Below are 72,089 nucleotides of genomic sequence, written 5' to 3'. Positions count from 1 at the left end.
TCACGGTGTCATTTGAGAGAGGTACTGCTTTCAGTTTATTAGCTGCTTCTGTCCAGAGGATAACATCAGAGATCTCAACCGCCGCAGATTAAGATAAACAGCAGATTATCCAAGAATTATAAGGTGGACTGCAATTGCAGCAGAATAGGCCCTATGTTCACAAAAGCTACAACTAAAACACTTCACATGTTTTTGCATCGTTACATCATAGTTACAACTGTCCCTTTGAGGGCAACCATAATGCTGATGTGTTTCTTGGTGAAAATGAGTTTGACACCCCTGCAGTAAATAATGTATTTAAACTAGGGCTGTCGAAGTTATCGTCAATGTAATCTCACAAAAAATAGTGCCATTAACGCAGGTTTCTTTTTGACTCTGGGAATCACATGACTTTGACTGCCGACGGTGGCTGAATGATGGAGAGAGGGCTTTTAGATGGGAAATTCCATTTCAAAAAGTTGCCAGACGGCTCGATTGACAAAACCAAGGCTGTGTGCACTGATTGTCAAGCTGAGTTTAGTTATCACTTGAGTACTTCCAGCCTAAAATATCAAATGCAAGCAGGGCTGGATGCAGCCTGCTTTGACTGGCGGGCAGTGAACATTTCTGGGGGGGGCATCATGATTACGGAAGGGGGTCGTATCATTTTTGATATAGCCTAACCATTATTTTATTATTTTTGAGTCTGCTTAACGATCCGAGTGTCAGACGTTATACACATTCGGGGCTTAACCCAAACCCATGACAAATCCTTGGTTTGATCTGATGCTGATGATACTTCACAGTGCGAGCGCGCGCAATTTTTGGGCATTCATTTGAGTGCAAAATGGTTTTTTGAGCTCTATGTAAAATAAACTGCCGCCGTTTTCCAATTGATAAAAACCTTGTCTATGAAGGTGATGTCTTTATCATTTTTGACTCCAAATTATCGACAGGGGAAGCAGAAACATGCATGTAGCTTGACTGAGTATTCTAACCAAGTTTGAGAGCGATGCCCTAGACCGAAAATGCGCATGGGGTACGTTTGCAGAACAGGCTGCATTGGATTCAAACCATGCTCGCTTTCAGCCACAGCAGCGGTAACGTTGGTACAGAGAGACAGGAATGTGATTCCACTAGGACCAGCAAACTCTGCCTGCTCTGGAGTATGAGTTTAATATCCCTTGTAGCAGGGGCAGTAGGAGATGGTTTGGGGATCAGAAATCGATGCATGATAAAAGGTTTTTCTTTGTAGGAACACGCACGCAAAGAACAATCGATGGCTAACGAAGCTAAAAGACCTGGAGCGGGTTGCACCGACAGGATTTAGGACCAGTCTTAAACTAAGACTGGCGTAACTCAACGTTCTATGTCTAAAATGATGTTGCACCACGCTGACTTAAGCTGCTTTTTCCCTAAGTCTAGTCCTAAATGTTACGCCCTGTGGAGAGGAGTCTTATGTTAAAACAGAACATTTTCTGTGTTGGTTTCTATAGTAGGCTAATTTTCACAAAACCGTTGAGTGCAGCTAAAACAACAAGTAGCCTATAACAATGGCGCGTCTAATTTATAGATTGTATAATGAACGCGTTTTAAGACGTGAGAGAGTAGTGATGTGTCGTTCGTGAACGATTCGTTCATTTTGAACGAATCCTTATAAGGACTCGGGAGTAACGAGACCTCTCAACGAGTGATTCGTTCATTTCCCGACTCGGTCTTTCTACGAGTCTTTGGATCATTTTTCACGTGACCTGCATAGGCTCTGTAGCTAGAGGAAACGAACGATTTGTTCCTTTCCCGACTCGGTCTTTCTACGAGTCTTTGAATCATTTTTCACGAGACCTGTATAGGCTGTAGCTAGAGGAAACGAATGATTAGTTCCTTCCCTGACTCGGTCTTTCTACGAGTCTTTGGATCCTTTTTTCACGTGACCCGCATTGTATTTTTTAGTAGAGGAAACAGTTTCCTTATTCCCTTTCGCGTGGCCGCTGTTTTAGTAAGACGTAAATGAATGATATTCGCTCAAGTCATCATACTGACTGGTTTTGTTATTTTCACTTTACATTTACACGTACAGTTTAGTGCAGTGTAATTGTTTGACGTGATAATTAAATGCTAGTGTGATAATGCATGACCAAATCATACAAACTCATGCTACATTATTTTAATGCAGGAATTTATTTTGAAATAGTATTTGCTGGTGCACATGTCATGCACTAACCTACAGTGGACGTATAGGGGCTATACGTCCTTTGCAGTGGACGTATAGCCCCCAACCCCCCCCCCCTCCCCCTGAAATGAACAAATGACTCGAAAAAAGATTCGTTCATTTTACTGAACGAGATTCAAAGAACCGAATCAGTAAAAAGAACCGAACTTCCCATCACTATGAGAGAGTAGTGCGAGACAGAACTAACCCGCTGGATATGTACAATGATGAGGAGTTATTTCAGAGGTTTCGTTTCAGTAGGGTTGAGATTTTTTCTCTAGTGGACGAACTGTCCGACGATTTGCGCTTTCAGGCAGACCGAAATGCTGCCCTGACGCCAACGTTACAGTTTTTAATTGCACTGAGGTTTTATGCAAACGGTGCATCTAAAAACACCGTGGGGGACATGATCGGCGTGCATAAATCTACAGCTCGTAGAGTTATTCGTAGGGTCTCGCTGGCACTGAGTCGCCGCCTACCGCATTATGTCAACTTGCCTAACGAGGCCGAGGCAATCGCTGTCAAGCAGCGTTTCCGCCAGGCGTCTGGCATCCCTGGTATCATCATGGTAAAAATGTATGGGTACCATGGCAACGCACGTTCCATTCTAGAATTCCACGGGCACTTTCATGAACGCGCATGTTACCACCAGTCTTAGTTAAGACTGGTCGTAAATTCAGTTGGTGCAACAGGCGTTAGATATGGGCCTAAGACCGTTCTTAACTAAGACTGACTTAGGACTTATGACAGTCTTAGCAAAGACTAGTTGGTGCAACCCACTCCTGGGTGATTTTAGGTAATGTGGGACACTTTTTGGTAGAGGCTCCAGTAGACTTACAAAATAACTGTTAACTCGCCGAAGTGGTGTTTCTGTAAATCGTTTTAGGGCTTAAAAACATTTTCATGTTGGAATGAAATGGGAATGCACAGTACTTTAGAAGCTACACACTTTCAAACATAACATCACCCCTTCTCTCACTCAGGCAGCAATTTCAAGTAAAGTGGGACATAGTGGCGGCTGGTATATTTATTTACAGGGTGGGCTATATTGTGCTGCGAGATCCTAGCCTAGCCTTGCTAGGGGGGTCCGGCGGCATGCCCCCCCGGGAAAAAAAATGCTATCTCAACACCAGAAAGCTGTATTTTGGTGCATTCCTAAATGTATTTACTAATTTGTAAATTGAAGTGTTGAAAACAACCTAGTGTATTCGCCATGAAAGTTTGCACAGACAAGGAATTCACTTCCTGCCAAAGTGAATTATTTGTCTGTGCAAACTTTCATGGCGAATAAATCACTTTCTGATTCTGATTCCTCTGTCATTCGACTGTTGCTGAATTAATAGCCCAATTTTTTGTTTGCGTGCGCATCCCGAATGTTTACAATGTGGCTGGAGAAAACTGGGAAAGGCTAGCATTTAAAACGGCAAAAGGACCACACGGATCATTCAAATAGTTAGATTTAAAAAGACCAGAAAAGTTGAGGAGGACAGCCTTTAAGAGAGAAAGCGATTCCCCATTGATCTGTCGCATCAATATTTTGATTTGGGTCACGAAAGTCTTGAAATTTGAGTGAGAATGTCGCCCGGTACCGCATAGTCGAGCGGCCGCCATGTCTTCACATCATGTCACAAAGTTCATAATTTTACAGTTTTACAGTCAATTCCACATTTAAAAAGTTGAGCAGGGCAGTTTTCAAGAGATATTGGAATTCTGTTTTTAGCCAGCAGTTCCGATTATTTTTGTGATTTGTTTAAACTGGCAATCTGAGTGAGACTATGTCCCCGTTACACCGTTTTCGACGTTAGCCTCGGTCAGACTAGTCGCTCACTGGCAGTGTACACAATGTTGTACTTCACTCCATTATACACCAGAAACGTCAAGGAGGACCGCCTATCGTAGATACAAGCCTGCTGAAGATTATCATTATTATTAGCCCGCATCTCGGATTTCTTTAACCAAGCCTGTTTCATTCATAATTTCCCTGGGAAGCGACCTCCGTTAGCCAGGCTAGTTTTACCCGATCACTTGGTCAGGCTATATAAAGGTATCGGGGTCAAGTGACTTTTGTGCATTGACAAGTGAAACGTAAATATTCTTGTCCAAATGACAAGTGCCTCAAAAAGTTAATGTCAAGCCCTGTAATCCAGTGAACAGAGATATATGATGACCTGATCGACACTACAAGTGTATTATACCCGGGAGAAGTTCGTCTTTTGCAACCGACATGCGAAGTTAAGCCAGCTTGACAGTCGTGTGACGTAAGGTGAAAATCTGTCAGGCCGATCAGGTCCAAGCTCCTTCACTTTGAGCTTTTCTTGAACATTTCTTTTTTCAAAGGGCGTATTTTTAAGCGACTTGACTGAATTGCAAGTTCCCATCATGACCTTAGCTAGCTAGGTAGCTAGCTTTATAACGTTAGAGCTATGGTAGCTACAAGTTCTGTTATGAGAGAACACCATGACAACGTAAATAAACAACTTCTTAAATGTGTTGAGTGATGTGATTGGATGTGACGGACAAAACGGGCCCTATCATCAGGGACGTGCACAGGAATTTTGAAGGGCAGTTGCTCTGGCCTGAAAAAAATTCACCCCCCCCCCCCCAAAAAAAAAAGAAAAAAATAGCCTGCCTACTAATGATAATAATTCATGTCATGCATTACTTCCATCATTTATTCTTCTTGTTAAAACAAAATGTTATGAACTAACCATCAGCAGACATGTAGTTTAGTTTTCCTACCAAAAAATAAGCATGTGATAACGGGCTGGTTGTCTGGTAGGCAAGCTAGCCATCTGATTATTTAGGACTAAACGTGGCTAACTGAGCCTGGATTTATGAAGATTTTAATTGATTTCATAAAACTTGATGATGATTGTTCGTTTGTTATACATTTCTACAACTTAAAACTCACCTTTTCTGACAACGTCAAAGCAGTTTTTTATCGACGCAGAATAAAACAACCGTGACCGTCTCTTAAGTGCAAGAAAATGCAGGCTCAGGTGGCGGTCGCGTGCAGTAGCTACCGCAGAGTAAACAGAGTAGGGGGCATACCCCCTCCCCCTTGTGACTTCCACTCTCGTTGCCCATAGGCTTATCGATTGGAAGTGAATAAGGCTACTTTATGAAATGATTCGGGTGGCGATTTTTAAAATCTAGGTCTACATAAAATTCTGCAGCTGTTTAAATTCACTATTATTTATTTATTTTCCTCGGAGGGGCACTTTGACTCGAGGAGGGCAAACGGGCAGTTGCCCAGGCAACTTTAGCTATAGCGTGTGCACGTCCCTGCCTATCATAATGTATTTGATAAACCCTGCATTGAGAGGAGCGAACTACGCATGTACAACTTATAACAACAGTCAATGGGGCTCCTTGGGCGCAAGTGCACCCAGCCGGAAATACGTAGCTTATCAGCTAACTTTAGACAAAGTGGATTTTTTTCTTCCAAATCTTTTTGCAGATTCAATATTCTATTAGCTATATAATATTGACTTTACTCATTAGACATGTTTTTCTTTTTTTTTAAGTGTTATTAAATTAAGTTTCAGGTCGGAATGTGATGCAGCAGTGGTGGGGCGGCGCCCATAGCGCCCTCTATGAGCTGGCCGCTGCTGGTGGGACAGCTTGGCTGTATAGACCAATTATCACCCTACGTCACACAACTGTCAAGCAGGCTCAACTGCGCATGTGGGTTGCAAAAGACGAACTTCTTCCCGTTCTATTACTCTTGGAGTGTCGTTCAGGTCATCATATATCTCTGGCCACTGGATTGCAGGGCTTGATATTAACTTTTTGAGGCTCTTGGCCTTTGGACAAATACATTTACGTTCACTTGTCTATGCACAAAAGTCACTTGACCCCGATACCCTTTAATAGCCTGTCCAAGTGATTGGGCAAAACTAGCCTGGCTAACGGAGGTCGCTTTCTCAGGCAAATGACGAATGAAACAGACAGGTTAAAGAAATTCGAGATTCTGGCTATCTTCACCAGACTCGTATCTACATTAGGCAGTCCTCCCTGACGTTTCTGGTGTAGAATGGAGTGAAATACAACATTGTGCACACTGCCAGTGAGCGAGTCTGACTGAGGCTAACGTCAAAACAGTGTAACTGGGATGTAGTCTCACTCAGATTGCCAGTTTAAACAAATCAGAAAAATAATCGGACCAGCTGACTATAAAAGCAGAATTCCCATATCTCTTGAAAGCTGCCCTGCTCGACTTTTAGATGTAGAATTGACTGTAAAAGTGTAAAATTATGAACTTTGTGACATGACGTGATGGTTGCCGCTCGACTATGCGGTCTATACCGGGCGACATTCTCATTCAAATTTCAAGACTTTCGTGACCCAAATCAAAATTCTGATGCGACAGATCATTGGGTAATCGCTTTCTCTCCTAAAGGCATGTCTTCCTCGACGCTTTTGGTCTTTTTAAATCTAACTATTTGTATTATCCGTGTGGTCCTTTTGCCATTTAAAATGCTATCCTTTCCCGGTTTTCTGCAGCCGCAGTGCGCGCGCATCCCGATTGTTTACAAACAAATAATTGATCTATATCAATCCGAAGAACGCTGAGAACGCAAGTACATTCTTTTGAAGAACGTTCTTGCAAGCGTCCTTGCGAGAATGGTCTTGCAAGGACGGAGAATGAATTAAGATGGTTAGGGTTTTCCTGGACTCGCAGCATTATGATAACCCTGACTAACTACAAAAACTAGATAACAAAGCTAAAAAATGGTCCGTCTATCTGTAATTTTACGTTTTCTGTAGCCCTTGCTAACTTACAGTACCTAATGTTAACTAGTGTATGCACTGCACTGAGATGCTAGCTAGGCTATCGAAAAGTCGGAGCAAATCTACAAATTAGCCGTTTCATCAATAAAATAAGAACATTTTCAGTGACTACACTGCCTATTTCTCTTCACATTTTAATTCAGATGCTGATTTACACGTACCGTTTAGCTGAAATATGAAAAGTAAAAACTTACAGTTGTGAGGTTTGTCCGCCTCGCTTGACATCTTGCAATGACTTCTGGGGAATCAGAAGCGTTCTCACTGGTCAAGTCAACCATCCGATGCATCCTCGATATAAGGGGCGGATCAAGAACATTTCCGGGTATTTTTGGCGTTCTTGGTGACATGTGTTCATTGGATTGGAACCGTACTTGGGCAATGAAAGATGACGTCAAACGAGTTCGCAAGAACACAAGAACGGAAAAAAACGTGGATTGACAAACAGCCCTTGTCTGGGAAAGTGGGACAGTCATCGTCTGTCAGCCTAGTCTGCTATTATAATAATAATTAGTTTATAAACAACAATGGTAGGTGCAAGGGTGTGGCAAGGTTCATTTTGTTGTGGGGTTTGACTTATACAATAGGCATAAAGTGTAACTGATGTAATTAAACCTTAGTGATCTGCAGTCTATGTGCTAGCTAGCTAGTCCCGTTGCATTAGCATTTCGTTGGACTTGCGTTAGCGGTCACGCTTACAAGTCTGAAAGTGCTGGTTCGATCACAGTGTAAGTTGTTATTTAGTTGGGAACTTAAGTGCAGTATGATGCATTGGTATTAAACATTTGAGAACTGTCGAATTAAATTACTTTTATAGCATAAACACAGCATTACCAGATGTCCCACTTTACCTGAAAAATGCTGTCCCACATTAACTGACATGATAAGGGAATGTGGGACATTCATTTAGCAGACGCTCTTATCCAGAGCGAGGGACAGTCACATCAAACGTCACATCAAACGTTTTTTTTCTAACAAAGTTAGATTAGACATTATTTTACAAATTTTTGTGTGTTTTAATCAGTGGTTAAACCCCTTCAATATACTGCAATTGTACTCATTGTAACTCAATTTAAATTCCTTTGCCAGCCTTATCATTGGGAAATATAATGTAATATCCCGCTGAACTTTCGATGCGTTTTTTCTGTATAGACCTCTTGTCAAGCTAGATCACGCCTACTCTGATGATGTCAGACAAATAAAAACCACTGCATAGTGGCTAGAAGTGTTGTTGCGAGTCAAGATCAGCTCTGGTGATTGGATGTCGGTTTCGCACATATTAAATCATCAAAATGCATAGCTGTCCCACTTTACCTGATGTCCCACATTATCTGAACTCACCCTACTCAGGGGCGGTTCTACACGGGGGCCGAAAGGGGCCAGTGCCCCTGTAAAAATGTCCCTGCCCCCCGTGGCCCCCCTGAGCTGGCTTTTTTTTTTTTTTTTACACGGTTTTTCGTCTTGTAGTTGTCATCATGAAACGAGGAAGGGAGATTGATGCAGTGAGAAAATGCAGGCTCAGGTGGCGGTCGCGTGCAGTAGCTACCGCAGAGTAAACAGAGTAGGGGGCATACCCCCTCCCCCTTGTGACTTCCACTCTCGTTGCCCATAGGCTTATCGATTGGAAGTGAATAAGGCTACTTTATGAAATGATTCGGGTGGCGATTTTTAAAATCTAGGTCTACATAAAATTCTGCAGCTGTTTAAATTCACTATTATTTATTTATTTTCCTCGGAGGGGCACTTTGACTCGAGGAGGGCAAACGGGCAGTTGCCCAGGCAACTTTAGCTATAGCGTGTGCACGTCCCTGCCTATCATAATGTATTTGATAAACCCTGCATTGAGAGGAGCGAACTACGCATGTACAACTTATAACGACAGTCAATGGGGCTCCTTGGGCGCAAGTGCACCCAGCCGGAAATACGTAGCTTATCAGCTAACTTTAGACAAAGTGGATTTTTTTCTTCCAAATCTTTTTGCAGATTCAATATTCTATTAGCTATATAATATTGACTTTACTCATTAGACATGTTTTTCTTTTTTTTTAAGTGTTATTAAATTAAGTTTCAGGTCGGAATGTGATGCAGCAGTGGTGGGGCGGCGCCCATAGCGCCCTCTATACGCTGGCCGCTGCTGGTGGGACAGCTTGGCTGTATAGACCAATTATCACCCTACGTCACACAACTGTCAAGCAGGCTCAACTGCGCATGTGGGTTGCAAAAGACGAACTTCTTCCCGTTCTATTACTCTTGGAGTGTCGTTCAGGTCATCATATATCTCTGGCCACTGGATTGCAGGGCTTGATATTAACTTTTTGAGGCTCTTGGCCTTTGGACAAATACATTTACGTTCACTTGTCTATGCACAAAAGTCACTTGACCCCGATACCCTTTAATAGCCTGTTCAAGTGATTGGGCAAAACTAGCCTGGCTAACGGAGGTCGCTTTCTCAGGCAAATGACGAATGAAACAGACAGGTTAAAGAAATTCGAGATTCTGGCTATCTTCACCAGACTCGTATCTACATTAGGCAGTCCTCCCTGACGTTTCTGGTGTAGAATGGAGTGAAATACAACATTGTGCACACTGCCAGTGAGCGAGTCTGACTGAGGCTAACGTCAAAACAGTGTAACTGGGATGTAGTCTCACTCAGATTGCCAGTTTAAACAAATCAGAAAAATAATCGGACCAGCTGACTATAAAAGCAGAATTCCCATATCTCTTGAAAGCTGCCCTGCTCGACTTTTAGATGTAGAATTGACTGTAAAAGTGTAAAATTATGAACTTTGTGACATGACGTGATGGTTGCCGCTCGACTATGCGGTCTATACCGGGCGACATTCTCATTCAAATTTCAAGACTTTCGTGACCCAAATCAAAATTCTGATGCGACAGATCATTGGGTAATCGCTTTCTCTCCTAAAGGCATGTCTTCCTCGACGCTTTTGGTCTTTTTAAATCTAACTATTTGTATTATCCGTGTGGTCCTTTTGCCATTTAAAATGCTATCCTTTCCCGGTTTTCTGCAGCCGCAGTGCGCGCGCATCCCGATTGTTTACAAACAAATAATTGATCTATATCAATCCGAAGAACGCTGAGAACGCAAGTACATTCTTTTGAAGAACGTTCTTGCAAGCGTCCTTGCGAGAATGGTCTTGCAAGGACGGAGAATGAATTAAGATGGTTAGGGTTTTCCTGGACTCGCAGCATTATGATAACCCTGACTAACTACAAAAACTAGATAACAAAGCTAAAAAATGGTCCGTCTATCTGTAATTTTACGTTTTCTGTAGCCCTTGCTAACTTACAGTACCTAATGTTAACTAGTGTATGCACTGCACTGAGATGCTAGCTAGGCTATCGAAAAGTCGGAGCAAATCTACAAATTAGCCGTTTCATCAATAAAATAAGAACATTTTCAGTGACTACACTGCCTATTTCTCTTCACATTTTAATTCAGATGCTGATTTACACGTACCGTTTAGCTGAAATATGAAAAGTAAAAACTTACAGTTGTGAGGTTTGTCCGCCTCGCTTGACATCTTGCAATGACTTCTGGGGAATCAGAAGCGTTCTCACTGGTCAAGTCAACCATCCGATGCATCCTCGATATAAGGGGCGGATCAAGAACATTTCCGGGTATTTTTGGCGTTCTTGGTGACATGTGTTCATTGGATTGGAACCGTACTTGGGCAATGAAAGATGACGTCAAACGAGTTCGCAAGAACACAAGAACGGAAAAAAACGTGGATTGACAAACAGCCCTTGTCTGGGAAAGTGGGACAGTCATCGTCTGTCAGCCTAGTCTGCTATTATAATAATAATTAGTTTATAAACAACAATGGTAGGTGCAAGGGTGTGGCAAGGTTCATTTTGTTGTGGGGTTTGACTTATACAATAGGCATAAAGTGTAACTGATGTAATTAAACCTTAGTGATCTGCAGTCTATGTGCTAGCTAGCTAGTCCCGTTGCATTAGCATTTCGTTGGACTTGCGTTAGCGGTCACGCTTACAAGTCTGAAAGTGCTGGTTCGATCACAGTGTAAGTTGTTATTTAGTTGGGAACTTAAGTGCAGTATGATGCATTGGTATTAAACATTTGAGAACTGTCGAATTAAATTACTTTTATAGCATAAACACAGCATTACCAGATGTCCCACTTTACCTGAAAAATGCTGTCCCACATTAACTGACATGATAAGGGAATGTGGGACATTCATTTAGCAGACGCTCTTATCCAGAGCGAGGGACAGTCACATCAAACGTCACATCAAACGTTTTTTTTCTAACAAAGTTAGATTAGACATTATTTTACAAATTTTTGTGTGTTTTAATCAGTGGTTAAACCCCTTCAATATACTGCAATTGTACTCATTGTAACTCAATTTAAATTCCTTTGCCAGCCTTATCATTGGGAAATATAATGTAATATCCCGCTGAACTTTCGATGCGTTTTTTCTGTATAGACCTCTTGTCAAGCTAGATCACGCCTACTCTGATGATGTCAGACAAATAAAAACCACTGCATAGTGGCTAGAAGTGTTGTTGCGAGTCAAGATCAGCTCTGGTGATTGGATGTCGGTTTCGCACATATTAAATCATCAAAATGCATAGCTGTCCCACTTTACCTGATGTCCCACATTATCTGAACTCACCCTACTCAGGGGCGGTTCTACACGGGGGCCGAAAGGGGCCAGTGCCCCTGTAAAAATGTCCCTGCCCCCCGTGGCCCCCCTGAGCTGGCTTTTTTTTTTTTTTTTACACGGTTTTTCGTCTTGTAGTTGTCATCATGAAACGAGGAAGGGAGATTGATGCAGTGAGAAAATGCAGGCTCAGGTGGCGGTCGCGTGCAGTAGCTACCGCAGAGTAAACAGAGTAGGGGGCATACCCCCTCCCCCTTGTGACTTCCACTCTCGTTGCCCATAGGCTTATCGATTGGAAGTGAATAAGGCTACTTTATGAAATGATTCGGGTGGCGATTTTTAAAATCTAGGTCTACATAAAATTCTGCAGCTGTTTAAATTCACTATTATTTATTTATTTTCCTCGGAGGGGCACTTTGACTCGAGGAGGGCAAACGGGCAGTTGCCCAGGCAACTTTAGCTATAGCGTGTGCACGTCCCTGCCTATCATAATGTATTTGATAAACCCTGCATTGAGAGGAGCGAACTACGCATGTACAACTTATAACGACAGTCAATGGGGCTCCTTGGGCGCAAGTGCACCCAGCCGGAAATACGTAGCTTATCAGCTAACTTTAGACAAAGTGGATTTTTTTCTTCCAAATCTTTTTGCAGATTCAATATTCTATTAGCTATATAATATTGACTTTACTCATTAGACATGTTTTTCTTTTTTTTTAAGTGTTATTAAATTAAGTTTCAGGTCGGAATGTGATGCAGCAGTGGTGGGGCGGCGCCCATAGCGCCCTCTATACGCTGGCCGCTGCTGGTGGGACAGCTTGGCTGTATAGACCAATTATCACCCTACGTCACACAACTGTCAAGCAGGCTCAACTGCGCATGTGGGTTGCAAAAGACGAACTTCTTCCCGTTCTATTACTCTTGGAGTGTCGTTCAGGTCATCATATATCTCTGGCCACTGGATTGCAGGGCTTGATATTAACTTTTTGAGGCTCTTGGCCTTTGGACAAATACATTTACGTTCACTTGTCTATGCACAAAAGTCACTTGACCCCGATACCCTTTAATAGCCTGTCCAAGTGATTGGGCAAAACTAGCCTGGCTAACGGAGGTCGCTTTCTCAGGCAAATGACGAATGAAACAGACAGGTTAAAGAAATTCGAGATTCTGGCTATCTTCACCAGACTCGTATCTACATTAGGCAGTCCTCCCTGACGTTTCTGGTGTAGAATGGAGTGAAATACAACATTGTGCACACTGCCAGTGAGCGAGTCTGACTGAGGCTAACGTCAAAACAGTGTAACTGGGATGTAGTCTCACTCAGATTGCCAGTTTAAACAAATCAGAAAAATAATCGGACCAGCTGACTATAAAAGCAGAATTCCCATATCTCTTGAAAGCTGCCCTGCTCGACTTTTAGATGTAGAATTGACTGTAAAAGTGTAAAATTATGAACTTTGTGACATGACGTGATGGTTGCCGCTCGACTATGCGGTCTATACCGGGCGACATTCTCATTCAAATTTCAAGACTTTCGTGACCCAAATCAAAATTCTGATGCGACAGATCATTGGGTAATCGCTTTCTCTCCTAAAGGCATGTCTTCCTCGACGCTTTTGGTCTTTTTAAATCTAACTATTTGTATTATCCGTGTGGTCCTTTTGCCATTTAAAATGCTATCCTTTCCCGGTTTTCTGCAGCCGCAGTGCGCGCGCATCCCGATTGTTTACAAACAAATAATTGATCTATATCAATCCGAAGAACGCTGAGAACGCAAGTACATTCTTTTGAAGAACGTTCTTGCAAGCGTCCTTGCGAGAATGGTCTTGCGAGGACGGAGAATGAATTAAGATGGTTAGGGTTTTCCTGGACTCGCAGCATTATGATAACCCTGACTAACTACAAAAACTAGATAACAAAGCTAAAAAATGGTCCGTCTATCTGTAATTTTACGTTTTCTGTAGCCCTTGCTAACTTACAGTACCTAATGTTAACTAGTGTATGCACTGCACTGAGATGCTAGCTAGGCTATCGAAAAGTCGGAGCAAATCTACAAATTAGCCGTTTCATCAATAAAATAAGAACATTTTCAGTGACTACACTGCCTATTTCTCTTCACATTTTAATTCAGATGCTGATTTACACGTACCGTTTAGCTGAAATATGAAAAGTAAAAACTTACAGTTGTGAGGTTTGTCCGCCTCGCTTGACATCTTGCAATGACTTCTGGGGAATCAGAAGCGTTCTCACTGGTCAAGTCAACCATCCGATGCATCCTCGATATAAGGGGCGGATCAAGAACATTTCCGGGTATTTTTGGCGTTCTTGGTGACATGTGTTCATTGGATTGGAACCGTACTTGGGCAATGAAAGATGACGTCAAACGAGTTCGCAAGAACACAAGAACGGAAAAAAACGTGGATTGACAAACAGCCCTTGTCTGGGAAAGTGGGACAGTCATCGTCTGTCAGCCTAGTCTGCTATTATAATAATAATTAGTTTATAAACAACAATGGTAGGTGCAAGGGTGTGGCAAGGTTCATTTTGTTGTGGGGTTTGACTTATACAATAGGCATAAAGTGTAACTGATGTAATTAAACCTTAGTGATCTGCAGTCTATGTGCTAGCTAGCTAGTCCCGTTGCATTAGCATTTCGTTGGACTTGCGTTAGCGGTCACGCTTACAAGTCTGAAAGTGCTGGTTCGATCACAGTGTAAGTTGTTATTTAGTTGGGAACTTAAGTGCAGTATGATGCATTGGTATTAAACATTTGAGAACTGTCGAATTAAATTACTTTTATAGCATAAACACAGCATTACTAGATGTCCCACTTTACCTGAAAAATGCTGTCCCACATTAACTGACATGATAAGGGAATGTGGGACATTCATTTAGCAGACGCTCTTATCCAGAGCGAGGGACAGTCACATCAAACGTCACATCAAACGTTTTTTTTTCTAACAAAGTTAGATTAGACATTATTTTACAAATTTTTGTGTGTTTTAATCAGTGGTTAAACCCCTTCAATATACTGCAATTGTACTCATTGTAACTCAATTTAAATTCCTTTGCCAGCCTTATCATTGGGAAATATAATGTAATATCCCGCTGAACTTTCGATGCGTTTTTTCTGTATAGACCTCTTGTCAAGCTAGATCACGCCTACTCTGATGATGTCAGACAAATAAAAACCACTGCATAGTGGCTAGAAGTGTTGTTGCGAGTCAAGATCAGCTCTGGTGATTGGATGTCGGTTTCGCACATATTAAATCATCAAAATGCATAGCTGTCCCACTTTACCTGATGTCCCACATTATCTGAACTCACCCTACTCAGGGGCGGTTCTACACGGGGGCCGAAAGGGGCCAGTGCCCCTGTAAAAATGTCCCTGCCCCCCGTGGCCCCCCTGAGCTGGCTTTTTTTTTTTTTTTACACGGTTTTTCGTCTTGTAGTTGTCATCATGAAACGAGGAAGGGAGATTGCAGCATTTTTTTCCCCCATTAAATACAAAAGTTAGAGAAACATATCAAGGTATTGAGAGAGCTGAGCAGCTGGAAGAGGGAGAGCCAAAGTTGTTGTATGATGTTAATGTAAAGCAAAATTAAAGTATTTAATGTTTAAATATAATTTGTTTCCGTTTTTTTATCTGCCCCTCTGATTAAACACTGGCCCCCCCCAGTGAAATTTGTGTAGAACCACCACTGACCCTACTGTTCACGTCTTTAGCCCGTGTATCTTCTATGAAAACAAATAAAGATTACAACTGAAACAGAAGTATGAAATTCCAGGGTCTAACATTAAACACCAATGCTACACTTTGCTATTCGTCAAAAGCCCTCCACAAAAGACCAATATACAATAACTTCGAGAACAAGTGAGTGGCAAGAGATTTGAGGTTGATTTCACTTTTATTGGAAAACTTGGATGCGGAGCTCTAACCTACGTTGCCCATTATCAACCAGACAATCACTGGGGAATCTTTTAAAAAGATAAAAAAAGTAAAAAAAGAATGAAACCGGGCGTTGACGCTCATTTAGGGCATTGTGGGAGCGTACGCGAGTGTCAACGCCCGGTTTCATTGAAAATGGATTGGAAGCCAACGCTCCGCTGTAGTGGACACGCACCGTAAGTTTTGTCAACCGAGACGTCTCACAACTTCTTGAAATGGAACTTCCCATCTAAAAGCCTTCTCTCCATCATTCAGCTACAGTTGGCAGTCGAAGTCATGTGACAACCGGTGATACCCAGGGTCAAAAAGAAACCTGCGTTAACGGCACTATTTTTTCTTGTCGCCCTAAAGTGAGATTGCGTTAACTTTGACAGCCCTAGTTATAATATAACTTGCATAAATGTCTGCCTCCCCCATGTGTTGCCGAGAATCAAGATGCTGCTCGTTTACTGGTGTGTTTAGGATCGTTATCTTGGTGAAACACCCATTTTAAGGGCATTTCCTCTTCAGCAAAAGCAGCATGACCTCTTCAAGTATTTTAATATAAGCAAATTGATCCATGATCCCTGGTATGCGATAAATAGGCCCAACACCACAGTAAGAGAAACAGCCCCATATCATGATGCTTGCACCACCATGCTTCATGGTCTTTAGAGTGTACTGTGGCTTGAATTCAGTGTTTGGGGGTCGTCTGACAAACTGTCTGCGGCCCTTGGATCCGAAAAGAACAATCTTACTCTTATCAGTCCACAAAATGTTTCTCCATTTCTCTTTAGGCCTGTCCGCATGTTCTTTGGCAAATTGTATCTTCTTCAGCACATCTTGGTTCCGGACCAACAAAATAAATGTTATGGAGTGGCCAGCCCAATCCCTGAACCTTGATCCAATAGAAAACTTGTGGGGGGACATCAAACATGCTGTTTCTGAGGCAAAACCAAGAAATGCACAGAAACTGTGGAAGGTTGTCAAATCATCCTGGGCTGAAATAACCGTTTACAGGTGCCAGTAGTTGATCAACTCCATGCAGCACAGATGTGAAGCAGTTCTCAAAAACCGTGGTTATACAACTAAATATGAGTTTTTTGATTCACAGGAAGGCTAAATCTTTAGTTTTTGTAAGTTTGTAATGAATAATGCATTTTTTGTAACCAAATAAAATATTGCTACATTTTTTGGTCATGTTTTAATGTAAAATATAATGTGCAGTGTTCCCAACGAATGGAAATAAGAAATTCGATTTTGTACACAAGGATTTTGAGCTTTACTCACATAAAAAAAACACAACTGTATATGTGTAGGGACATTTTTTTATTTTATTTTTTTGCAAATGAACACAAGCTCATTGGAGAGTATTTCTTTGTAAATATGTATGTAGGAATCTACTGCGCATTAAATGTATTATATGATCAATTTCTAAATCATATTGTCTGAGAATTACCTTATTTTAACATTTTAACTTGAGAGTGGCAAGTGGCTTTACTGTAACTGCCAGTGTTGTGCACGTTCATACCTCTCATGAACTCGTTCAAAGTTCAGTTCATACAAGTCAATATGAATCGTTCACGTTCATAGTTCACCATTTAAATTCTGAACGCGTTCATAGTTCAGTTCATTTCATAGTTTTAATGTGGAAATTGCAAATTAAATACTTGTTTTTTAACACATAAGGTGACCAGACGTCCTCTTTTACCCGGACATGTCCTCTTTTCAAGACCTAAAAATGCGTCCGGCAGTTCGTCTCGTTCGTCTCCAATCTGGCAACACTGAGCACCTTACCGCCTCCACTAGTTGCATTGTTTACAACAGCACATGACACCTGGAGCCACGCCGAAACGTAAATGTGTCTCTATTTTCTTATGTGGCTATGTAAATAATGTATTATTTGTTATATTTATTGCTTTAATATATGGACAAGCCACATAAACAACCACTGAAAGCCACAGAAGCACTGAACTAAATTGCACAAAAAAGATTTGTTTACATTTGTATTTTGCAATTTTGTTAAGGTATAAAAAATGATCATATAGCCTATGTCATGTCATTTCATTTGTGACATTTATGCATTCACATGGTCATGGTGCCTAGATCGTACGTTCTAAACATTTCTGACGCTCCCAACTCTACCCAATCTCTACCCTGTATATAGCCTACAACATTCGACTGTAGGAATCTTACAAATATTTCTCCCATTCTGTTTGAATGGTTATACAAATGCAAATTATTGTTAATATTCAACAAAACTGAATGTACACACTCAAATGTGTCTAGTCCAATCAATAACTGTGGTTGACAAGTTAATTTAGTGGAAACTGGCATTGGGCTGTTGACATACTGTAACTAACCCCTTGTGTAATATTTTTTTAATGAACTTTGAACTTTTAAGAAAATAAAACCTTACAGGCCCCACTGTAACTAAACACTACATTCTTCATTGTTTGTACAGCTGTCGCCTCAACTATGAAAACCAGTGAGTCAATTTCACCATATGCCCAGTAAATTGCATTTCAATTAAAAAAATCCAACAACCATAAAAAAAACATCTTCATAAGGCCCAGAGTTGTCATGGCAACCAGTGCAGGTGACCCCAGTTATAGATCAAAGAAAAGGGCCGTACTGATCCCTTTGTCTGCTAAACCAACAGCTTCTCTCCCGTATAGGATCTTTTGATCAAAACCACCACCCAAGCTATCTGAATTTCACCATAGTAACAAATGTCTGCATTCAAAGGAAATGTTATTTAGTATTTACCTATGGTCCACTTGAACCAGTTTGGTCCTCTGTACTTGCAAGGGCTACTGGGTAAGTGTCCAAATACGACCAGATGGACCATATTATTATTCAACAGGGTAAGCCTAGGCATGCCAAGGGCTACTGGTAACCATTATTGCAGTTTTTCACAATTGTTAACACACGTTTTACTTTTTAATAACGGCTTTCTCAAAACTGCACACACATAACTGAAAACCTCACACACAAAATGCTCAACCTGACACTCCGTTTGCAAGAGGACTCTTTGCCATCAAATCTCTTACCTGTTCACAAAATGGAACTTGTGTTCTCATTTGGTACACACAGCCATATTTTCAAATGACACACACATACCATTCATAACAGTACACACAATTAAGCATTTGCTGCACACCACCAAGCATTCACAGCACACTGTAGTGCAAAATTGAAAACAAAATTATCTAAATGGAACACACTATATGCATGACATGGAGAATGAGACATTTCTCCTTTTGTAAAATGTCTTGCTCAACCCATTGCAGCACACACAGTGATGTTCCCACCACGCTGGCCGGGGACCTCAACAATGGCACGCTGGCCAATGACATTTCTGCCCCGGCGCCTCCTCTTCACCAGGTTTAATCCAACCTCATCAATGAATATGTATTCATATAGCTCATCAGCTGTGCTCATGGATCAGCTGAAACAGACAGCATGATAATGCAAGTTATAGTATGAACACAGATAGGTCAACACAGTGGGAATAAAGGAACAATATTGGATAACTGGTACAATACACGCATGTGTCAGTGTTGCCGAACCGACGAGCGAACCCACTAGGCAAAGAATCCCAGGACACACCACAACAGAGACAGGAGGGGTTTTGCTGTTTAAGAAAATAGACTTTTATTTAGAATTCATAAAAATCCCCCTGTATAGGTTTAGCGGAGGGCACTGACAAATGGTGGTCACCCAGTAAGGCTAGGGAATTGAACTAGGGTGAAAAAGCACACAGCAATGGGAACACAGCAAAAGTTCACCGGTCAAACGCGCACACATAGTTAAGGGGACAGCAAAGGCACTCAATAACAGAGCACTGCACACAGATAACACACCTCACTACAATCCTCCCACGTGTACCTAAGGACCTCCAAGCCTTTACCTGTAACTCCCATCTAGCCCACCCCCAACACTATCCCCTGTCCAAGCGAGCAGGCTAACACACAGAAAGACAGAACTTTATTTGTTTTGGGTCCCTCCCGACCGAATACAAAATATTCAGAACAAAATCAGATCAGGGCAGATAACCTGCGAAGTCCCCCTCCCCACATCCAATCACCACCTTTACATACACATAAAAAAATCTCTATAAAAACACAGGGCCCACTCGACATCAGTGCTTAATGTATGGGACTTACAAGCACAAACTCTCGCCATAACTCCTTGATGTGGTCTGTGTTCCGGTCGAATGGGAGCCTGTACACTTGTTTCATCCACATGGCATTCCTGCGGAGAACATGGTCCAGTGTAGAGAGGCTGACGGTCTGGATGTTTCCGAATGTGGCATGGTCAGCCAGGATCCTGGTTAGTATCTGTCGGAGTGTGATAGTGTTGTTTTCCCGAACCATTTTCACAATGTCAGTCTCCTGTTTGGTTGTGAAAGTGCATGTTTTTCCTCCACGGTGTGGTTCTCTTTCAGCCCTACAAAATACAAATTCTGTGATCACACTATTTTATTGATATGCAGTATTTCAGTACACAAGGTAAATATAGTTCATACCTGTTCTCCACTGTAAAGGTTCTAATGATGGCAGCAAATGTGATGCGGTTGAGATTTGGTTATACCCTCTAGCTAGCCTCCCTAATGCTCAAACCATGATTAAGCACATGGTCAACCACGGTGGCCCGAATCTCATTAGAGATCACCGTTCTTTATCTTCCTCCTTTTTCTCCTCTTCCTGTCATCCTCCTCCTCGTCCTCATCTTCCTCTCCCTCCTCCTTTTCCTCTTCCATGTCCTTCTCTCACTCTTACCCTTATTCTCTGGTTGTCGATATGTTGTAAGTTCTCCATTGTTCCCCAAACAAAATGAGAGGCTCAGGGCTCTTTTTATGCTGCATTCCTGATCGCAAATTGCTCACCAGACCTGAGTATTCAGAGATTTGAATAGTTGTGTGTTGATGCTTTGAGATTTTACTTGAGAAGTGTGTGCAACAACTGAACATTGTGTGTAGTGTTTTGACAACAAGGTGATGTGTTATTGATATCAGTGTGTAAACAAGGAAAATCTGAGTCTAATGCAGATAAGGTAGTGTGAAGTAGTGCCAAATTGGGTCGAGCAATCGGTATATGAAGTGAAGGTTGTGAAAATTGTGCAGATTTTTTGCTTTTTGTGTGTTAACAATTGTGAAAAACTGTAACCAATGTGCATTGTCGTTTTTAAAGTATGTGTATGTATTTTGCATTTGTGTGTATTTGTGTCTGTTAATGTGGCGGTGACATTTCTCCCTCTGGGGTACATTTTACTCCAGAAATAAATATTTTGCGGTACGTCTAAAATGTATTGTCCAGTACCATAGCTTACCTTTTAGCTTATAGCTAAGGCCTCCTTCCTGTAGAAAAGAATATCATAATTTCAACAGGCAAAGTTTACACTCCATTTGCGTTGTTTAACCTCATCTTCCAATCTAAGGAAACTGAAGCTATGGTTGCCAAGGAACCGCCTATTAACTAAGACCATAGTGTTTTACTGTAGAGCTCTGATGTTCTGAACACAGATTGCACCAAGGGATCCCACACTTCTGATTCAACAAACATAAGGAAGAAAAAAATATCACAAGTGTGTTAAAGTAGTGTATGAAATACTTCTTACAGGTCACAGGTTAAACAGACTTACTTACTTGGACAAAATACACTATTGTCCAAAAGTATGTAGACACTGCTCAGTACACGAACACCTGCTTGTTGAACCTCTCATTCCAAAATAACGGACGTTAAACCAGAGTTGTTTCTCACATTGTTTCTTTGTCTTAAAAAATCCCAAAAGTGGGTACCAACTCCATATTCATGCCCATGATTTTGGAATGAGAGGTTCAACAAGCAGGTTTTTGTATACTGAGTGGTGTCCGCATACTGCTTGCCATGTAGTGTACACGCATTGGGTTACATTCTCTTCACCCCACAATAAAATATACCAAATTACATTTCTAAAAGACATTACAGAAACTACATTCAGACACCGAGCTAGAGCTATGTTCGATAATTTTTATTGAAGTATTTGAAGAAAATTAATCTACTAACAGTGATAAGAGACCATTTTGTCCTTTTGTAGATTTTCAGAACTCAAAGACAGTTGTCAGTCGGAATTTATACTCTTAAATATAGCCCACTACAAATTATTTTAAACATACATACACACATTGCCGTCCAACTGAACAGCATAATCAAATCAAAACAAAAAGAAACATTAAGTTCAGTACCCACTGAAAACTTAACAAGATGTTTTTTTAATGTATAACAGGAACATTATCAGTTCAATTCAGGTGTGTGTCTGTCCTTCAGATATCTTAACAGTTCTAGTCCATCTATTTTGATAGAATTGCACATACCAGAAATTCTAAAGACTTGTGGTTCACCAGCTCTTCCTCTGGCCTTCATTTTTCTTCACAACTTGGATCTTTTTGGTTAACACTTTGGTAGGTGACGATGACCTCAATATGGAGAGATGGACTTTTGTCCCCCACGAGTGCTTTCTGACACAGAAGTAGTACACAACTTGAAAATGTATAATGTCTGGAATGTTAATGGATTGACAGAAAACTAAATAATGACTAACACGGGAAAAATCGGATTCCTGTATACATTTCACTTCTACCAAAACAAGCACAGGAGTGTAGAGCAATTCATCTATTTAGTCAAACCTCGGTTGTGTGCCAACTGAACAAAGATATCCGTTTTACTAAAAGGAGTCTTTTTTACAAGTGATTATGTGTGTGTATGTGTGACGAAGTGTTTAAGTTGGGTAGTTGGACGAAGGGTTCAGTACACCCCATGGCGCTTACTTTCAGAGATATCAGTCTTAGCCCACCACAAGTATGAGTTCGAGCCAAGACGTCAAAACCGGCAACCGCATGGTCAGTCAGTAACTGATGCGGCAGCGCTCCTCAAAGACTGGCGCACAAGGTGTCCTGTAAGAAACAGCAGCAGAGTAACCCCGCTGTTTAGCTTGGGCCATCCTGTAATTAAGACCCACCTTACCTGTTAAACCTCAAAGTTCTCATATCATACCCCTCCCAGTGTGTTTGACTCAATCTTCATCTAAACACTGACCATTCCCCAAATCTAGTTCAGACTTGATGGGTTTTCCTGAGAAACTATTGGTCTGTATGCTCAAAGAGAGAGGGCCTGTTGAGATGCAGACCGATGAGGTGAGAGGGAGGTGGGGAGATCTAAAATGTAGAGGACAGGATGGCCCGCTAAACCAGCAGGGTTTAACCTCAGCAGCCCGCCTGGGTGATGTCACCGCCAGAACTTTTGGTCACCTCCATGGTGGTGAAAATCTGAAGTGGGGGAGATCAACTGGCCGTCAGGGTTACCATTCCTTTGTGAGAGGACGTTCCAATTCAAACTACAGACACAAGGACACTTTTGCTGGTGCTTTTATGTTTATTGTTTCCTTCTAAAGTTTGTTTTTAGGACATTACTAACAACAGAAAACTCCTAAATGTTTTGCCTGAATTAATAAAATGGTTAAACAACATGGCCACATATTGCTTTGTGGGGGAAGGGGTCAGGTCTTACCTCGGCGCAGGTGGGGTGAATGCCGATGGTGTTGTCCAGCTGGTCTTTGGTCATGCCACACTTCATGGCTACTCCATAGCCCTGGGTCACCTCGCCGGCATTGGGACCAAGATAGTGGAACCCGACCACACGGTCCTGTAATGGATATAGGACGTTACGTGGATGTGAAACCCGTTTTCAAAGACTTACTTTTAGTCATTATTTGGGTAGCACACATATTCTGAATGCCTTTGGCGGAATTCAAATGAGCCATTTTAATCTAGATTAATGCCAAGATTACAGTGAGATTAATCTTAAATACCCAATATGGAGCATACTTCCAAAAGTTCAAGTGCCAGAAACTCAACTTAAGATGAGGATCTTACGTTATCAAGTTTATTGCAGATGATCTTTGAGTAACACTTATTGTTGTCTCTGTTGGGGACAGTGAACTCCAGAGGCCAGAACAGACTGTGGTACACCTGCACAAGCAAGAGTGGAAAAGAGTGTTACTGATACATCACGCCAAATCCACACAAAGAACCAGAAAACTATATACAGTGCCCTCCAAAAGTATTGGAACAGTGAGGCCAATTCCTTTATTTTTGCTGTAGACTGAAAACATTTGGGCTTGACATCAAACGATGAATGTGAAACTAGAGATCAACGTTTCAGCTTTTATTTCCAGGTATTTACATCAGGATCTGATGCACAAATTAGAAAATATCACCTTTTTGTTCGAACCCACCCATTTGTCACGTGAGCAAAAGTATTGGAACATGTGACTGACAGGTGTGTTTTGTTGCCCAGGTGTGTCCTATTACATACATTATTCAATCAATAAATACCACTGAATGTCTACACTCAGGTTCAGATTGGGTAAGATAGGTTTTGTCTATGCAGACTGTATTCAGAGGTGAAAACAACATGAAAACCAGAGCGCTGTCTTTGGGTGAAAAACAAGCAATTGTGAGTCTTAGAGAAGATGGAAAATCAATCAGAGCCATTGCAGAAACATTGGCCATAGCCAGTACAACCATTTGGAATGTCCTGAAGAAGAAGAAAACTACTGGTGTACTAAGTAACAGACGTCGAACAGGTAGACCAAGGAAAACATCAGCAGTTGATGACAGAAACATTGTGAGAGCTGTAAAGAAAGACCCTAAAACAACTGTTAGTGAGATCAGCAACAACCTCCAGATGGCAGGAGTGAAGGTATCACTATCTACTGTTCGCAGAAGACTTCATGAACAAAAGTACAAGGGCTACACAAGAAGATGCAAACCACTCATTAGCAAGAAGAATAGGAAGGCCAGGCTGGAAATTGCCAAAAAGTACAGAGATGAACCTCAAAAATTCTGGGACAAAGTTTTATGGACTGATGAGACAAAGATTAACTTTTACCAAAGTGATGGAAAGGCTAAAGTTTGGAGAAAGAAAGGAACTGCTCATGATCCCAAACACACAAGCTCATCTGTGAAACACGGTGGAGGTAATGTCATGGCTTGGACTTGCATGGCTTCTTCTGGGACGGGCTCATTAATCTTCATTGAGGATGTAACACATGATGGCAGCAGCAAAATGACCTCGGAAGTCTACAGAAACATTTTGTCTGCCAATTTAAGGAAAGATGCAACCAAACTGATTGGCAGAGCCTTCATCATGCAGCAAGATAACGACCCAAAACACACTGCCAAAACAACAAAGGAGTTCATCAGGGGCAAGAAATGGAAGGTATTAGACTGGCCAAGTCAATCTCCAGACTTAAACCCTATAGAGCATGCATTTTACCTGCTTAAGAGGAGACTGAAGGGAGGAACCCCACAAAACAAACAACAACTGAAAGAGGCTGCAGTGAAAGCCTGGGAAAGCATCAAAAAGGAAGAATGTAAAAGTTTGGTGACGTCAATGGGTCACAGACTTGCTGCAGTTATTGAAAGCAAAGGATTTGCAACTAAATATTAAGTCTTATTCACTTAAATATGTTTTAAGTATATCTGTTCCAATACTTTTGCTCACATGACAAATGGGTGGATTCAAACAAAATGTGATATTTTCTTAGTTGTGCATCAGATCCTGATGTAAATACCTGGAAATAAAAGCTGAAACGTTGATCTCTGGTCTCACGTTCATTATTTGATGTCAAGCCCAAATGTTTTCAGTCTACAGCAAAAATAAAGGAATTTGCCTCACTGTTCCAATACTTTTGGAGGGCACTGTATTTTATTACCCTCTACAATTTTATTTTCTACATTTTGAAGTTAAATGCATCAACATGGTTCACTTTGAGAGCCAAATTAAGAGGCTAGATCTATGTAGACCTTTGAGCTTTTGCAAATAATGTGCTCTAGTAAGCAATTAAATTGTAAACACAGGGGTTGTAACATGAATGCTGATGAAGTCACACCCACAAAACCGAAAAATAAGAATTAGATGGGTTTAGTTTCCCACGATCAGCTAAATAACCTATTTTGCCGTTGCGGTTTGTCCATTAAAGGTCACACCCACAAAGCATGGTAAACGAGACAAAGTTGAAGTATTTTTTTATAATCCAACGGAGTGCAGTGCCACGATTGATGGCCAGGTTAGCGATGCTGACTGCTGGGATATAAATGAGCTGTTTTTCAAAAGGTTCCATTTATGGATGAAATGCTGGCAAGATTAGGGTTAGGCAAATGTGCTACGACATTATAATCACCAGCTATCTTAACTCTTTAGTTTTGCAAGACGATAATCGATACATGCCGATAAATAGTCTGAGTCTGATTACAAAAACAAAAGGCAAACAAATACAGTGGACAACTGCTTTTATTAAAACCTAAACTGCATTAAGCATATACATATTTCTCTTACCAAAATGATCCAATTTCTTACATTTTACCAAATAATAAGTGGTTCAACAGGCGGAAATAATCCATATTTATCAACCACATTTTATCAGGCCAATAATAATAACAAAAATAAACATTTATTGGCTGATACCGATATGGCCACTGATATCATGCATCCCTAGCTACATTCTCATTTTCATGAATGTACTGGAGCATTGGCAATTTGTTTAAAATGATGAGAGAATGAGTACTTCAGAGATGACAGAGAATTTCAATTGTGATCTGAGAAATATAGGAACCAAAGCCACTGAGAAGAACAGTCATCACCAGTTGCATTACGGGCACTGCACTATAGCTATAATTCCAGACAAATGTGTGTACAACGGGAGTACAACGGTACTTAGGAATGGTTTGCTGAATCCAATGCTAGTTTCCTCAAGGATCACAATGACTCTTGCTTAGAGACTTGTAGCTCTTGTTGGTTAGTGGTAACTGATTTAAACAGTTGTATTCGCTGCGAAATATTCTATTTTAGTTAATCTTATTTTTATTTTTTACTGTTGCTTGCTTTTTCGACAGGTACACTGGCACTTAGGGATTTGTGTTGTTTATTTGTAACTTACTTAATTACATGCTCTTATGGTTCTTCCCTTTGGCACTTATTTTTGTTGTTGTTCACAATGTGTGCTTCTTGTTTTGGCTACCCGCAATGCTTTGGGGCTATCTCGTTGTTATTATCAGTGACCTTTGCACTTTGTAAAGCTCTCTCTTGGAAGTCGCTTTGGATAAAAGCGTCTGCTAAATGAATAAATGTAAATGTGTCGCTGACATCATCGCAGTCACTGTGCCCTATCTATAGTATCAGGAATCTGATCTGTCTGTGTGCAACCAATTTTATCACGGGCACTGTGCACAGAATACTGTTCAAGTAATCTGTATTTGTGTGTTTCACTGACATCTGACCAGCACCAACTGCAATATGCACTGCGTACTAGCCAATATAATGCTAAGTGGTTGTGTAAAGCTGTCTTTTTTTATGGCCATATACATATACTGAATTTTATGGAAAAAAAGCCACGTCTGTACTACAATTTGACAGTTTTCTTGTGTGGCTTATATTTCGAAGCGGCTTTTAGTCCGGTTTTAGAACAAAAAAGTGGCTTTGTCTCAAGATCAGCTGTCCGCTGCAACAGTGTGTCTGGGCAAGTAATCTATCGTGAGCATTGGTCCACTCAAAGTTAGCCGGCGCAACAGTAACGTTGTTTACATGCAAAGTGTGGTTTATATTCCAGTACGGCTTATTTACATTTAGTCCTTTAGCAGACGCTCTTATCCAGAGCGACTTACAGTAAGTACAGGGACATTACCCCCGAGGCAAGTAGGGTGAAGTGCCTTGCCCAAGGACACAACGTCATTTGGCACGGCAGGGAATCGATCCGGCAACCTTCTGATTACTAGCCCGACTCCCTCACCGCTCAGCCATCTGACTCCCACTCTTATACTCCGATTTACAAACACAAAGTGCTCATTCTGGGGGGGTGCGGCTTATACATGATGCGGCTTATTTTCCGAAAAATACGGTATATGCTGGATTACAATTTAGCAATTTACCCAGATGAAATAGTTATATTCTCAGTCACTTATTATAAAAATATTTATTAGCTAACGTGTCCACTACATATACTGTTACATCAACAGCTATTGACAGTAGCTAATGTTAATATATGAGCAAGTCCAAACCTGCCTTCCTTGGTCTTTTGTATGGTGCAAAAGAAAATAATTGTACGCGTGGAAAACACTAGGCCAGAAGTCCTTATAAAAACTTGCAAGTTTTATTGCCCCAAAACTTAAATGGCGAAAACTTAATATGCTTTGAATAACTAATGTATTTCCCTGACCTGACAACCTTAATACAAATAACAGCTTCTAAGACCATAGAATTCCACCTTTTCAAAACGGTAAAATAAACATTTCTTCTCCGATGCTGCTTGCCTCCATTAACCTAAAGCCTCATGGACTTTCCACAACTCTTTTTCCCGCGGACATGGCCAGGCAGAACTGCGCAGGCGCACCACATGCATATAAAACATCTAATAAACGTTTATGTATCCCAAATATTGAGGGATCCTTAGGGGTAGGAAAATTAATAGTAAGAAGAATATATATGTGAGAGAACAATGGTTGTGCTCACCGAAGGCTTGAGCACACCCAATAATTAACCAGGATGGAGTATGCTTCAAAAAAGCAGTTGTGTCTGACTCACCTCAATGTTGTCTTGTCCGTAGAGCTCAACAGCCCTCTCCTCAGAGAGGCCACAGGCACCATACTCGAGAGGGGTGAACACTGTGGTGGGCACATTGACGTAGTCACACTGTGACACACAGAGATACAGGATCAAAAGTGAATATTACAAGGTGGAGATGAAACAACAGTCTGACATGAAGTTGTAAAATGACACAAAGGTAGAACAATATACAACTTAAATGCTAATAGTTTGTTAATTATTAAAGGTCACATGATATGCTGTTTTTGGATGCTTTTAAATAGGCCTTAGTGGTTCCCTATTACTGTATCTGAAGTATCTTTCCCGAAATTCATCCTTGGTGCATAATTACAGCCACTACGAGCAGTCCCACAATGAGCTTTCCTCAAAACGCACTGTTTATGTGTCTGTTTACAACGGATGTATCGCAATGGCTCGTAGCCCCCGTTACTGTAAGATGCCTCGAATTTAGCCATTCTCATCTGATCACCCTGGTTTGCAGAGGTGCTTACTCATAATAATTTCAATGAGGGGAAAGGCTGATATCGCGAGCGCCATAACACCAACAGCAGAACGGTTATCCAAATAACAAAGAAGTGTACAACACTGGCGTTACAGCGTTTGTATTCACACACACTTGATGCCATTTACCTTTACATTAGTAACAGTAACTCAGCTATTAGCTGCAGAGCTAATGTTACAGCCACATTCTAAGGGTAGCAAGCTAGGTAACCATATACAGTAAAGCAGAGGTCGCCAACCTGTCGATCGCGATCGACGTGTCGATCTCGGAGACTTTCCCTGTCGATCTCCAAAATAATTTCAGAAATACCGATCTCCGACTAATTCATGAACGCGGAGGATTCTTAAACTGAACGCGCGTTCTCTTGTACCTGGATTTGCATATTGGCCTGTGCGTGTTGCAAAGCAATTCACCGACAGATTAAATGGGCGTTTTTTCCCGAAGACGACCTTTGAGAGACCTGCTATCCCAGGATACCTGTGGGCGTGGTTGCCGTTGGTTTGTTTATTTACCCGGCCGTGTTGTCCACATAGTGTTAGCAAGCATGGCAGAGGCACCACGAAAGAGGGCGAAAAACTACAGTTTCCATCATGAATGGGAAGAGGAATTCATCTTTACCTTGGTAAAAGACAGGAGTGTGTGTATGTTGTGCCACCAGCCACAGGCACTGTCTAAGCGAGGGAATTTGGAGCGGCACCACAACACTAACCATCCGAAATTCAAAGACTGCTATCCACCAAAGAGCGCAATCCGCGCCAAAAAAGTTCAGGAGCTGAAAGTGGAGTTGAAGGCTCAACAGTCGCTTTTCTCACAACCTACGTCTCAAAGTAAGGCTGCAACTGAGGCGTCATTTCGTATTAGCCACATTTTGGCTAAACACAAGAGACCTTTTACAGATGGGGATTTGTTTAAGGAACTATTGACCGTCACCGCAGAGACTGTTTGCAGCACCTTCAAAAACAAAGAGGACATAAAAGCTGCATTCCGTGCTGTGCCTCTTGGTCCTACAACAGTGACACGAAGGATCGAGTTACTGTCGGATAACGTTGGTCAACAGGTGTTGGAGGACTTGTCACTCTGTGAATATTTTTCACTGCAGTTTGATGAATCGCTGGATGTAATGGACACGGCTCAGCTTGTTGTATTTGTCAGAATGGCTTTCCAGGACTTTACAACAAAGGAGGACTTCCTCACTCTTCTCCAATTAAAAGAGAGAACGAGAGGTGAGGATATTTACAACGTTTTTAAAAGATATGTCCGTGAAAAGAACATCCCCATTCAGAAACTGGTGGCAATCACTACCGATGGGGCACCGGCAATGTGCGGTGTGCACGCTGGTTTTATAGCACTGTGCCGTAATGATCCGGATTTCCCCGACTTCATGAAGTATCACTGTGTGATTCATCAGCAAGCCTTGGCTGGGAAAGTTGTGGACTTTTCTCATGTCATGTCACTGGTGGTCAAAGTGGTAAACTCGATTCGAGCAAAAGCGCTTCAGCATCGCTTATTCAAGGCGTTATTGGATGAGCTCGATTCGGCGTATGGAGACCTGCTTCTGCATGCTGATGTCAGCTGGTTGAGTCGCGGAACAGTGCTGCAGCGATTTGTTGACTTGCTGCCTGAGATTAAGACGTTTCTGTCGAAAAGGAACGAGGAGCACGAGGAACTTTCAACGGATGCGTGGCTACTGGACCTGGGGTTTCTGACGGACCTAACCGGAAAACTGAACTCGCTCAACCACGAACTCCAGGGAAAAGACCGGCACCTCCTCCACATGATCAGCGCAGTGAATGCGTTCAAGGCCAAACTCTGTGTCTGGACCACGAATCTGAGGAAAGGGACGCTGACACACTTTACAAACCTGGAAAAAATGTCACAGTCCATCAAAGACTCTTCTGACTTTCACCCTGAGCAGTACTGTGTGCACCTGGACAAACTGGCAGCGGAGTTCAGTCGACGTTTTGGTGAGTTAGAAATCATGAAGGATATTGCTGCATTTCTTTCAAACCCATTCTTGCCTATTAATACAGAGGAGGTTGCAGACCAATTCGAGAAAGCATTTGCTTTGCCAAGTGGAGTGGACATGGAGATGCTTCATTTGCAAAATGACATTGAGCTGAAAGCCAGGTCAAGGGACAGTGACTTTTGGGGACTTGTCAGCCGAGAGAAGTTTCCTCTCCTCTGTGCATGTGCACTAAAAGTGAGTGCCTACTTTGGATCGACCTACCTCTGTGAAATGGCATTTTCACAGATGAAAATCACCAAATCCAAGTACAGGAGCCGGCTTACTGACAGACACCTCACAGACTGCCTCAGACTGGCTGTCTCTGCTTATGAGCCAAACTACAAGGCACTCACAGACAGTGTTCAGTCACAGCCATCACACTGACTTGTCACATGAGAAATTTGTCAGTGTTGTGTTGTAACTTCAGTTTATAAATAAAACCGTTCATATCCAGCCTGCTCATTGCAAAAGTGTTTTTTCTTGTTCATATTGTTCACAAAGTGTTTGATTTCATTCAATTACAATAAGGCCAAATATAAAGTTAAGTTGTAAGTTCAGTCTGGAGTCTGTTCTGTCTCTCAACGCCTCAATAGGTAGATCTTCGGGTCACCAAGGCAAAGGTCGGTGATCTTTGGCCTAAAAAGGTTGGTGACCACTGCAGTAAAGCAACAAAATGATATAGCGTTAGTTAACTTACTTGTCCAAGGTTTGTAGCTTTACCAAGGAGAGTTAGTAATGATCCAGAATTTAATTTCAGCAAGGCCAGCTTTTGTATTGGCTCAGGTTGAGGAAACAGTAGTGGCTGAAATGTTTGGCGCAGACAAACAAAACTTTGGGAAGTTGTGTTGGCGCATTTCCAGCGAAAATCAAATTAAGATACTGGTAGGCTTGGATGAAGGAACTAAAAAAATACTTTTGATTTGTACATCCAAACACTGAGCAACTGCTATGCTTCGTTCGTTTGCTAGCCATGATGTCTCTCCAGGAAAAACCGGTATTGCACTTGCCTTTGCACGATCGTAGCTAAGTTTTTCATGGACGGGCCAGATTATCTGGGCGGGCAAAGCAGAGAGAGGGGAGGTAACCTTTCTCGTATCTACGTCACTTGGAGGAGATTTTCAAACAGAGCGTTTGAGCCTTCATTTTGTCAAAGGCGGAGAAGAACACACAGGGCTTGGTTTACACTTATCGAAAAATCTAGCCACTGGGGGACCAAAGGTAGCCTGGTCCTAACCAGACCCTCGTACATTTCATTTGTACAGAGGGTCTGGGATCGCTCCATTGACAAACGTTATCTTCCTTTAAGACGGGTCCTCTGTTGAAGTTTAAAACTATTGGATCTGCCCAAAGCCACTCTGATTTGCCATAACCAATTGCAAGAGTTCGCCTTAGCCAACTCCTTCACCACTACTGTAACGGAGCTAGCTGCCGTAGCTGGAAAATCAAAACTTTTATTTTAAATAACGTCCTAAAGTGAAGTTTTCATGTCATGTGACCTTTAATACTTATACCATCCAATAATGATTCATATTTGGCACCATCCATATTAAGAGTGTAATTAAGAGTCAAAAGCCATCAGGCCTACAGAGTAGCCTGGGACCTAGTAATCAACAAAACACTAAAATAAGTTAAATAGTCTATGCCAAGTGTCACCGGCATCGAAATTGTAACAGGCGGGTGGACACAGTGGCCGAGCCGACCTTGAGTGTTGCACCAGCAAAGAGGCGGCGTGCTAGGAGCTTGCCGGCCTGGATGGCCACGGGTGTCAGCTCCCACTTGGCCTCCAGAATGTCACCGATTGCGTAGATGTGGGGCACGTTGGTCTGTTCCTCGCCATTCACCGGTACCTTCCCATTCCTGGTAATGACAAAAAGAAACAGATATACAGTTAGGATGACCAACACTTCAATGGCACATTCGATTGTGTGTGAGTGTGCACAAGTGCATTTTTACCAAGACTCCCGAAGAAAGTTTCTACCAACTATTACTGTGCAACCCAAACTGAAAGAGAAATGACTATAGAGTAAACTTATTAACGATGACTTCACGTTTTGACCTCAGATACCGATGTTAGAAACTGAAGACAATTACTTCCACAAAAAAAGGTGTCCTTTCAGAAATATCATTATCAAACGTATTATTTCACAACACAACAATAAGTGCTATATCCAAACTAAAACACTGGTTTCAAATGAGGATTTCAGTGACACAGCAAAGTATTTGCCTCTAACCAGGTGCACTTTAAGCTATGTGTGTCGGCCCTGTGGAAATGCTAGGTGGGGTGTCATATGACTCAGGCATATGACCCAGACAGGATCGCTTAAGCCTGCCTCATGCTTGTTTAATCCCTGCAAACTCAAGACCACTGTTATAAACGCACATCCTCACTTTGTTTGTATCTCTATCTCTCTCTGTGTGTCTCTCTCGCTCTCTCTGTGTGTCTCTCTCACTCTTTGTATATCTCTCTGTGTCGGTCTCTGTCTCTCTCTCTCTCTCTCTCTGTGTGTGTGTTTCCCTCTCCCTTTGTGTCTCTGTGTGTCTCGCTCTGCGTCTGTGTGTCTCTCCCTCTTTCTCTTTGTGTGTGTCTCTCTCTTTGTGACGCGCGCACACACGCGCACACACACACACACACAGGGTTATGGGATAATATGTGCTGAATCACCATGACTCAAGTCTTAAAGGTACAGTCACACACACAAATAGCCCCCTCTAGTTGAAAGGAAGCTGAGTTGGTAAATGGTCAGTGAAGATGAAGAGGGGGGGATTAGAGATATAGACAAAAACAGACAAAGGAAAGAAGGACTTACTTGGGGTTGACATTGACCCCGGCTGTGTCCAGGCCGATCTTATCAGTGCATGCATCACGCCCAACGGCTATCAAAACCTGCGAGGTGGGGACACACAAAGTACTCAGAAGTCAGCTACTTAAACCAATTTCCAGGGAACAAATAAATAGATTTTCCAGAAAGCTGTTGCCTTCAGTAATTAGGCTGTGACAACACAGGACTGACTGAAAAAATTTGTGAAAAGAACTTTCCATTTCAATGTAGTACACATGGAAAAATACTTTGATTTTAAATCAGTGTTAGGCATGATGAGGCAAAAGTTGAGTGCTGGATGGAAAGGGGGGTGTGGGGAAGCCGCAGGAAAGACACAGCACTTACTGTGTTGTACTCTCCCTCAATGACCTCGTCACTTTCTGTTGACTTGGCAGTCACTTTCAGTCTCCCTGGAGTGCCTGCCTCTAGCTCCTCCACCTGAGAGACACACACACAGTCACACACGCACACAAACAGTATGCTTAATTTTAATTTATCAATAGATAAAGTGTTAAGGAATACACATTTCTAAGAAACAGATAATGTTTGTCATTAAAGGGTTTTGTTTCCCTTAAAATTGTCTACTCCATTACTGACAAACTACCTTTGAAAGAGTAAGAAGAATATATTTTCTCATAGCTGAAAACAGAAATCTTTCCTTGGCATTTCCAAGCCATGAAGTGACACAAAAAAAAAAAACAAATGGGCCACTGCTGACGAACACTCAAAAGTCCTTCCCTCACTAACCTCTTGTCCCAACATTGCTGGGAAAACCTAGTGTGTAATTTAATGTGTAAATGAGACAAATTTGTCATATTTCTGTTTCCTAAACTAACTAATGAGGCATTTGTGAGAATACACAATGCAGAGGTAGGATCCCACTTTATGCAAAACCACACAAAAGACAGAGCCACTTAAACTTAAACTTTCCCTGAAGTTAAACACAATAGGATAACATCCTGGAATTCCCAGCTCCAATGATGCTCAACAAAAATCGTTTGTAGCGATTCACATTTTGTCCTGTCAGCATGACAGTATTCACACAATTAAATTAATTGATTTAACTAAAGAACTTTAGAAATTTAAAGGGGCGATTAATAAAAAAAAAAAAAAATGAGGTTGGTGTGTAAAATAGACATACAGTGAACCTCAAAGTCCATTGAAACCTCTTTCCTATCAAATTTTCCCTTTTTGAAACTGCAACTAGCAAACGCCAGCTTTTGAAACAGTGCAAGTTGTGACGCCAATGCAAGTTGTGACGTGCAGCATCAACTTTGTCACACCCCAAAATGTACATTTACCTGCCCTCTGGTCAGACACTAATTTAGCTGCGCGCTGCTCTGTGTACTTCCACACAAACACGTTTTTAAAGTATATTGAAAATGGACCATTGTAAATCCAGTGTTCCAGGCTGTACTGGGAATGCTGAAACTTTTTATAATCTTCCCAAGGAACCAGACACTCGACAGGCATGGCTGATGTTTATCTATGGGAAGATCCCTATAAAAGTTCGACACTAAATTATACTTTGCTCGGACCGTTTCACCAAAGACAATTTTGAATGAAAACCTAGGACAATTTAAAGAAGTATTTGCTAAGCCACTGTTGCTGAAAAGAGGTGCTGTTCCGACCTGTATGCTCTTCACAAACGCAAGCTGCAAGTATGATTTTGTCACCAACAGTAGCCTATTAGCAATGCTAACGTCTCCTGTATAGGTAGAATGCTAAAAACGTTTCAAAACACATCAACGTAGCGTACTTTACTGTAAGGCTGGGTGTCAAACCTGCCTCCACCTCTCATATGGTAAAGAGTTTCTGGACGGTCTCAACTTGATGGCTCTCACACCCCATTCAAGATGTGGTCTGATTGGTTGTTCTTGTGTATAAAGAGAATTGTAATGCATTGTTCTTTGGATTCTTCATCTCCTGAGACCTTCTCCTTGCTAACCTCTTGCTTTCTCTCTGATTTACAATGATCATGGTAGAGTAGGTAAGATTCAAAGCTTTCATATTGTAACATGTTTGCCTTGTAATTGATTTAATTCATTTGCAAAGTTATTAAATGCGTATTTCATTTAACCGTACTTGGACCAGTCTTGCTCTGATTTAACCCATAGCTGGAATTTTATTGGTATTGGCATTATTTGGTTCATGTTAATACACTGTTCAGTTTCCCATCTTCCTTAAACCATAGGGGAATCGTTTTGGTTGTTTGACCCATATATTACCCCCCCTACATTACTAGTAAGGGAAGATGCAGTTGCGGGTGGAGGGAGACATCCTGAAGCTAGCTAGCAAGCTGATGTAGGCTACAATAGCAGTACAACAGGAGGAGCCATTCAGTGATCTGACGTAGATCAGTCATTTCTGGCTCCGCCCAAAAAATCTGATCTGAAAACGGAACAGAAACTTTTCTACTTCCACATTTCAGTGTGACGCTTTCGCGCTTTGCACATGCTTTCAGGAACTCATTTCACACGTATATAATGTACTGAGAAGCAAATCATGGAATTTGCTTTACAGGATCTTTAACATATATTTACAAAGCTGTTAAACTATAAAACCTTTTCCATTCATTCCGAAAAAGGATTGAAAATGCAACTATTTATCCCCACATTTGTCCTTATTTTTACACATCGTGCAATGTATTTCAATGCAATTCCTATGTCTGCTTTTGCCCATGCTGGTTTGTTGAGATTTATAGGCAAGTAGCATGTGTGCAACATAGAGGAAGATGCCCAGCCTTCTCACTCAACTGACATTAGAACAGAAAAGGGGCACATTTTATACATTTAGATATCCAAAATACAGCAAAATCGAACTCCACATCATACCCAGTCACTGGGGTTGGGTATCGAGCACAAGTTCCATTTTAGAAACGGTTCAAAATTTCCAAGCACCATGGATTTGATGAGACGCGCATTTCGATTCCTCATTTCGGTTCCTAACTTTATAACGATGGTCATTACAATCCCTTTGTGGAATTTCTCTGTAGATATTTTTTTTTTGGAAGAGGTTTCTTCCGCACTGTCGTTTGTACTTACCCGGTTGAAACTTTCACATGGCTACAAGCTGATTGGTTGACATTACAGCTCAAATTTAGGCTAAAGCCAAAAGGTTTCTAGCTTACTGCCTCCCCATTAAATGATGGCCCAACTAAATGAAACAAAAATGGCAAAGTGGGGCACAAAAAAAGGCAAAATTCTAATTTGTTGGAGAACTCCAAGATAATTTGTGGCGAAATATGGCCAATAGAAATGAATGGAAGCATATTGAGGATTAAAGCGTAGCTGTCACCACAGACAATCTTCAGGCGACTCCAGCTTCTGACATAATATGTCAGAAAACAATTGAGTCTTGATGAACGTAGGAGATAGATAGCTGTGTGTGTTCCAATCGTAGATTAGATGTATCAGCAATGTTCAAGTTGGTAGTTGATAACAGCACGTTCAGACACTAGGCACATTGGGGTGACCTGCAAATAAACTTACGTTTCCCAGAAATATAAATTATAAAATATAGCTGCAAGCAGCGATGCGGGTTCCTCCGCAAAATGGCAAAATATTATAAACATGTACACAGTAGAAGATCGAGACTTGGACAACAAGAGAGCAAAACGACTTCATGTTTGGCCAAAAACAATTCCAGACTGTCAGTCAATGCACAACTAACTAAAGTCATGTGGGCAACTGGGCTAGGGCAGCGTTCATATACAACTTCTTGCAAGAATAGCCTGTGACAGTTTAGCAGCCGACTCTCTGGTCCCATTAAACAAAACAACATACACAATAAGGGTGACCAACAAGATTATATTAACTAACCAACAATAACATTACAAACATCTAACTGAACGAACACAACAACTGAAATCCCTCCCAAGGCTGTTGTAACCAAACTATTTTCCATTTGTTTTTGTTTGGACATGCCGCACTGCATGCTGGGTACCCAAGGGTGCTGACGCTGATTATCTAGCTGTGCTCCAACTGCGTGATATGAGTGATATATTAGTTTTTTGTCAGCTTTGGGACAAAGGTTAAGAAACGGTTGACATTTCAAAGTGAAATTGCATGACATTGCACATGGTATTTCAGAATGATATCTGCCTGTTTAACTAAACAAGTAATCAAAATTATGACAGGCCAAAAGACTGTGCCTGGAGTCGAACCTGTGACTTTGCGCTTTGCAGGACAAAGTTTCAACCCATTGAGCTACCCGCAAGGCTGAGAAATTCTGATCAGTTTCTGTCAACAAAAAAAGCTGTATCTCCTGTAGCATGGCTTGTTCGATTCGGCCAAAGTTTAAACAGCTGTAATTCAATGATCTTTTGACATATCAAGGTGAAATTACGCATGGTACTTCAGAACGATGTCATCCCGTGAGTCACAGACTCAGTGTGGCTGGATTAAAACCTACGACCTTATACTTTGCAGGTCACCGTTCCAGCTCGATGAGCTATTCTCAGTGTTGAGTATTGGCATGTTCAGTTACTGTACAAAAAGGTAAGCTGTTTCTCCTGTGGTAAGCGTTGTTAGATTCAGCCAAGGTTGAAACAGATCTAATTCAATCATATTAACATACCAAGGGGAAATTGTTTATGGTACTTCAGAGAGATACCATCTTGAACCCTATTAGGTTTGAAAAACCATCAGTCAAAATTATTTTTGATTTATTGACACAAAGAAATTGAGGCAATGTGTACATTTACATAAATACACCTCTTTCAGCCATTTTGTATTTGATTCAATTGCCAATTGAGCAATTCCCAGGCATGGAATACACAAAGTTCAATAATTGGATAATAAAAAAAGCTGTTTCCCCAATGGCGAGCATTGTCAGATTTGGTCCAAGTTCAAACAGCTGTAATTCAGTCATATTTTGACATATCAAGGTAAAACTTTGCATGGTACTTCAGAGGCATGTCACCTTAAAGCCTATTAGGTTTGAACCATCCTTCAAAAATACATTTGATTTAGTGACACAAATATATTGAAAATTTGACTTTTGGGCGTGGCCTGTGTCGCCCCCTATGGTCCTCCTGACGGAGGAACCCTTATTAGGCACCCCTCCCTCGTATTTATTTCCATCTCATAATTTGACATTTACTTTGGATGCTTTTTGTAGTAAGGCTGTTTAGTGTATAGTACAGGATAGTCCTACAAATGCTGCTGAATGAATACCTATCTGGTATCTATTTGCACATCAGAATCAGAGCTAACAGAACATTATATTCGTACATTTTTAATCTCCAAAAAATGATAGGAATTGGAACCAATATTCAATAAGAAACTAATTTGAAAACCAGAATCGGAATCCTTCAAATTTAAACGATACCCAACCCTACCAGATAGTGTCCACTGCTACTGTCCATCTCTCCATACATGAATCCTTCCACTCTGCCATACATTCACCCATATATCATATACCATATAACATCCATCTATTCATCACCATCTGTAAATAAATGCCGACATAAATCATAAATCTATCCATCAACCTATCCAATGCCTCACCTTGACTGGGACGTATTTCCGGAGGAATTTGATGCCGTGCTCTTCCATGTGCTCTCCGGCGCGGTTGGCCATGTCCTGGTCAAAGCCCCTTAGCAAGATGGAACGAACCATGATGGTGACATCCAGCCCCAGGCCAGCAAGGAAGCCGCCACATTCCAGCGCCACGTAGGAAGCCCCGATGACCAGGGTCTTACCAGGGCAGTAGGACAAGGAGAACAGGTCGTCGCTGAGAGGGTAGAAAGGGATGTGTACATGTTGACAAGAGGGTTTTGCAAGAACACAAAGGACATATTCACAGTACACAGGTTGAACCACACTTTTTGATATACATTATGGCTGGTTCTTTTCAAGTTCCTTAAAACATGAAAATTACGTACATAAAGTTTGTCAGAGATTTTAATTTTCACTGCGTATGTGAAGGGTACACTAACTCTAACCCTATTGTCAAGAAAGTATTTGTTTACACCTAGACTAGGTAGCCGAAGGAAACTTGGTTCTGTCGAAATCACATGGGTCATCTATAGTACCCACTCCAATTGTTCGATGTTGGATGGCATCGATTGCTCTCCAGGACTTGGTGGCCTTCTAGTGGTTTATTGGTTTAATAATCAATGTCCACTACAATTCTAGCTGAGCAACGAAGACATGGACAACAAAGCTGGCAAAGTATCTACTAGCTATATGGTTTGTAGCTGGCTACCAGCTGATAGACCCAGTGCTTTGGACAACTAGCTAACACTGTTCGTTACAGGATAGTGTAGTGTACTGTAGGGCCCATTCTTGAAGGTATAATGTACCACTATTTATGCTCACCTAAACAAGGATGACTAATCGTAGTGATTCGTTCTACCTACCGCTGAGGTACAGTACCTCCTGGTAGCTAGCTAGCTAACATACGTCATCCGTTTGGCGCTCTCTAATTTGCTCGCTCTACCTGTCGATCAAGCTATTGTATAGTGATGCATCCTGTTTTTGATCAATTTACTACTTTTACTTTAATAAAAACTGTTGACTTAAACACTTATTGTGTATTTGAAAAATATATATATATTATTCAGCATATTTTTTGTCATTAATAATGTTGTCAGGTGGCACAACAGATAATTGTCAGGTGGTGCGACCATGTAAAATATTAAATTCAACCAATTAATAATAGGTCAAAGTGAACAAATGGTTGATGTATATGATGTGAATAGCTATTGTACTGAATGCATTCATTTGTAGATTTGTAGAATAATTTTTTTGTCTTTAAATGTGAAAATCGGATGCTGAAGATACTAAATACCGGGCCACTAGAATGCAATGATCTTAAATTGTTATAAATACAAAACACCAACTCAAAATTATAATGTGTTAGGGACTATAGACATTCTAATGGATACTTGTGAAAAGAATTCACTTAAAATAAATAGTCGGAAAATAAATATCTTTTAACAAATATTTGGTTGCGCCACCTGACATTTTGGGTAGTGAAGTTAAAAATATAGGAAAAAAAGGAATTTAACCACTTTGAAATTTTATTTAAATAACAAAAGTTGCTTAGACACACTGCTCCAGATGTTAAATATGCATGAAATCTATTTTGAAAACACTTAATAAAAATGCTTTTTTAGAAACCTTATTTGTCATTGACCTTTGTGCCAAAATTGAAAGACTGGTTAGGGTGGGAAAATAAATAATATATGTGAGAGAGAATATAGGTATGTCACATATCCTAGCCCAGAGTAGCAGCGAGACTTGCCGTCTCTCACTCCTAAGCGGGTTGCAGAGATGGCCTAAAACTTCTCAGACTCTGCTAGCGAGGACAAATAAATTAACCAAAAAATGACATGGATTTACAAAACATTTCTCAAGGACTACACTGCTGAAGGACACTTAAAGGAAAAGGATTTGTGTGATAGTGTGCTATCTTTTCTGTGATGTATTTGATATTTTAATGTAACTTCCTTTCATGTTACAATAAGTCAGTCAACCTTGGTACCCAATTTATTGTAATCTACTAAATAAACCATTTATCAATGTTGTGTAGATTGATTATGCAAGTATATGCAAGGCCACAATCCTAAAGTTGTATTCCAGTTCACACTTATCTGTGAACCACTTTGGACACACCGAAGCCAATAATGACCAATCAATTGTTTTACCTGCATCAAGACATTCCCCCTTTCTTAGATTTTAAACTAGCGACAAACAGTCACCAATGCTTCTCCTATGGATTAATTTGGCTAGTGTCTGTACAACACTACTCAATAAATTCTAGACAAAGGCAGTATCTCACTGCTGGATTAAAATAAATCTTTGACAATATAACTTCTGATCTCACTACACGGACAGGTTTAACTACGGACCCGCTTCGACCTGCTTCAACACACCGACAAAGTAAATGTGACTAGCTATTTCTCACTTGTGACAAATTGGTAGGGATGAGTGTTGATAAGATTTTAACAATTCCGATTCCTTATCAATTCCTGCTTATCGATTCGATTCCTTATCGATTCTGTTATCGATTCTCCCCTCAACAGCCAACTAGGTCTGTGCATCCTGCACCCCCCCCCCCACACACACACTCGGTCTAAACAAATTTCTCAAACTGGCTTTGACTGGCTTTGAAATTATCTAATACCTACCCACCTCTAGGCCTCTTCAGGCCTCTGTTTTCAAAACAAAATAGAGATAGAAGAGATAGAGATAGAAACTTTCAGTTTCCTTGTGTTCAAGCTTCTATTACTCAACACCAATAGGACTTACAGGGGTCCTAACAACAGGGGAAATAACTTCAGAGTGTCACCTTTCAAAAGAGACCATTTGCATGTATGTACTCCAAATGGTTCAACAACTGCTTTCAATGTACTTTGGGTATGTTGTTTAGGCGTTTTCAAGCACATTTAACAGGACTATTAAAATGTTAAACAATTAAAATGTTAAGTTTAATAATGGATAAAAAAATCGACCCGAACGTTTGCTGATAACACACGCCCCCCGATAACGTGAAGTGATCAATACGATCGATACTAATGGGAGACGAATGCCGGATCTAAAATGTATGCTTCAAACAACGGGACAGAAGATAACTTGATTGACTACACACAATAAAGGCAAATTGCTTCACACAGTAACAAATGGTTGTGATCACTTTTGAGAAGTTTAGCTCTACCTTAGATAGTTAGAGATGAAGCGCGAACGTTAGCTGCGCTACTGCATGCATCGAACACATGACATTCCAGTAACTTCATTCCATGCTGTGTGTTCAAATGCTTCTTCATATTTGTAGTATTTACTTCCTTCGACAAAATATACTTTTTACGCACGTTACAAGTGGCGTTGTTGTCATTTTATCGTGTGAAATACAAACAAACTTTAGAACGCTTCTTCCTTGTTGCCATATTTGCTGCAGTCTGAATAAACTATAAAGTTTCGCGCATGCGCAACGGCACGGAGGAATCGTTAACAGAATCGTTAAGGAATTTTGCTAACGATTCCAAGGAATCGATTCACTGGGAACCGGTTCTAAACAAGAACTGGTTCTCGATACCCATCCCTACAAATTGGTATGTAATTTACACTGTTTCATTAGAATACATATGAACTGACTATCTTAAGTTTAATCACCAAGTGGACATCGGTCTATGACGGTCTGCCAATGTTGGAACTAGTCACTAAGTGGACATCGGTCTATTATGGTTAGAGCTGCAACGAATAGTCGACAAAATCGACTACGTCGATTGTGAAAAATTGTCGACGTGGATTTTTATCGTCGACGCTTCATATATTATATATATATATTATAAAAAGAGTCCGAGCTGCCGGTAATTTTCATTCAGCATTGCACTGCCCTACCGGAAGTGCAGGGGGAAGTATCGCTTACACTGTCGCACCAAGGCATAGAAGTTCATAAACCAAGGCAAAGAAGAATAACTTTTTTGAATCATGGCGGAACAGAGTGTGGGAGAGCCAAAACAAGTTAGACCGAGAGCTTCAAAAGTCTGGGAATATTTTACCAGCAAACCAAATAAAAAAGTACAATGCAACATCTGTTAAATGGAATTAGCATTTCATTCCAGCACCACGGCAATGCATGAACATTTGAAGCCTTGTTAACTTATCGTAAGATTTACGCTTACATGTTGGAAAACAGAACGTCTCATGGAGGATGCTTGCTAACGCTATTTCAGTTATTTTACGTGCAATGTAGTTAATCAGTGAATTATAAGAACGTCTCATGGAGGATGCTTGTTAACGCTATTTCAGTTATTTTACATGCAATGTAGTTAATCAGTGAATTATCAGAACGTCTCATGGAGGATGCTTGCTAACGCAACTTCAGATAGTAGCCTGTCTTTTCGTTCCTTCTGAATAGTTAACCTCTTCCAATTAGCATTCGTCAAACTAAATATTGTGGAAAAATAATAATTTCATATTAACACAATTACGAGAGATCTACTCTAGCATTATACAAAAATATGATAAGCCAACATTAATTAAAACTTTGTTTGCACTTCACTTTTAAAAGCATTTTTGCACTTTAATTTGTATTACTATTTTGAATATTTATAATGACGTTTACATGTTTACACAACTTGTAACTCAAATACATTCAGTGTTTCCCACACATAGACTTATTTGTGGCGGTGCGCCACCGAATCAACACCGGCCGCCACATATTGCGTTTCGTGAAAAACATTTTTTATTGCTATTTAGGTTAAAACACGCAGCGTATTTGTTCAGCTGCATTTCCTTTCCCCTGCCCTTCCTCCGTCTCTCTGTCACTCATCCGTCTTTCTCACATATGCACAGTCACAACGTCAGCACACGTTAGCAACAATGCATACATACGCCGTTTTAGTAAGACCGACAGCTATATCAGCGAGCTTTCAGCATTAGTACCGTAGCTAAAAGTCGAGGAAAGTTGAGGCTACTTTTCGCTAGGTACCTTACTCGAAGGTTCCCCTTCGCTCTTTTGGTGAGAAGTCTCAGGAGCTAGCTACTTACCCGGCGTCCTGGAGCCGACCAGTTAAATAGTTGTTTAGCACTAGCGTGGCTACATGCATAATGCAGAAATGATATATTAGTTGTTGTTAATTTTGTGAATGTGTGAATCATTTAGGATTAATATTTAATGTAACAAATTATTAACAAATTAACTGTGTAACAAATTATTAACGAAGGAATTATTACGACCCCCCCCCGGGTCTGACAACCCCCACCCCCATCCCCGCCATAACTAGATTTCTAATCTGTGGGAAACACTGACATTTGAATTCAAATTTCAACATTTTGTCATTCTTTTAATCATTAGATTAGTCGATTAATCGAAAAAATAGTCGATAGATTAGTTGATTACCAAAATAATCGTTAGTTGCAGCCCTAATTATGGTCTGCCAATGTTGGACTTAGTCGCCAAGAGGACATCGGCCTCCTATGATGGACAACACAGAGTTCCTGGTCCTCTCCTGTCCATCTACCTGACTGTCCTGAGATGCTGTGCCAATTCCAAGCTAGAAAGTCCTGAAGTGGGTGTGTAGTATTTTTTTCAGTGTGAGTGTGTAAGAGGGAGGCCGACCTGGTGATGCAATACTCCTTGTCTCCAGGGATTCCCAGGTAGCGAGGTCTCTCTCCTGTGGCAATGACAAAACTAGCTCCTGTGTGGAAGCTCTCTTTCCCTCGCTTGTTGGTTGCCTACACAGGAATTAGTCAGTCCAAGGTTAGATGCATCCAAATGATAGAGATATAAAGATTTGAAACTTGTTTCCTTTAAATATGAGCTATTTGGCTTTGTTTCAATTTAGTGTAAATTTGTGACATATTGTAAAAATATAGTACATTAAGTAAAAACAATACTGAGACAAACACTATGTGAACACACAGGATAATGTAAAAATGCAAGATGGACGACCTTGATTTTGTGTGGTTCAATGAATTCAGCGTAGGAGTTGGCGTAGTTGACGTTCTTGTCACGCAGCGCTACTCTGTAGCCCCAGTTCAGGGAACCAATATAGTTGTTTATAGAAGTCTTCATGGTCTCCCAGTTGTGCTTGACTGGAACAACAGGGTTCATATCAATAATTGCTACTGACAGCTCAAAACCAAAGTGTTGCCTGAGATTAAACTGAGTTACACTTAACATGAACGTTGATTTTAAATCAATAGAAAAAGCAATAGCTTTTCAAAGTGTTGATTTCACAAGAAGACCTTGGATTTTAAATGCTATTGTGATGCAATAGCATTTCTAGATGACCTTGGTTTAAACCCTGGATGTTATACCCCCCTTCCCCACCCCCACTCACCAATATCCTCGTACTCCCAGCCAAACTTGCGAGAGTCCTGCAAGGCTGTTCCTAGCAGGGCTGTTTGGTGCATCAACTTCTTGGGGATACAGCCCACGTTCACGCATGTTCCGCCCAAACCTAGTCATAACACACACACAGTTAGTAAAAATGTATCGATTCACTGGAAAACGTTCGTACAGAAAGTGTTTGGACAATGATAATTTGTTGTCAGGTTTTGTACTCCAGCTCATTATTATGAATTAAAATATAAATGAAGTTTAAGCTTGGACTGTCCGCTTTCACTTAAGTCTATTTACATACCGTATTTTATGAAAAAAAAGTTGCATTTTGTATAACCCGCACCCCACCAGAATGGGAGCTTTGTGTTTGTAAATTGGAGTACAGGCCGCACCCGAATATAGGCCAAACTTCAACCGGGACAACGATACCGTAGCGCCGACTAGCGTTGGTCGGAACAATGCTCACGACTGTTTGTTTGCTCAAAAACACTTCACCATTGGACAGCTTGGATAGCCATCTAAGTAGACAACATTCCGAATCAGGGTGAACACTCAAATAATCTAAACTACAGACCATAGCATTACACATATCGAAACTAAACAAACACAACAATAGAACTCCAAACAATGCTCATCTAACTAATCTTTGAATCTCTGAAATTTGTAGTGATACAAATTTCTCAATAAATAAACCATTACTACTAATCCCCTTAACTTCGTAGCTTTTCAGCTTGCCACGGGGCATTCTGGGTACCAAGAGCATTGTCGCTACAATACCAAGCAATGCACGAGTATAGGTGATCTTTAGGGCTACAACAACTAATCTAAGTCTGGCGTAAACCTCCCTCTTGCTATTAACTCCTTTTTTGAATAAAATCGAGCTTGGGAAAATTCCTCAACTTATCGGCAGACACCGCTGCTGTCAATTTGACTTCAATTTTGCGGGGATTACGCTTACAACGTAGCCAGTGTATATTTACGTGCAAAGGCACAGAAGAGTTGTGCTTTTCGACGTACATGTTGAAGAATACAGAATTGTTTATGTCAGGGACAAGATTGTAGACCTACACAAGGCTGAAATAGGCTACAAGACCATCGCCAAGCAGCTTGGTAAGAAGGTGACGACAGTTGGTGCGATTACTCGCAAATGGAAGAAACAAAAAATAACTGTCAATCTCCATCGGTCTGGGGGTCCATGCAAGATCTCACCTCGTGGAGTTGCAATGATCATGAGAATGGTGAGGAATCCCCCCAGAACTACACAAGAGGATCTTGTCAATTATCTCAAGGCAGCTGGGACCATGAAAACAATTGGTAACACACTTCCCGGTGAAGGACAGAAATCCTGCAGCGCCTGCAAGGTCCCCCTGCTTAAGAAAGCACATGTACAGACCCGTCTGAAGTTTGCCAATGAACATCTGAATGATTCAGAGGAGAACTGGGTGAAAGTGTTGTGGTCAGATGAGATCAAAATCAAACTCTTTGGCATAAACTTAACTCGCTGTGTTTGGAGGAGGAGGAAAGCTGCCAATGACCCCAAGTACACCATCCACACCGTCAAACACAGAGGTGGAAACATTATGCTTTGTGGGTGTTTTTCTGCTAAGGGGTCAGGACAACTAAAAGCTACAATGAAAGGGGCCATGTTCCGTCAAAACTTCGCTGAGAACCTCCTTCCCTGAGCCAGGGCATTGAAAATGGGTATTCCAGCATGACAATGACCCAAAACACATGGCCAAGGCAAAAAAGGAGTTGCTCAAGAAGAAACACATTAAGGTCCTGCAGTGGCCTAGCCAGTCTACAGACCTTAATCCCATATAAAATCTGTGGAGAGCTGAAGGTTTGATTTGCCAAACATCAGCCTTGAAACTTTGGATTTGGAGAAGATCTGCAAAGAGGAGTGGAACAAAATCCCTCCTGAGATGTGTGCAAACCTGGTGGCCAACTACAAGAAATGTCTGACCTCTGATTGCCAACAAGGGTTTTGCCACCAAGTACTAAGTCATGTTTTGCAGAGGGCTCAAATACTTATTTCACACATTAAAATGCAAATCAATTTATAACAATTTTGACATGCATTTTTCTCGATTTTGTTGTTGTTGTTCTGTCTCTCACTATTCAAATAAACCTTACATTAAAATGATAAGACTTCTTTGTTAGTGGACAAATGTACAAAATCAGCAGGGGATCAAATATTTTTTTCCCTCACTCTATGTGAATCCCTCTGTGACACTGCTTGCAAAACAGCTATAAAATTACATTTGGTCTTGATTTAAATTTCGCTTAAAAAGCACTTCAACTCATTTTGTCAAGTCAAGGTTTCTCTCTCAAACACATACTAACCCCAGGTGTTTCCTTTGGGTGTTGGAACCACATAGTCTAGCACCATAACCTTCTTTCCAAGAGTAGCGGCCTCCTGTAAGACAAGCGTAACCACAGAGAAGCCGTTCACACCACACAACCCAAAAAGTAACCATGGTACTAGCTGTACTTGGTCATCCAGAAATGTAAAATATGTATTACTTAAGTTTTGGTTGTGATTAAAGATGCCCTTCCTTAAGACCACAATACACGATTAAAATGTGCTGTGTTAATCATCTATGTTTGAATATGAATGCATGTGTGAGAGTGAGTGTCGCTCTCTCACCTTTGAGCAGGCCAGACCCCCGGAGCCACCCCCGATGACTATGAGGTCGTAATCGTAGACCTCATTCTCCCCACACAACAGCTGCTGCAGCACACCGTCTCTGTGGGCCTGAGTGGAAGAAATTATGAAACAAAGCATGTCAAGATAAATAACTGAAATAAAATCATGAATAATTTGATGTAAATATTGTCAATAGGTTGCCATTAATGTAACGTATGGAGCGGGGTTTGCTCATTTAAGATAGAAATATGTTATTTATCATAAAAAGTATCCTGGGTGCACAACCTCAGAATGTGTTTAAAGAGGCTGAGGAAACCTTGTTTAATAGCCTTCGAAATAATCAGTCTAATCTTAAGTAATGAATTCTGTGAAAATAGAGCAGATCAGATAAAATGAGGGATAATGTGAGTATTATACACAATGATATATTTAAGAAAATGTAATTATATAATGAACAATACCAGAGAAGTTATGGGTTAGTCTTGGGTTTGAATAGCACAATGAAAGTGGGATACACGATGGCTATGTGAAGAGCATGTTTGTAGGGGGAAGGGATATATGGGCCTCGTTGGAACAATGGTGGACAATCTAGCGATAATGATAATCCTAACGAGAGTTAGGTTAATTCACTTGTAATCTAAATCTAACACAGACAGAGAAACCACAACGTCAATATCACAAGTAAGGAATGTAGCTAGTCGCAGTAACCTTTGTCGTGTGAAGAAGAGGGGTCAAAGTTCTGTCAATGTCAAAAAGTCATATAGAACACAAAAGGATCTGTCGTTTTAAACTTCCTTGTGGTCCAGTGAATTGCTGATTTAGAAGACTAGATTAGGAGTGAAGCGTTCACTTCAGGTTTATTCCTACTGAAAAGTGGGCGTGATTGTGTGTTGTGGGTTTTTATAATCCACAAGAAAAGGGGGGTGTCTTTGTGAAGGTGGTTTCATTCACTCATTGCACAGTTACTCCAGCTGGGCATTGTCCTGAGGTTCACGTATAGGGGTGAAATGGCCGGTAACTTTGGGTTCAGTGTTTCAAATGTTCATGCATTGATTATGCTTCAAAATACAACGATACCACCATTCAAAAATGGTTTTGTTAGTATGATTAAATTATTTGGATATCAAGATTGACTAACTTAACCTCTCCTGAAGGGAAATTATGATCAAACTAGAGCCTGACCGATATATATCGACGGGCCGATAATATCAGACGATATTAGGCATTTTCCAAACTATCGGTATCGGCATTTATTATGGCCGATAAATGAATATTAATATATAGATTTTATTTTTTTGTGTGTTTTTGTTCAAAGGACTTTAAGTTTCATAACCTGAGTTTGTATTTTTATACATTTTATTTATCAAACCTAATATATTTTGATGTTCCTCTGTTCTGTTGTGACAATAAAACAAACAAGTTTATTTTTAAACTGGATTATCCCATTATATTAGTGAGGAAATAATGACAGGAATGTAATAATGTCAGATGGCTGGTTAGGGAATCGGGCTATAAATCAGAAGGTTGCTGGTTCGATTCCTGGCCGTGCGTTGTGTCCTTGGGCAAGGCACTTCACCCTACTTGCCTCGGGGAATGTCCCTGTACTTACTGTAAGTCGCTCTGGATAAGAACGTCTGCTAAAAATGACTAAATGTAAACTACAAATAACTAATGTTGGGGAAATCAGTTAGTTTTGTTTCGCCTTTCTGGATAAAACAAATATTATTATATCTGCCGATAAATCGGAATATCTGATTTTTAAATCACCAAATATTTGTAGCCTAATATCAGCCTTAAAAATCCTTTATCGGTGGGGCTCTACATTAGTGGTTCTCAAACTTTTTAGACCCCGTACCACTTCAGAAAATATTTGACTCTCCAAGTACCACCATCATGACCAACGTTAATATACAGTAGCGTAGGCTATACCTTATTGGGCTCCAGACAAACTTTTTTTACTAGGATACAGTAGCCTAGGACTGAATTTCTTTGGAGCGCAAGCAGAACATTTAGGGGTACACCTTATATCGATCTGCAATGCAATTATTAATGTAGAGAGGGGGAAATTGTACCCAATTTCTGGGGAAATTGTGGTGTGTGCTTGCGTCAGTTGCATATGGGTCCGTTTTTTTACTGACATTTTTACAACTGATATACAGCGACGCACCACACAAACTTGAGTTTAGATACATTATTTAATGTGACATTACGTACTCTACATGCAAGTCTTAGCTAAATAACTTAAATGTATGGTGCAGCGCTTTTCGAACAGTCCTCCTACACCACAACACTTTCTGAGTATAACACAGGCAGGGATACAGTAGTTAACAACGCTAATGCTAAATAAGTATTTAGCTGCTCGGCTCCATGAGAAGGGCTCGAGACTGCTCACCAAAAGAACGATGGGAAACCCACTAGTTTGGCAGATTACGTAAGACATGTTCGTAGGAACCTAGTGAAAAATAGCCTAAACTTTCCAAGACTTTTAGCTACGGTAGGCAACTAATGCTGAGGGCTCGCTGATATCGCTGTACAAGGACGTCTTATCTATGCGTTGTTGCTACCGTGTGCTGACGTTGTGCACACTCAATATATTCCAAATTTGTAGGTCACACATGCGTGAGTGCTTGTAAACAATGCTTGCACTGTCTCAAAACTGGTCGCAACCATTTGGTCGCAGTCTGGATCCCTGCCCTATTGAGATACACAGTTCGCGCAGCAACTATCGTGGATGTTTGCATGGGCCAATACCCGAGAATCGTCAGCTAGCCCAACATTTATTTTTGTTTCGAAACAAAAATATCATAGGGAAGGCAAAACTTTTTAAAATGACATTACAATGATATCATAGTTAAGGTATTTATATATTTCTGATATTCCTCCGCGTACCACTAGAAGGGAGCACGCGTACCACAGTTTGAGAACCACTGCTCTAGATGTTGTTTTAACCACAGAGAAGCCGTTAAAACAACATTTTAAACAATGAGAAAAGCACACATTATATCACAACAACTACTGTCATTGAGTGTCCATGAGTCGAGTAGTCCTTGGGAAATGTTTATAAATCCATGAAAAGTTAGTTTTCCTCAGACTCCTTTGTTTCCTGGACACACAATACTGGAGGACCATGTGGTCTACCTGCTGACCGCATGATGGGCCAGAAGCTTTGAAGCTCCTCCTGGAAGATAACGGTAGGAGAAAGGTGTGAATGGTACCGTGGTTTGTCTGTGTTACATATTCTCCTGCTTGCAACCTCCAATGACTCAACATAGTTGGGCTGTTGGCATGTGAGGAAGAGCAGAGAAAAGACAAACACAACACGACCCTACAACAGCATTTCTACTGTACACATTGGCATGAGTAGACTCTTAATGTAGGAATCAATGGGTGCTAACTTGGGTCCTATTACTAAGTTCCTTTAGGCAAAAGTGATATACCTTAGTATGAAAGGAAAGAAAAGAGATAGAAGTGGAAGTGGTTGCTTTGACTTCCTGGAGACATTGTCTTACTTGTTGAGGACCAGTGTAGGTTGCTCATGAGGCGTTGCAGCCCATTATTGATGACAGTACCTCAAAGTAAGTCATGTTCTGTCCACAATTTTTGGGGTAGATTTGCAGAGCCATATTTGTCTTATGACAGTATTTGCCGGGTCAGGGTTGCTGATATACAGTGCCCTCCACAATTATTGGCACCCCTGTTTAAGATGTGGTAGTGGATTTTTAAAAATTCTCCTTGAAAAAAAAAAAAAACATAGAACCCAAATGCAAAGAAAGAGAAAAATCCAACCTTTCATCTAAGTACATTACTTTAGTGGTAAACAAAAAATCACACATTTAGAAAAAAAAAAATTTGAAATCATGTGTCCCACAATTATTGGCACCCCTGATGTTAATACTTTGTACAACCCCCTTTGCCAACAAGACAGCACTTAATCTCCTCCTATAACATTTCACAAGATTGTAGAACACAGAGAGAGGGATCTTTGACCATTCTTCTTTGCACAATCTTTCTAGATCATCCAGTGTCCTGGTTCCTCTCTTATGCCCTCTACTCTTTAGCTCGCCCCACAGGTTTTCGATTGGGTTGAGTTCTGGGGACTGAGATGGCCATGGGAGGATCTTGAGTTTGTGACTGCTGAAACATTTTTGTGTAGATTTTGCCACATGTTTTGGATCCTTATCCTGCTGAAAGACCCAATGACGACCCATCTTAAGCTTTCTGGTAGAGGCCATCAGGTTTTTAGTTAAAATGTCCCAATAGTTCGAAGCGTTCATAATGCCATGCACCCTAACAATGTTCCCAGGGCCTTTGGAAGAGAAACAGGCCCACAGCATCACAGATTCTCCACCATACTTCAAGGTGGGCATGAGGTGCTTTTCGGCATACTCATCTTTTGTTTTATGCCAGACCCACTTAGAGTGTTTGTTGCCAAAAAGCTCAATCTTAGTCTCATCTGACCAAAGCACAAGATCCCAGTTGAAGTCCCAATGCCGCTTAGCAAACTCCAGACGTTTATGTTTGTGAGTGTTAGTGAGAAAAGGCTTTTTCCTTGAATGCCTCCCAAACAGCTTGTTGGCATGTAGAGAGTGTCTGATGGTTGTTTTGGAGACTGTGACCCAAAGATGCCGCTCTTTGATGCAATTCTGTGACAGTGTGCTTAGGACTTTTTTTTTACTTCTCTTACCATCCCCCTCACTGTGCGTTGTGGCAAAATAAACATGGGACCTCTTCCAGCCTTGTTTGTCACTGTTCCAGTTGTTTTAAACTCCTTAATGATTCCTCTGACTGAAAATATGGGCAAGTCTACACAAAAATGTTTCAGCAGTCACAAACTCAAGGTCCTCCCATAGCCATCTCAGTTCCCAGACCTCAACCCAATCGAAAACCTGTGGGGCGAGCTAAAGAGGAGAGTGCATAAGAGAGGACCCAGGATGATCTAGAAAGATTGTGCAAAGAACAATGGTCAAAGATCCCTCTCTCTGTGTTCTCCAATCGTGTGAAATGTTATAGGAGGAGATTAAGTGCTGTCTTGTTGGCAAAAGGGGGTTGTACAAAGTATTAACATCAGGGGTGCCAATAATTGTGGGACACATGATTTCAAGTTTTTTTTTTTTTTAATGTGTGATTATTTTTTTTACCACTAAAGTAATGTACTTAGATGAAAGGTTGGATTTTTTTCTTTTTTTGCATTTGGGTTCTGTTTTTTTTATTTTAAGGAGAATTTTTTTAAATCCACGACCACATCTTAAACAGGGGTGCCAATAATTGTGGAGGACACTGTAAGGCCAGACAAGGCCTCTGTGCATGGCCTGTTGTACGCGGGTAGCGGTGTTATTTTGCCAGCTTGTCACAGATGGGGTGCTTCTTCTGGGATGCTTGGCAGCCATGGTAGGTCTTCCTACTCTCTGCACTCTCTTCCAGTTGGCAGCATGTGGCTTCTTTTGGACCTGTGATGTTTCTTGTTGCAGGTGGGTTTCTGATGGCACCTGACGATCATGGCGTTGTGCTGATTCTGTTCGACCCTTGTGTCTCGATGGGTGAGTGGTGTGGCACTGTGGCGGTCTGGAGCGGATATCTAACCGATGGATCGGGTCCTCCTGTGAGAGATGTGGGATGTCCACTTCCACTGTGAAGCCTGTGTTCTAGACTTCAGGGTGAAGCAGTGGGTATGGCTTCTTGACATGGGTCCACATCTGGTTTTGTCTGAAGTAAATGAGGGGTTTCAGTCTGTTGATTAGATCATGTCCAGTCAGCAGTTCTTTGGTCTTTTTAGTTCTTCCTTTTCTGGAAAGCTCACCCTGAAATGTGTGTAACTGTGGGGCTTGTTTCTGTGTTGTTGTTTCTGGAGGTCTTCTTCTTGTGGGTTTGTGGTGTTCTTAGGTCATCTTTTCTTTTTCCTATCCAATGAGGAGTACTTAAGGTGTGTGTTCAGTGTCACCTTCCAGTCATGCCGAGTTTGACGGTTCCTCTTCGTCTCTGTCATCCATTCTTTTCGCTATCTCATTGATGGTGTTCACCATGTGTTTCATGTCCTCCTCAAGTTTTTTCTTCCTTGGTGGATTCTCTTGGGGTTTGTGTTTTTGTTAAGTTTTCCTGCTTTTGTCCATAGTTGTTTTGGTGTGGCCTGTTGTATTCATTTTGATACTGTTTGGGTCTTGTTGACTGGTCTCGTGCGTGATAGGAGTGCTGCTTGTAGGTGGGGTCTGGGTTCATAGGGTCTCTGGAGTTCTCCTAGTTATAGGTGTTAATCAGATTCCACCACATATTTTGTTCATGGGGTTTGTTGTTTTTCCATGACCTATATGCCATGTCTCTTAGCTGCATAGCCATCATGGATTCATGGGTTGCGAAGGTCATCATGAAGGGTCTTATGGATATGGAGAGGTTGTTTACGAACACCGACTTAAACATGGGAGTCTGTTTTCCACCGGGTTGATCATCTGTCGCGAAATAGGCTTTCCTGAACCTTTTATAGAATGCTTTTGGGTAGGGTTGGTAATGAATAATCGATGATCGATTAATTGTCATTACGAATTCATTTGAATAAAAATCCAAGCCTAATGAATAATTGTTGTATTCCCACGCATTATGAGAACAACATTTTAGCTACCTCAACGACCAGCCACCTCCCCTGGATTCAAATCCCGCAGACTGGTGGAAAAACAACGCAGAGAAATATCCAAGACTGGCTAAATTGGCACAGTGCAATCTATGTACACCCGCGACCTCCGTTCCGTCTGAACAAGTTTTTTCAGCTGCCGGACTGACAGTGAATTGACTGCGCACACGTCTTACCCGAGAACATGTGAACATGCTGTAGCCAGGCAGTGATGCGTTGTAATCGCTACCTGTTAAAATCCATCTGATGGCATAATACGCTGTGAAAAATAAAGTAGACTACAAAATAGCATATTTCCTTAATAAAGCTATTTTGGAGAAATATCAGTCCTGTTGTGTGCGTGTTTAACCTTAATGCGTAGGGGGTGATGGGTGGGGGAAAAACCATGGGGAGGAGGGGGAATGACGTCATGCCTTAGCAAATAATCTATTAATTGTTCAATAACGTTAACAGTCAAACATGAAAACTTAAGTCCCATCCCTACTCTTGGGTTTTTGTTGGCCTTTTTTTTGTGTATTCCGACAAATTGTGCAGGGAGTCTTTAGTTTCTGAGTGCCAGGCCTTGTGGGTCTGGCAAGCTGTTGTAGCTGTGGCGTGGTCTTCAGTTTGTTGCCTGTCAAGCAGGCCTCTGATCAGCCCTTCTGCTCAGCTGTTTCACGTCATCTGTTGTCTTCGTCCTTCCTGTATTCGTTTCAGCTTGGCATGGAGATGGTTTGGGAGGGTGATATATTTCTGTATGTTTTTTTGCTACATACTCAGAGTGGAGGGGTGGTTTAGGTGAGTACAGGTCTCTTGGGTTTTGGTTTATTGAATGCAGATCTAATTCTCTGTCAATTGTTCTCCTCTCTTCATCAATGTCTCAGCGTCTCCAGTCGTCTGTGGACTGGGTTGTGGCCTTCACCTTCTGGGGTGCTTCAACAGGTTATGAATGGCAGATAATAGTTCAGCTTTTGTTTCCTGTAACTCCTCCTTCATTGTCTCCCGGGCAGCTGTGATTTGTGTGAGATGCACACAAATCTGCAGCTGAATATGCATATTATAAGAATCACATCCAAATCAAATGACATTATCTTCTCCGGCCAAGACAACAAAATCTTTCTCTGTTGCACCGTTCCCCACTCAGCTTCTACGTAAGTTCGCATCCTGCAAGTTCAGGCAGTGTTAAGCTCGCTCTGATGATTTGCATGTCAAACAAACAATATTTTTTATTTGTAGTACATTGTAAGTAGGGCTGCAACGATTAGTCGACGTTATCGACAAATATTTCTGTTTCATGTGTATGCATGAACATTTAAAAAGAAAGCATCCCCGCACGAGAGGAGATGGAAACGGCAGGAGGTGAGTGTACTCAAGCTGGATGGCTAGTTAGCTACACCAGTTGATAATAACGAATTACACAGTATTTCACGGATAGGCCTACCAACACCGTAGCAACATGTCCACAGACAGCAGTTTGACAGTTCAGTGTATACGACCATTGTAATGAGACAAACAAAGAGCCAGTCCAGAAATGATACTGTTACTCACTGTTTTTCATTGAACAGAACCCTGTTGTCTTACAAGAGATTTGTTTACATTCCTACTTTTTTTGTCTGTAATACAACTGACTTACTTTTGTTTATTTATCTTTTATATATACTTTAGAGCAACATGATTGAAACAATGCTTAGAGAGCATTTTTGATTTAGGTTGAATACAATTGGACAAAAAGAGATGTAATAGCCTGTTCAGTTGGCTCAAAGTGCAATACATATATTTTTTTCAAAAGCTGAAGTGATTTCTTGGTTTTATTTATTAGTTAGAATAACTATAACTCAATGTTTTAACAAATTGCAAAAGCTGAATGATCGTTCAAAGCTTTCTGATCAATTGATGAAAAAAAAAAAGATGATTAATTGACTAATCGATCTAATAATCGTTCGATTAATCGATTATCAAAATAATCGTTTGTTGCAGCCCTAATTGTAAGATATACTAAATACCATCTGCGTTCGGTTACAACAGGACTGGTGATACGAGTCTTATTATTACTAGGCTATTAGCGGCTGCATCTGCAATGTCCAGCAGCCATTGAGTGAGATCTCGAAACATTTTGTACATTGTTTTTTTTGTGAAAGAAAAAAGCGTTTCAAATTTCTATTAGTCAATTTTCAGACCAAAAAAATCAGAAGGGGACAGCCCTAGTGAGGGTTAAAAGTTCCGTTGTCGATGTCAAACAATCCATATAGAACAAAGTTCCTTGTGGTCCAGTGAATTACTGATTTACAAGAATAGGTTAGGAGTGACACGTTCACCTCAGATTTATTCCTACTAAAAAGCGGGCATATGTTTTTATAATCCACAAGAAAAATAGGGTGTATTTGTGAAGGTGAATTCACTCATTAGTCAGTTACTCCAGTTGGGTATAGTCCTAAGGTTTACGTATAGGTTTGAAATGGCCGGTAACTTTGGGTTCTGTGTTTCAAATGTTCATGCATTGCTTATATTTCAAAATATAACAATACAACATTCATAAATGGTTTTGTGAGTATGATACAATTATATGGATATCAAAATTGACTAACTTAACCTCACCTTAAGGAAAGTTGGGGTTTGTTGCACCAAAGTTTTTTATTAAATGTATGTATTAGCTATGTTGGATGCTGCCCTCCTCTCCTACTCTTTCTTCAATGCCTAACGAATCTACCTCTTGCTCTTCCTGACCTTGTATTTATGCTTGAGCAGCACTGTTTGAAGCCTGAAAATATTTTTGACAATTTGTGCAGGTAGCAACGCTAGTGCTTAATAACTATTTATCTGGTCGGCTCCATGACGCCGGGTAAGTAGGGCTTGTGAGACAGCTCACCAAAAGAACGATGGGGAAGCCACTTGTCTTGCAGATTAAGACATGTTGTAGGTACCTCGCAAAGTAACCTCAACTTTCCTAGACTTAGCTACGGTACTAATGCTGAAGGGTCGCTGATATCACATAGCGTCGTTGCTAACGTGTGATGACATTGTGACTGTGAGTATGTGAGAGAGCAGGGAAAGGAAATGCAACTGAACGAATACGCTGCGTGTTTTAAATAGCGTAAAAATATGTGTGGCGGCCGGTGTTGATTCTGTGGCACACCGCCACAAATTAGTCCAATCACAGCCAAGGGGTATCTGTAAAATTACGGACTAACGGACGGATAGTCCGAAAAATCAGGAGGTGCACGTAGAGCTCTCCGAGGGTGTTTCACATCGGAGAGGGTTCCCTGTGTCCGTCTCCGTGAAAACAGAATAGAAAATTTCAGCCTTAACACCAAAAACTAATTCCCAGCAACTAAGATACAGAATATCTATCAAAATCCATGTTCAGCAGAATCTCTATTCGCAGGCTACAGGTGAACAGGACAAATGAGCAGGGATAGGTAAGGACACCAGTTGTATCCGAAATATAAATGCTGTATCAAGCTGGCAAAAGGCCACCTTATCAGTTTACAGAATAAAATCTCCAAACATTGAAAAACACCAAAAAGTGAACGATTAGTAAATTGAGCAAAAAAATACAAAGTAGGAGGAGATTAGGGCATCTTTAACAAGACATTCATTAATATGTTAATATGAGTTTTGCTGCATCAAGCTGTTAAACACTCAAATAGAACCACTCAACCTTGGTTTCTGGCATTCAAACAATGAGTGTTACACAATATTAGAATGCAATAATAGCATTCAAAAGCATCAACCACCATTGAAGGAGACTAAAACAACAGAAATAAACTGTTAACTCATAAATAAAATTTAAATTTAAGTTTTAACATCGACATGGGTAGAATAGTTTTTTATTGCAAGGATGCATACCTGCATGGTTTTGTCACATCCGCCAATGTGAGTCTTGTTGATGAAGACATTGGGGACGGTTTTCTGGCCCGTCATTTCCAGCAGCAGAGCCTGATAGTCGGAACCCCCATCTAAGAGGAGATAAGAATGAAGCAGTTGTGAGAGCGGGTTTGATTAACTCTTAATTCATCCACCCTAAACTTCCAATTGCACTGCCAGTCCTAATGAAAGAAGTTCAGGGAATAGATTAACAACAATGCAAAACAAATTGAATGCTGCCAATTGGAAGGTTCTGAATATTTACCAAAGCCAAAGTTTTAGAGCATACACTAAACTTTAAGCCAATTTGTATTCAGGACAGCACTGAGTATTGGTGTGTAATGATGAACATTGATAGCCTGGCTGCCAGCCCAACCTCTCCCCGCCCCAAAATAAATTTGGTCAGGAAGTTGGGTCTGGAGGGTCTCGTATTGGGGACCAACTACAGAAAACCAGAATTTGGGCGAACCAATGAAATTGCCAGGGCGGTCTTTATACGATGATGGACAGATGATCAACAGTAACGTAATCACCCACGTCACAAGAGCGCTTAAGTTGAATTTGTTTTGAACAAACATGGCTACCGCTGGAGATCTGGGATCTGTTATGATTCTGCCATCGAGTCTGTTTTAGAAGACATCGACAGCGCATTAATTTTGAAAGAGGAACAGAGAGACGCAATCAAGGCATTTGTCGATGGAAAAGATGTTTTTGCCGTCCTTCCTACGGGATTCGGTAAAAGTTGAATTTATCAGCTGGCCCCGATGGTCGCGAAGAAGATGGGACACAATGAAAACCCAATGGCCATTGTGGTTTCTCCTTTTCTTTTGTGGAGTTGTAATCCTAAACGGAGAACTTGTTCGTATATGCATTGCCCTTTATTGTTTCGCTCAAAAAAGTTGACCGTGTGAACAAGTACTCCCCCTACCCTTAAATTAATTTTACAACACCGGCAAAAATCGTTTGTATTTATTCTTCAAGCATACTTCAAGTCTGCTTGTAGTTTAGTTCTGTTGACAACAACTATGCGGTGCTTAACATACGTCACATACTCTGTTGCTCTGATTGGTTGTAGATCTATCCAATTGAGCGAAGAGGCATTTGTTTTCCAGGCTCGTTTGAAACACGCCCTGTAGTCAAAGCCCAACGGAGAGTTCTCAGACTCATATTCTGACTGATTCTAAAATTATGAGTATGACAACGTCAGGCTAGAACATTGATGTCTGAGTATCACAAACTATTGGGTGCGAAAGTATAAGGATTATGAACAAACTAGTGCTTGCGGTGCAGCTGGGGCAATTGTTATAATTGAGTGTGTCTTGACGAGGCAAGCACACACAGCTCGCATATATATTTATCATTTCTTTATTTACCCACCCTTAAAAAACGTGAATATTGTCTTTGTCCCGATTGCGTTGCTTGTATTCCCCACGAACATTCCATTTGACTGTTTAGGTTGAAGTCATTGTGGTGAAGAGTGAAGCTAATGGTGGCTAACTAGCTAGCCAGTCACTAATGTCACGAATGTCACTAACCCCCGCACGATTACCTATAGTAGAACATCAATTCGGGGAGATAGATAGCTTCCTGAAACAACAAGACAGCTGCAGAAATTCCACAGGCAAAAGCCAGGGTGATAACATGTAGCTAGCTATGTTAACAGGCTGTGATATAAAAATGTCCTGTCCCACACACAGCGGTAGTCAAGTGAAGAGGCCTGTCCTTAACCACTGATTAGTTAACAATAATTAAAGATTACAACTAATGATTACTTTTATACTGTTTGGAATGCTCTGAAAATAATAAACAATGTTTGATCTATACCCTGCAATATTAAACTCATGAGAACATTTTTAAACTTTACATTAGCAACAGTAACTCAGCTGTTAGCTGCAAAGCTAATGTTACAGACACATTCTAAGGGTAGCAAGCTAGGTAACCATATACAGTAAAGCAACAAAATGATAGTGTTAGTTAACGTACTTGTCCAAGGTTTGTAGCTTGACCAAGGACAGTTAGTAATGATCCAAAATTTAAATTTCAGCAAGGCCAACTTTGTATTGGCTCAAGTTGAGGAAACAGTAGTGGCTGAAATGTTTGGCACAGACATACTTAACTTTGGGAAGTTGTGTCAGTACATTTCCAGCGAAAATTAAATTAAGATACTGGTTGGGCAGAGGCTTGGATGAAGGAACTAAAAAAATACTTCTGTTTTGACTTGTACATCCAAACACTGAGCAACTGCTTTGCTTCGTTCGTTTGCTAGCCATAATGTCTCTCCAGGAAAAACAGATATCGCACTTTTCACGATCGTAGCTCAGTTTTTCATGGGCGGGCCAGATTATCTGGGCGGGCAAAGCAGATAGAAGGGCGGTAGCCTGGCTCCTTGTGACGTCACAAGGAGCAGATTTTCAAACCTTCATTTTCTCAAAGGCGGAGAAAAATACCCAGGGCTTGGTTTACACCCATCAAAAATGTTTGCCACTGGGGGACCAAAGGCAGGCTAGGGGAACTCATGTTAAATAACGTCCTCAAGTGTTTTATAAGTGTTTCCGAGTCAATTATCTTCAAGGCTGAATCTTGGGATTTTTGGCTATTGTTTTAATATTGGCTACAGACTAGTAGGCTAGCTAGTCTAACGTGAACGTTACTGTATCAGTTTATGGGTTGACAGGCTTCCTTCGATTGTTATCACAGACACTGGTGGCAATGGGCTCTGTTTTTACAGGTTATATGTTTCAAAAGAATAGGGACGTAATAGGAGTTGACAAGTTTATACAAATTTTGCCTCAGCCCAATGCATTCCATTTGAAATTCCGCGGGTTTTCGTTTTCGGAATTCTGCGCTTGCAAATTACGTTTGGGCCAGGGTATCGGCAACAAAAGAAAGTCGGCGAAGTGGAAACCTGTCACTAGATCTGTAAATGGTGTGGGTTCGGAGAACCGGACCATTGAAGAAATTAAGAGGAAATGGTCCGATGTAAGACTCGAAATTAAGAAACGTGAGAATCCTTGGGAGATGGATCCGTGCGTCATGCCTACTGTGCGTTACGGATGTGCCAGAATCACGTTTATACGAGGCCCAGGGTGATAAAATGGTACATTAGGAGGACAAATGTTCTGCTCTCTATGTAATCTCCAACAGAGTTCCAAGTGTCAACAAAATCAAAACTGAACTATTTGCACATTTAACATTGTTATAAATACAATGTACAATACGATATACGCTGATATTATTGGTAGATCTACTTTTGGAAACAGTCAATTTTTTGATATTTCACATCACTGAAGCGTTAGCATCATTAGCCTCTGTTGGACGACGTACGACAGCGGTCTGTGATACAACCGTTTTCAATCGTTAAATAATAAACATGCCTCACAAACACATTTTGGATTTTGGTTTCAAACGGTGTAGCTCACTGCAATTCTGTACCCGAGACACACTAGAAAGAAAAACAACTCCACAGCTGTTTAGGAAGCCAAACGGCGACAGAACATGTCCACCACTTCCCTCAAACCAAAAGTCTTTATAGGTGAAACTTAAATTTACATGTATGCATTTAGCAGATGCTTTTATCCAAAGCGACTTCCTAAAGAGAGCTTTACAAAAGTGCATAGGTCACTGATCATAACGAGATAGCCCCAAACATTGCGGGTAGCCAATCATGAGAAGAATGGGAACGTGATTGAGAGATCGTGGGACACGGAGGGTTTGGCCGGGATGATGAGTTCCGTTTTGGCGAGGTTCAGCTGGAGGTGGTGCTTGGTCATCCAGGCGGAGATGTCTGTAAGGCAGGTATCGATCCTAGCTGAGATCCCTGGAAACTATCTTGCAACAGCCTAAACGTTGTCAATATGTTCATTAAAGCATTTCAGCCTAAACTGTACAACAGAACGTTAAATCGAATTTTAGCAACGCAATCGCTACCGCAGCAGAGCTCTACAGTGCGAGTATTCCACTCACAGAGCCTAAAAGTAGGTATGTGCGAACTTGAAAAATAATTTACGAGCACAGTGCGCGAGTGACAGACTGTTGTCAAAACACGAAACAGTGCAATGAAGTACCAGAAATGGATGGCAAGCGCGAGACGCCAAAATGGATGCCAATAAGATTCTGAATGGAAAGTATACTTTTAAAAAAAGTTGCCAAATGGTTCCATTGACAGGACCAAAGTGATCTGTGTGTTTTTGTCGTTGTGAATTGAGCTATCATCGCAGCACGTCCAGTCTGAAATATCACTTGATGGCCAAGCACACAGCTGATGCGAATTCTCCGCCCCCTCGTCAAAGCTAGGTGATAGGAATATTATTTTCAATTAAAAAAAACATTTGCACTAAGCAATCCAATCCACTTTTCCATGTTGATAAGAGCATACAAATTCGAAAATATTATGGGACCAAAAAAAAATCAAGGGACATTTAGAATAGATAACAATGTGCGATTAATTGCGAGTTAACTATGACATTATATATTAAAATATTGTAATCGTTTGACAGCACTAATATTAACACAATATCAATTGGTTGATGGTGAGTTGGATGTCTGATACTTTATTAAACATTTATGTATTACATTAACTTATAACACTAGGCAGCAATATTGTGAAGCAGAGCTAGCTGAGCTAGCTACAGTCTAGCTGTAGCTGCATTTAGAATCTAAAAAGCTATATCTTACAATACACTTTCAGTAAAGCTGGCTATATAAAATACTACTAATAACAATTAAGTGGTGCAACTTGGCTGCAATCCAGGATGAGTGGCAGGGCCTGAAAACCCTGGTCAACCACAATTTCAAAGAAGTCCTACAATGGCCTGTGGGAGACCATGTTGATAAAGGACCCCTACAGGCTTGATTACAATGTAGGCCAAAAGTACTGAGTGTGTACGGTATCCTTAAAGGTTGGTTTTATTAAGTTAATGGTAAGAGAAGAAAACATACTGGAGTTGGTGCAGAGTATGCTGGTGCTGCCAATTTCAGCCGATGTGTGATTTTGCACACAAAGTATATGCATTAAATTTGTTCATTTGTTTGAAGTCCATATTTGCTTTTTAGTTTTTCCAACGAATTTGCGCCGTTTGCTTGTTGGTAATAAACATTTAAACTGTTATCCATTGTATTTGATGTTGTTGGGTGTCACAAAACACAATATAATACGAAAAAGTAACTACTTTTTGCAATGATTTTTCATTCCCCCACAATGCATTATATGACGTCACGTTGGGGAGACAACATACAAAAGTCTGCTTTGAGACCTTTGAAATCGATTAGAAAAAACACTAGGCTAATACCAGAGAATGTCTAATATGGGCTCTGCTAGTACCATCAAAACGTGGGACATCTAATTGGAAAGGTGTTTACAACGTCGGGGAAAATATTTTATTTGGGATGATCTTGGGGGGGATTTTGCAGGTGGGACTGGCAAGTTAGCCCATTGCTAGCCCATAGCTAGCATGATGTCTTCTAGATAGAGCTACGTTTACCCGGTAGTCTACGTTTACCCTGTAGTCTACTTATCTGAACTACAACAACATGATTGTCCGGGACAAGTGGATTTGTAGGACAAGTGGAAGAGAATGTACTTGCCCCACTGGACAAGTTTAAACTTAAACAAAATAAAATGGCATGTTACTTGCACTGGCCAGCTTGCAAATACAGAGGATAGCCTACCGAAGTTGAGTTAGCCAATAACGTTAGCGATGCTAGCTAAAGTTAGTTTGCTAGCTGTATATAACATTTCACTGGGTCTTGCAGCTGTTTGACCGACTGCAATTGTTATAAAATGTTATGTTTTACTACTAGCCATTTGCTACTTTAGCAAGTCACAGTATTTCCAAGCCCTGATAATGTAACTGAGAAGACTCAGTAAATAATTCCTCTTTCAAGTAATAAGCCCCCGTTCAAGTCAAATTAGCTGCACGGTTTGTAGAGATATTGGGACGAAGCTGCAATACAGTAGGGATGGAGATTTGAACTGATTACACTATTCGAATAGTATCCGAAATTATTTTCGAATATCCGGATAATCTATTTTTGTTAACGTGGCTCCGTTATGTAATTAGCCTGACGTGACGCAAAGCATACAGTAAACACATGAACCACCACACATTCTGGCAATAATTGGGACTTATTTATACTATTAGATTAAATAAGGGTTGAATAAAGAAAACAAATTAAAGATCAATTTATTAACATGACGAAAAGACAATGAACTTGAAAAAACGCTGCGTCTTCAGACGTAGGCTATTAATTTGGCGGAAAAGCGATTAGCCTATTATTATTATGTGAAATAAAAAGTAGGCTACGTTGGACTAAATTAAACACATTGGGTAGGCTATCCTCAATAAAAACGAAAGACACACATGGAGAAATATTGCATATTAACTTGGAACCGGAATCCTATAGGATATGGTGCGCCACCACACAATGCAAACATAAGCAGCCGATTACGCTAGCTCTACATGGCTACTGCTAAGAAAATAAGCCACAACTGCATTAGCCATACGCATTTTTATTCAGGAAAATGAGCATGTAAACACAGAGCTGCCAACTCTCACGGTTTCGCCGTGTGACACTCATTTTACCCATTTCTCACGCTCTCACGCCACACCTTGTATATCTCACGCTGAAAAGGCAACGCCAAACAAGTAGCCAAACTAACGTTGTAAACATTAACGGACGAGGCGACGCGCAGGTTAACCGAGTGAAGCAACATTGACGCGCAAACAGCCGTGCATGCCCGCTGGAACTAGGGGTGCTCGAAGGTGCTGCAGCACCCCCTGACAGCACGAGAATTTAAAATGATATGACTTAAAAATCCACCACCGTGGCACAGCTCCGCAGTAGCGGACTGGCATTCGGCAGCACCGGGAAAAGAATAACTATGGAAAACCAGAGTAAGAAACGTAGAGTGGGGCTGAAAAATTAAGAGACAAAGAAATCACCTTCACTAGACAAGGTTTCACCAATTGAAAAACGGCTGTTTATTTTACATGAAGCTCAACTATTTTGCGCTCAAATAAAGGCCAAAATTTTTTCGGCTTGCGCGCTATGCGCGCTCGCTTTAAGGATTGAACTCCCTAACTCGCATCCCATTGAACACAGACTATGCTTGCATTAGCAGGGCAGCTGTGGTGGCGTATATGGGGGCCAGTTCTGGTGGGCCGGTCTGGATCAAAGTCCAGGGCCAATTGTTACTCCCAGTTCCTCCCTGCCGCCCCGCAACATTAAGCCCCCGCCAGCACCCCCCTGATAAAATATGTTCCCCGCGGCTATGCAGCCATGTAAACTCGCCTTTGGGGGGAGTGAAGCTCGCAAAAGCTCGCCCGGGGTGGGCTACCAAATCTCACACCAAGGTTTTTGGAAAAGTTGGCAGCCCTGTAAACATGCTCAGGGGAGAGGCGAGTACGGAGTCGATTTACGAGCAGGCAAAGGCACAATGTTTACCCGGACATGACTTTTGTGCATGGAAAAGTGAAATGTAAATGTAGGCTAGTGTAGTGCCTCAAAAAGTAATGTCAGGCACTGAATGATCACTAGATATAAAGAAAACGTTGACTTCCACTCGGTGCCATTCACTGACAGTAAAAATAAATTGTCTATAGGGGTTTTCACCGACGTCACGTTCTGGGTGGTAACACGGATGCGCGGCCATATTGGAGGCACTCGGTGTAAACAACTGAACGGAGTACAACCAAAGAACGTATATTCTATACTCTTTGGTACAACTGTAGCCATGTCTAAACGACCGAAATGGTCATCAAAACACGTCCAAGATCCAAAGGCATATAGGGAAGGACTTGGACCACAAGAGAAGGGTCAATATTTTGAGAAATTTTGATTTATTGGCGGTGCAGATCCCTACCAGTTAGCTCCCTCTACTTGGATCCGTGACGACTCGGTGATTCTGCCTTTAGTTGGATATCCCGATATTGTTAACTACCTGGTTTTCTCGCCGAACCCATACACATGCAGTAATTTGATATGAATTATATTATGTAAATGTCATCTTATCAGTAAAATAAGCGCACAGTAAAAACAATAAAAGCAGTAATTGTTTTTACTATTAAAAATATTATCATTAAATAGAAAATTAGTTTTGAGCCGCTGAAATAAACATTTCACAATACCTGACAAGAAATGTGCCGAACAAATCCGTATGTTGTCCAGATTTTTCCCTCGTAAATCTTGGTTGAGCTTTGCCAACCACAAGCGCCTCCTTTCCTCTGACAATCTCTGGCATTCCTTTCCCTGGTTTTTAATAACTTTTGGAAGTCGATAATATACCAAATGTTTTTCACGATCTGTCCTATTTGTACAACCTGAAACGCGGCAATAATTCACTATTTTCCTTGACGACGTTCGGGATATACTTCAGTGCCAGTGCTTTGTTATGATGCGGAGTGCCTCCAAGATGGCGACTTCCGGTCTGATGACGCGTCGGTGAAAACCCTCTATATGTGCACTGCTGTTCATAAACGAGCTACAGGGTCGTTGCTGCGTTGCTAAATGATAACAACTCACCAGGAGGACACTTCATTAACTCTACACTCATTCTCCTCGGTACAATGAACCGTTTAACCTTTAGATGAGTGAGTTCTAAATATTACCGACGCTTCCACCAGAGTGACATTTTTAAGCTCACTCTGGTGAGCTTAAAAGCTAGCTAGCTTTAGTTAGCTTCCTTTACCTAGCAACCTAGCATAATACTCGTAGCAATGCTACTACCTGCTAATGTTACTTGTTAGCCTCTTAATTGTACATTTTGAAGTCATACTATAGCGTTTGTGTCTATCGGAAAATAGTCGGTTGGAATGTTCAGAATCACACGAGTGACGGTACTCTGTGGGGCCCGCTTTCGAACGATCACATATATGTGACGCTACTGATTAACGGGTTAATAAATAAATCATTTAATAAATGATAAATGAATCATCTATTTGGCTTTGACGGCCGGCTGCGGGCCATCATTACATAGTGGTTCTTGCCACCTCTTCTTCATCCCGGTCAGTCGCCATAGTTCTAGTACTAGACTGAGGCTACTCTGCTCCACGATTCCCCAATACGACGTAATCGTCGAATTTTGCTAACATGCTAATGCTAACACAAAAAATGACAAAAACTGGTCTTAAACACCATTTTGAGACACCATTTGGAGATGTATTGTATAATATACATGTCTTGAGTGCTTTATGTACCCATTAATTGACAGTGGGGGTTAACCTGCCATATGGCCTTTAATAAACGAATACAATAAATAAATAAAAACACTGCTCCTAAATTTATTTGTGTGCTCCAAAAAAAAAATATTTTAGGAGCACATGTACTCCTTGGGGAAAACATTAGCATAGAGCCCTGCTCTGTAGTCTATAGTGGTACAATTTATCTGGGTCAGCTTCTCCACGCAGGGCTCTAAACTGAGACCTTGCGTTGTTACTGACAATTATTGCTTGCAGTAAACTTTTTTTGAATGAAAAGTATATAAATGTCCAGCTTATTTTAGTTTTTGGGGGCATATTTCCAGTTTGCAGATGGTAATGTTTGAATTGCGATTCCATCTGAGATACTGCCGGTGACAAAGTTGTTAGAATAAGCTTCAAAGGGGGTTCTTTATTAATTAATTAATGCAATGAGCAGGTTAATCGCCTGAAAACATCACGAGAAGGGAAAACTTATTGGACGTTTAAATCAGAGATTAGGAAAAATAAATACACCGGATTGCCCAATTTATTCATTTTGATTAAACTATGAGGCTGCTATAGCCGATCACCACTCTTGCAGGGTAAATGAGAAGAAAACTGTTTCATTCAATATTTCATGTTTAACATTTTGAGTTGTTAATAAGCAGCAACAAATGTATGTTTTTAAATTTATGTAATCTTTATAAATATGAAGTGTGCATTTTTATATAAAATATACAGAAATATCAGTTTTTTAAATGTCAGTAAAAAACGGACCCCTCTGCAACCGAAGCAAGCACACCGCACAATTTCCCCAGAAATTGTACCCTCTAGTTATTGTTGTTGTTGTGGCGGTTGACAGCAGCCCATTCTCCGTACGTCGCTAACTCAGTTAGCTGGATTTGATTGTTGACAATTTGTCATTATCTTGGATTGTTTGGTTCTTTGAAGCTCATCCTGGACTTGCTGTCATAGCAACAGGTCCGTAAGCTTAAACCTGCTCGGGAGCAGGTTTATTTTATGTTAACACGATTAGATTGAGGCTTTACAAGCAGAGGTTATACAGGAAGTCTGTCACAGACATGTCTAGTCCGTTTTTACTACAGGAACATGTTGCAGAAGGTGCAGGAATAATTAGCAGAATTTAACATGAAACCGAATTAAGTGCTCATTGCATGATAGATAGGCTCCTTAAGCACAGTGCGATGTGCTAGCCTATACTTTTTGAAAGGGGGTTGTGAGGGTGTCATTTACATAATAAATGTGTTGAAACCACATCATATGATTTAAAGATGACAAATTAAAACATGAAAGTATGGAGAAAAAAAAAAAAGTTAAAAAACCCTAGGCCTTGCTTACTGTAATAAGCGATAAAACGCGTGGTCATTACTCTACATTTAATTTCGTCTTCTACTTTTTGCCAGCCTTCTTTCTTGGATTTTGCAGACTTTGAGGTGTTCTGTTCTGATTAAATCTTCAAATTCGGAGTAACCTTTGAGCAAGCGGTTGCGATGTTGGCTCTGTTGCGGGAAAAACAGGGCACTCATTTTGGCCACGGTGAGCAGCCATAGACTTATGTGAGCAGCCAATAGCAGCGTTGCTGATCAAGGTTTCTTCTATCGATACATACACCCTTTTAGACCAACGCATAATTCCATCCAGCTATACTAATTATAAACAACATGGGTGTTCAAAGAACCGAATTAGCCAGATCATGATTAGCAAGATGATGTCATCTTGGATGTGTCATTTGATCTCGGATGTAATAAGCAACGTACGGAGAACGGGCCCCCCAGCTTACTGAATTCCTTCGATTGACGCGTCCGTTTTCTCCGTCTCTCCAGACTCGAGTTCAGTAATTTAGTCTCTGAAAGTTAGCATACGTAGGTTTTCTTCATCTTCCACTGATACAGCATATAACTTAACTAGCAGCACAGGCTCGTGGAATGCCCGAATTACAGCAATACAGGGAACGCCATTTCTGCTAGGGCCGCCTTAGCCTTTACAATGCAGGAAAAACCCTGTCCAAGTTATTTACTTTTAGCAGACACTCTTATCCAGAGCGACTTACAGTAATTACAGGGACATTTCCCCCAAGGAAAGTAGGGTGAAGTTAGCCTGGTCCTACCAGACTCTCATGCATTTCATTTGTACAGAGAGTGTGGGCTCGCTCCGTTAAGAATCGTAAACTTCCTTGAAGACAGGTACTCTGTTAAAGTTTAAACTATTGGATTTGCCCAGAGCCATTCTGGATCTGCCATAACCGTTTGGTTGGGTGGGCTTTGCCGTCAGACCGGGGAGGGGCTAGTTTATGCGATAGACTAATGCGTTCTGCAGAGAAGAGAGACTGGCATTGGTCACGGTTTTTAACACGAGTGTTGTACACTTCTTTGTTATTTGGATAACCATTCTGCTGTTGGTGTTATGGCACGCGCGATATATGCCTTTCCCCTCATTAAAATTAGGAGGAAGGAGTCAAATGGCTGAGCGGTGAGGGAGTCGGGCTAGTAATCAGAAGGTTGCTGGATCGATTCCCCGCCGCGCCAAATAAAGTTGTGTCCTTGGGCAAGGCACTTCACCCTACTTGCCTCGGGGGGAATGTCCCTGTACTTACTGTAAGTCGCTCTGGATAAGAGCGTCTGCTAAATGACTAAATGTAAATGTACATGGACTGTAATTTAATCAATGTTCTGTTGTCATAAATACACTAGGCCTACAGTCTTAGATATTGTAGGTGACTGTTACTGTCAACAAATTAGTTATTCAGTAAGCTATTTTGTGTGTCCTTGGGCAAGGCACTTCACCCTACTTGCCTCGGGGGGGATGTCCCTGTACTTACTGCAAGTCGCTCTGGATAAGAGCGTCTGCTAAATAACTAAATGTAAATGTAATGTAAAATGTAACACAAATGTACACATTGAATGTTGACCAAGTTGCATGACAACATACATCTTACAAAACAACCATTTCAACAACTACATTGCACAACGTAATGGGTATGAGTAGCAACTTCCCAAGCCTGCCCTACACAATTATAAAGTTGTATTTGCTGACTCATCCACCGATTGCTGACAGCTATCATTGAACTGTATTAGGTTAGCCCCTTACCAATGAGATCCAACTCCACCACATTGCACTTCACGTTCAGCTCTTTGAAAAGATCTTTTACCTGGAATGCAAAGCACTAAACGTTAGATAGTTGTTCTCAACGTGGAAGGTGTTTTATATAACCGAACATTTGACCCAACATGTTTAGCAAACGAAGCTAACGTTCGTATCGATCAGCCAGGTTATGCCAGGTTTCTGTAAACTTAAACTAGTTAGCTAGCTAGCAAACTTAGGTTTAAATAAATAAACATAAGAAGTATAGTTGCCAGCATTTGTTCGACACAGCTTTGAGGCTATTATTGGGTTATTTGGTAAGAACAAAATATTTTAAACATTTATATATGTAACACTAGCTACCTTGTTAGCTACTAACTACCTTAAATCAAGTTAGCAAGCTAGCTACAGTGGGCAGCCACCACATCAACTGCAGTTTCCGGCTCCAAGTAAAATACAAATAAAATGGCTGGCGTAGATGCTAGCCACAAAGTCATAGGAGACCTGGTATGCCATATGATACCTTGATATATATAACTACGTTAGACTAGCTAACTAGCTAACCAATTACGTTAGCAACAGTAGCTTCCAATCCAAGGGTAGCCTAGTGACAACACAGCCGAGGCAACATTCGCGGGAGAGTGCCGGTTCCGATAAATCTAGCTAGCACCATCTTTGACTTCTTACCTTGACACAATACGGGCAGAAGGTTTTACTGAATACAAGCACTTGATTTGAATCAATCAGCTGCTGTATTCTGGTTTTAAGATCGTTCCGTCCGGTATCCTTGTCAATAGGAGGCATTTTCGGAGTATTTCCTTTCAGTCTAGCTTGCTTTTGACAAGCTCCAAATGACGGAAAACTTACTGTGGGATAAATAACAACCTCGATAAAGCACAAAAAGATTATGCAAGCTAAACACCTATTTTGTTTCGTAGCACCAAACTACCTAAATTAAACACAAGTCTACACCATCGACGATTGAACCTTTGTCCTCATCTCTACACTCTCTACACAGTATCAGTAGGCTTTATCAACCCCGCCCCGCGAAACAGCTGCGTAGATAGTGCGTCCAAAAATGGGTTGTCGCGAACGGGGAGAGCGAGACATCGGTAACTTCAGACCTAGAGCCTTCTGGAGGGGAAGAGTGTCGACGCAAATAGGAGTTACGGGAGCATGTGGGGTGTGGAAGGCGGTGATTATTGTTTGCTTATTGGGCGGATTCGTTGCCACTCAAGACCGTTTTGCATCCGTTTTGCATGGTGAGTTGCACAGTCTAAAGCCGAATCCCAATACTCCCCCTTACCCCTTCCCCTTAACTATTACCCCTTCCCCTTGGCCCTCGAAAGTAAGGGGTAAGGGCTACATAGCCCTAGGAAATGGGAC

The 72,089-nt window shown here is 41.0% G+C and overlaps 1 protein-coding gene across 2 annotated transcripts; it reads right to left on the bottom strand.

The window, feature by feature from the left end:
• Nucleotides 1–21,544: 21,544 nt before the first annotated feature.
• On the bottom strand, nt 21,545–71,847 carry txnrd3 (thioredoxin reductase 3). Of its 2 annotated transcripts, none has more exons than XM_047024952.1 (16): nt 71,391–71,847; nt 70,710–70,770; nt 58,408–58,517; nt 47,964–48,071; nt 47,660–47,732; nt 45,315–45,434; nt 44,924–45,066; nt 44,591–44,706; nt 39,031–39,256; nt 33,866–33,958; nt 33,509–33,585; nt 32,402–32,558; nt 28,174–28,281; nt 23,466–23,561; nt 23,101–23,235; nt 21,545–22,859 (listed from the first exon to the last, which is right to left on the bottom strand). In XM_047024952.1, exons 1-16 carry the CDS (start codon nt 71,505–71,507, stop codon nt 22,797–22,799), a joined length of 1,803 nt encoding a protein of 600 aa, XP_046880908.1. In that variant the 5' UTR covers nt 71,508–71,847; the 3' UTR covers nt 21,545–22,796. The 2 variants fall into 2 exon arrangements, with proteins under 2 accessions (XP_046880908.1, XP_046880909.1); XM_047024953.1 differs by lacking the exon at nt 71,391–71,847 and adding an exon at nt 71,086–71,104.
• Nucleotides 71,848–72,089: the final 242 nt, after the last annotated feature.

Source organism: Hypomesus transpacificus, chromosome 9, assembly GCF_021917145.1.
Source record: "Hypomesus transpacificus isolate Combined female chromosome 9, fHypTra1, whole genome shotgun sequence".
Classification (NCBI taxonomy): Eukaryota; Metazoa; Chordata; class Actinopteri; order Osmeriformes; family Osmeridae; genus Hypomesus; species Hypomesus transpacificus.
This window is presented reverse-complemented; position numbering and strand designations above follow the sequence as displayed.

What these genes read in the sequence shown, in the direction of transcription:
- txnrd3 (XM_047024952.1), bottom strand. Translation starts at nt 71,507, where the DNA reads ATGCCTCCTATTGACAAGGATACCGGACGGAACGATCTTAAAACCAGA. An exon ending in TTGCTGGTGCAACACTCAAG is followed by an intron (nt 28,282 to 32,401) that starts GTCGGCTCGGCC and finishes TGTGTGTCACAG; the next exon opens with TGTGACTACGTCAATGTGCC. An exon ending in TTCACCCCACCTGCGCCGAG is followed by an intron (nt 22,860 to 23,100) that starts GTAAGACCTGAC and finishes CCCCCACTTCAG; the next exon opens with ATTTTCACCACCATGGAGGT.